At 40.3% G+C, this 67640-nt stretch overlaps 4 protein-coding genes across 4 annotated transcripts; 3 read left to right on the plus strand and 1 right to left on the minus strand.

Annotated features, from left to right (window-relative positions):
- The first annotated feature begins 15677 nt into the window (after nucleotides 1-15677).
- LOC148854517 (cytochrome P450 78A5-like) lies at nucleotides 15678-18357 on the plus strand. Its single transcript, XM_088941496.1, has 2 exons — nucleotides 15678-16932; nucleotides 17432-18357. Exons 1-2 carry the CDS (start codon nucleotides 15976-15978, stop codon nucleotides 18032-18034), a joined length of 1560 nt encoding a protein of 519 aa, XP_088797622.1. The 5' UTR covers nucleotides 15678-15975; the 3' UTR covers nucleotides 18035-18357.
- Nucleotides 18358-27538: 9181 nt separating this feature from the next.
- Nucleotides 27539-36710, plus strand: LOC148854518 (uncharacterized). The gene is made up of 5 exons (XM_088986527.1): nucleotides 27539-28211; nucleotides 29226-29290; nucleotides 29361-29536; nucleotides 35835-35943; nucleotides 36193-36710. Exons 1-5 carry the CDS (start codon nucleotides 27944-27946, stop codon nucleotides 36496-36498), a joined length of 924 nt encoding a protein of 307 aa, XP_088842653.1. The 5' UTR covers nucleotides 27539-27943; the 3' UTR covers nucleotides 36499-36710.
- Nucleotides 36711-39357: 2647 nt separating this feature from the next.
- On the plus strand, nucleotides 39358-47642 carry LOC148854519 (small acidic-like protein). Its single transcript, XM_088940892.1, has 9 exons — nucleotides 39358-39550; nucleotides 39668-39750; nucleotides 39832-39870; nucleotides 39959-40011; nucleotides 40119-40182; nucleotides 40328-40370; nucleotides 40529-40576; nucleotides 47097-47287; nucleotides 47373-47642. The coding sequence occupies exons 1-8, from the start codon at nucleotides 39470-39472 to the stop codon at nucleotides 47259-47261; spliced, it is 576 nt and encodes a 191-aa protein (XP_088797018.1). The 5' UTR covers nucleotides 39358-39469; the 3' UTR covers nucleotides 47262-47287; nucleotides 47373-47642.
- Nucleotides 47643-51739: 4097 nt separating this feature from the next.
- On the minus strand, nucleotides 51740-60683 carry LOC148854520 (Transducin/WD40 repeat-like superfamily protein). Its single transcript, XM_088983412.1, has 14 exons — nucleotides 59861-60683; nucleotides 59675-59758; nucleotides 59465-59592; nucleotides 59155-59227; nucleotides 58522-58605; nucleotides 58344-58430; nucleotides 57381-57451; nucleotides 55107-55158; nucleotides 54936-54993; nucleotides 54161-54261; nucleotides 53855-54009; nucleotides 52892-53000; nucleotides 52115-52171; nucleotides 51740-52025 (listed from the first exon to the last, which is right to left on the minus strand). Exons 1-14 carry the CDS (start codon nucleotides 59957-59959, stop codon nucleotides 51870-51872), a joined length of 1314 nt encoding a protein of 437 aa, XP_088839538.1. The 5' UTR covers nucleotides 59960-60683; the 3' UTR covers nucleotides 51740-51869.
- Between the last annotated feature and the right edge of the window lie 6957 nt (nucleotides 60684-67640).

Below are 67640 nucleotides of genomic sequence, written 5' to 3' on the forward strand. Positions count from 1 at the left end.
GTTCTTAACAGACGCTAGTATTTATGTTGTAAATGATGATTTTCCGGTCTTATTGGTAAACAATATATAATATGGTTGCAAATTATGGAGTAGCTTGATAATATATAAATTATATGGGGTGTTTTAGTATTTATGTGAAAGTACAAAAGAAGCCCTGCAACTAGCATTGATGGCAGTGCACAACGTAATGGTTTCCAACGGGGATCGAAGTTGCAGGCCTAACCCTAGTCTTACACGTGTCAATTGTGGGCGGCGCCGGTTCGCCGTACACTTACAAATTTCAATGCCGGAAGATGACTTAACGCATGCTTTTGGTTTTTGGTGAGGAAGTACGGCTACGTCGAGCATCCGACCATATCAAAGTAATTCTGTTTGATTGACACGTGTCGGTTATTCACATTTGTCATTAGAATTGTCGCTTAGCTGAGGTTCAACCGGCTTGGCCGGTAACCCTATCCATGCTGATGGCGGAATCCTTAATGCGCTCCTTCACCGGGCGGTTAAATTACTCTCCGGGGGCAATAAAAGCCTGAAAACGTTCGTACAATGCAATCACATCCCATGGTGGAGAACGGATCTGATCCTGCCATCTATGCGCCTCACACGCACATCCTACTATCATTGAGAACATGTGTGAAGATGTTTGCAATGCACGGTGGATGTGCATGTGAAGCGCCCATTTGTGAAAAGCAGATCCTGTCTCCCCGTGGTGACCACATTCTTGCAATACAGCGGTATAGCGACCCACTGGGCCGGGAAGCCGGGTAGGCCCGATGGAATTGATTTCACTTTTACATGAGATCAAATCTGTCCCCCACAGTGATGCGAGACCGGATTTGCTCTTCACATCTGGTGTCTCACACGCACATCCTAACATCTCCCGCACTTATTAACTATTATTCACGGGAGATGTTCTCAATGCATGGTGGATGTACATGTGAGGCGTCCATTTGTGAGGAGCAATGTCATCTCCAATAATGCGCCCTAAAACGTACTATAGCACATTTTTGTGTATTAGGAATATTTCCAAATGATAGTACTAGAAATAGTCATAGGAGATGTAAGATGTTTCCAATGATATGTTATGAAACGTTCCATGACCAACCACATCCATCATGCATTGGGAATACCTACTGTGAATAATAACAAATAAGTACAGGAGATGCTCCCAATGCATGCTAGGATATGTGTGAAACACCTACGAGGCGCAAGGTGTGAGGAGCATATTCAAACCTGACCAAACTAAACTACCCTCTTGTTTGGAGACCAGATCTACTCTTCACATGCGCCTCTCACATACATCTTACCATGCATTGGGAATATCTCCTGTACTTATAAGTTATTATTGAGGGGAGATGTTCCCAATGCACGGTGGATGCGCATGTGAGGCACCCCTGTGCGAGGAGCATATCCCATTTATCTCGTTAGTTAACGTTGGTGCCCCACAAGCGCTCTACATGTATACCTCATCATGCATTGGGAACATCTTGTATCTAGAGGTGTAAGTATGGCATGGCTTGGCCCGATGGTTTATGGGCCATGTTGTAGCCCGGCATGATTGTATGGGCTGATAGGCCATGTTGGACTTGAGGTTTCAGGTTAGCGGGCCAGGTTGACATGGCCTTTACTTCATAATAATATATAGTATATAATATATTAATAAAATAAAATCATTTTTTAATTTTATTATACTATTTTATTTAATTATTGTATATATAAACAATTATATACATCAAAATTCATATATAATCAAAATTTTAAGTTTTTTTCAAATTTATAAAATAAATAACTTTGGCCTAATGCACGGCTTGGCCCAACCTGATCCAAGGCTCAGCCAGTCAACCTACAAACCAGCCCATCCTGGCATGGGCCCATACAGGCTCAGACCATGGGCCATGCCAGGCCGACCCCCAAAATATCTCAAGGATGAGAGGCATGGCCCAAGACGGCCCATAAACCGCATGCGGGCCATACTGTGCTGGTTCATTTTACACCTATCAGTTATATCTGCGCCTCAAAAGTGTCTCACAATATATCCCAATTGTGTATTGAGAGCATCTCTCAAATTTCAAATACGGAAAATGTGGGATATGCTGGGAGCACCCGTAGGAGGCCCTTTATGGGGGTATGGATGTAAATTCCCATGTTTATGATGGGGAGATGTTATCAATGCATGGGGGAAGGTCCTGTGCCGGTGGAATCTCCATCTGGATGCTTCTAGTTTTGGTTCAAGTTTAAGCCACTTACTTCCCCTCACCTACACGTGTTGTATGATGAGATAGAATCCTAGCCCAATTTCAATATAGTGTATATCCATGCCCACTAGCCACCACGCGCAAACATCAACATCTCACAGATCATACCAGACATCTTGCTGGTTTATGTTGGATAGGATGGATGTATCTGTGGCTCATCTAATGACAACCGGCAAAGAAATTTAGACACGGGCTGTTTTTTTTGTACCTTTAATATGAGTCGTTACAGATGGGTCAGGTCTAATCTAATTTAATGAATGCTTTGGATCAATTTGAATCAGTCTAATTTAATGTTTATATCGTACAATTTATTTAAATTGGTTAGAACCCAAATCTAATTTATTATCTATTATGGATGGACCAGCTTTAATCCAATCTAATAAATATTTTTTGGATCATTAAATTTATACTGGTCCAATTTAATGTTTTGTTAATTCATTTAGTTTTACTAAATTGATTTTGCTTTGGACAGGGTTCAATCCAAAATCGATCCATAAACACCTTACCCCATATGTTACTACTTTGGCTTCTTATATCAAGTGGTGTACGATGTATCTTTGATGTTTTTAATGATTCATAAGTAAACAAAATACAAAAATTAAGGATACATAGTCAGCCCCTTTTACTTTGGCTATGTTTGAAGTGAAGAAAAATGTAGTACAAATCTTGTATAGGTTTTTTTGTCTTTCCCTACCTTTTCCTTCAAACCAAACATAGCGTAGGGATATATAATGCGATGTACTAAGGTAGGTGTTGAAATAAAAGAAATAAAATACCTACTTTTGGATGATCTAGAAATTATATTTGTTGATACTATTTCACTTCTATTAACATATATTAATTTTATATTTACAAAAAAGGGACAAAAGGTCTTGAATGTGTTCTACTAAAACCTGTTCGTTTGATCATAGAGAAAACTAACTTTGCATCTGAAAGAAGGAGAGCACGATTGACTCTTAAGGTTGTATTTGGTTGCAGTGCAATTTTATTTGCACTAGTATAAATGTATGAGAGTGCAAATGAAAAAAGAATATAAATTTTGGTTTACTTTTGTTTTGGACTTTACTTTATTCTGCTTTATGTCCTTCCTTTTTTTTATTCGTACTACAATCAAACAAAGTAAAGTAAAATTTGAAAAAAAAAATCCATCAAATTTTTCATTCAAAACATTTGCATTGCCATAGCTTTGCATCAGTGCAAATAAATTTGCACTGCAACCAAACACAGCCTAAGGAGACAAGTTTCCTTATACCTCTAACGACTGCCCAACATTCAGATTCTGAGGCTGTATTTCCATGGCAAGGTTGCCCTTCTGCAATAGAAATATAGGAAATTTAAAACTTCATATTGAATATGTGTTGGATAAATGTACAAGTATGGAGAAGGGTAACTTGATGCAGTAGTAAACTAGTAATCACCCTATTCTTGTGATAAAATCACTAAGGTTCAGTTTGGAAGGAATACAAATACAAATATATAGAGTGTAAATCCCTATATTCTGCATTATTTTGTATGTATTTGTAGTGTATATATTTGCATTTATATTCTTTTCAAATTGAGCCTAAGAGTGCAAATAATATTGTGCAAATTCGCCCTGTACATTAATTTTGTATCAATGCCACATTTGGTTTATGGGAATAGGGGTTTAGAATCGGAATCGGAATGGGCTATTCTGATTCCAATTGTTTGGTTGAATGGAATGAGAATACCATTTCCCCATTTGAGGAAATGACCATTCCTTCCCCTCCCTTAAAAATGAAATTGTATTATTACTGATTTCAATTTTCACTTTCGTTCCTATCCAAACCAAACAAACTATGAAAAATTGGAAATAAGTCAATTCCGATTGGATTTCCAAATCAAATGGGCCCCAAATAAGAGGCTTGTTAGAGAGTAATGATTCATTATAGACAAAAGCTAAACATCCAAAATATAAATGACTATATGAAAAAGGGGTAAATCTATGATGCTATAAAAAAGTATGATATCAAACGAGATTTGGAAAATCAGAACCCCTCATGAATATTGGTGAATACTGATTAATTATTTACCACTTTTTTATTCTACTAGTTGATTGGTTACAAGGTTTTTAGATATGATAACTTTTTTGGTGGGACCTGTTGGTTTTGGGTGATAGGGTTAATGTTTTGAGTCCGGATCTCTTGCCCATGAGAACTCTACTCATGTTTATCGCAGTCATACATGGAAAGCATCACATCCTCTGTATAGTATTATACAGGGGGAGATATTCCCAATTCATGGGAGGTAGTGTATTGTGGGTAGTCGTGGCAGGAGATCTGGAGTCCAATGTTTCAATTGTTTGGGTCAAACATGTCAACATGGCATCATAACCATAAAGATATTAAAAACATATAAAAATGTGGACAATATATAGAAAGTTAAAAAAATAGGAGAATTTAAGTATGCCTTTACTTTTATATTTATCACATTAAATTAAATAAATCTCTATGGCGATGGAAGGGGGAGATAAACCTGGCAATTGGGTTGGGTGGGTTGGGTTCGGGTTGGGCTAAAACGCTTCGGGGGTTGATTTCAGCTCAGGTTATCAAATGTTAGAGCCTAACCCTAAATGTTCGGGTTAGGGTTGACCCATGGGTCAATTCAGATCATCCCACAAAATAACTGAAATTTAAAAAAATAAAGAAAACATACATGAAAAATGCCAAAATTAAAAGAATTAACCTTAAAATTCCAAATATAAGATAAAAAACATGAACATTTAACATTTCAAAGAGTAAATACTAAATATAAAAAATAAAAAGTGAAAACTTCTAACAATACATAAATAGTCCCAATTAGACCTGACAATCGGGTCAACCCGTTGACCCATGACTCAACCCAACCCAACCTAGTTTTTTTTTTCCCCCAAGTTGGGTTGGGTCAGGTCATTCTTACATTCAAATAGCTAAATACGAGACCCTAACCCTGTTTTTTGGGGTTGGGTTGGATTGGGTTCAAGGGTTGGGTCAACTTTTTGCCCGATCTAGGAAGAATGTTAACAAATCAACCGCCTCCCCAAATTTTTGTGAATATGAACTAATTGATTACTGTTTTTTCAGGTAACATGGATTTACGTGTTTTTTGATATCATGGTTAAACTCTAAGGCTCTATTTGGAAGAAATAGAAATATAAATATGTAGAGTACAAAACCTTATATTTTATATTATTTTGTATGTATTTGCAATGTACATATTGGTATTTATACTCCTTTCAAACTGAGCCTAAGTAAAATTAAGTATGATAACAATGGGAGATGATGAATGGAATAACTTGTTACTTTTGTCTTTTAGTGAATAAGTTTTAAGGAAATGGACAAGTTGCCGTCTTCTTGGAGGTGGGATCAGCTCCGACTCCTCACAATGACCTCACAGGCATATCTCTGTGCATTGGAAACATCTATCTCCCGTTAATAATAACACACAAGTATGGGAGATATTCCAATGCATAGTGGGATGTGCTTGTGAGGTCTGTGTGAGGAGCAGATCTGGCCTGGCCTTCTTGAAGGTTAAAATTGAATTTGGGTATATCATGGTCTCCCTTAACACTTTACCATTTAAAGGGTGGTAAATTTTTTAAAAATATATATAAATGTTAATATAAATTTCAAAATGAGTTTGAATATGATACTGAAAAGATATGATATCTGAAAATTTTTTGACCAATCAATAAACCTGATATCCAATCAGGTATTATTTATCAAAATTAATGAATGGATTTTGATTGATCAAAACTCTTCCGATACTATATCTTTCTTGCATCGTAGACTTTTCTTACTTAAAATACATAAATAATATGATTTTTTAAAACATCAAATTCATAACTTCAATAGAAAAAAAAACATGTGGTAAAATAAGATAATGATATATTTGATATATAGTATTTTGAATTAATTAATCAACACATTTATCACACACAAATCTTTTGATTGATATATAGTATTTTGAAATAATTAATCAACACATTCATAACTTGCCCAGACACGAGAATCAAAGCCAGAAGTACTTTTAAGTTTTATCATTAACCGTAGTCTCTCACTCACAATATTGATTATTGGGTGCATGTGTAATTAGGGTTTTGATCCCAACACCTGTTGATGGGCCGGGTAGTTTGATGGCCCCGCCCGTACCTCGCTCAGGCTTGGTCATGTAATTAGGCCTGTGGGCCGCACCTCGGGCTTAATACAGTAAGTTCGACCGTGTTTCAGGCCGGGTTCGATATTTGTCAAAAAAATTTGGCCTGGCCTAACTCAGCATTATATATTTTATAAAATATATAATATGTATTTTATATATTATATAAAAGATATAAATAATATAATATTTATTGAAAAATATATATATTTATAATTTAATATATAATTTTTGTATTATTTTTTTTATAATTTCTCTCTCTCTATTCAGCCGTTTCAGCAGTAGTAATAGTATGAGCTAAATTTCGGGCTTTTTATGAGGGCTGGGCTGGGGCCTAAGTTGTAGGCCCAATGGTCGGACTGGGCTTGAGGTCGGGCCTTAGAAAAATTTGTTAATATAGAATGAAAGCCCGGCCCGACCCAGAACAAATCTAATCCCAATTGGGGCGGGACCCGCTACGGTTCCGGTCAAAAATCAAACGAATCAACCATGTGAAGGATATATACTATATTTTATACTTTTTTTTCCTGACTGATTTGATTATGATTTATAATATATGATATGGTAATCTAAAAGAAACGAATAAATTGGACGGCTTCGATTATGTTACTGTGTTGATCTAGACATCCAAGGAAATCTTCATAGGGACTCATTGTTGCTCCATCCTCAGCGTCCCACCGGAATGCACCTCATCATTTTAACTTTTAGCCCACGGTAACCCCATTAAAGGTAGGGAAATAATGGGGACAAATAATTTGGCCCGCACTCGAGGGGCCTTTACGTCAATATGTATGGTGATGAAGGAAGATTTGGCCCTACAAGGGGCTCGAACTCACCCTTAGCCCCAAACCAAATAGTAATCCGAACTGGCTTGCATGTAACAGTTTGGGACACACCTCGCCGAACTGGCTTGCCTTATCACAGTTCGGGACATACCGCGCCGAACTGGTCTGCCTTGAACAGTTCGAGATGCATTCCGCGGAACTGGCCTGCCTTATAACAGTTCGAGATACACTTCGCCGAACTGGCCTGCCTTATAACAGTTCGGGATACACCTCGCCGAACTAGCCTGCCCCATAGCAGTACAAGACATGCCTCCGAACTCAAGACTTCGCCTCGCTCACCACTCCACCGCATCGCCATCAGGGCACCAAAACCAAATAAACCGTACTATGCCTGACACCAAGGAAATCCGTACCCAAGGGCGACACACTTGATTGACTTGGGATCTGATGCTTGACGGCCGCACTCCAAACGGCCACCTGCCACCGCCTCCTGACACCGCCATCTCCAGTTAGAGAGACGGTTACGACAAAAGGCAGTGACGGTTCTGTCTCAACAGAAAGGATGGCACCCGAACTGACAGATGCAAGGGTAATCATACCCGACCTGACAAGGGCTTCGGAGCGAGTGCGCAAAGTGATTATAAAAGGCCCCCTACCCCCAACAACAAGGTATGTGAACTTTGCACCATCTGGTCTATACTTTGCTTTTGCGAGATTAATAACTTGAGCTTCGGAGTTATCTCACCGGGTTCCCCCGGATTTCCCTCATCTTTCCCGTTTCAAGCTCCTCGTCGCTCCAGCTTAGAGGCAAAATCGTTGACAGTTAAGACCGGCCGGATTGCGCTCCATCAATTGGCGCCGTCTGTGGGAACGCTTCTAAAAGCTTCCCTCTAAATCTCTCTTACCTACCCTTCTTTCAAAATCTCCTACACCAAAATGGCCTCCTCCAACAGTGCCGGACGTGGAACAGAAACAACCACTACCGGAGAGCAACTCCATGTTCCAGCAGTGTGCATTGGGCAGTTCACCATCCCCCTTTCAGTGGATGGGATCCCCAGTTTGAATGTGCCACAGGCAGTGGTGCCTCTGAACACTCATTCGTTGAACATCCCTCTTCCATTCCCCATTGAAACGAACTTCACGGAACCAACTGTTGTCCCACTGGCAACCCGCCAAAACCAGCTGGATGATCTAATGCAATGCATGCGGGCAATGTAGGCCCAAATGCAGCAATTCCATCAGCACCAACTCCAGCAACACCAGGTGTTGCACCACCTCTCCCAACACCATTATCAGCAACAGTTCCCTCAACTACCCTTGAACCAGCCACTGCTCCCCCCCGGCACCCTGTTTCAAAGCCGGTCAAGGCCTCCCCTCAAGGTGGAAGACCTCACCAAGGAGAAGCCTCCCGACCACAGAACCCCCCTAATAGTCAGGCCTCATCCCCGGGCTGAAAGACTGCTTCCCCCTGCCCCGAATTGACCGCCTAGTGGACGCGACCTCGGGACATGAGCTGCTAAGCTTCCTGGACGCCTACTCAGGCTACAACTAGATCAAGATGGACCAGTTCGACGAGGAAAAAACTAGCTTCATAACTGAGTTCGGCTTGTACTGTTACAAGGTCATGCCCTTCGGACTAAAGAATGTTGGCGCGACCTTCCAAAGACTGGTAAATAAGATTTTTCGGCCCTTAATCGGCACGAAAATAGAATGTTATGTAGATGACATGGTCGTCAAAACACAGTTCTCCCAGGAATTAATAAAAGACTTGGATTCTATTTTCCAAATTCTACGTCAGTATAAAATGAGATTAAACCCAAACAAATGTGTCTTCGGTGTCACTTCGGGTAAATTTCTAGGGTACATTGTCAACCGGCGTGGTATTGAGGCCAAACCAGACAAAATAAAGGCCATCCTTGATATGAGACTACCCCGGAAAGTAAAAGAAGTTCAAAGGATAAATGGCCGCATAGCCGCTTCATGTCAAAATCGGCAGACCGCTGCCTACCTTTCTTCAAGGCAATCAAAGGCAAAGGGTTCAAATGGAACCGAGATTGCCAGCTCACGTTCGACGAGCTAAAAACCTACCTCGCCACTATACCAACCTTAGCCAGACTCGAGGAGGGTGAGGTCTTAGAACTGTACCTCTCGGCGAGCGACGAGGTGGTCAGTTCGGTACTAGTAAAGGAAGTAGATCGGGTCTAGCGGCCCGTCTATTACGTTAGTAAAATTCTGTAGGGAGCAGAGACGAGATACCCGCAGATAGAAAAAATAGCGTACGCACTGGTGATTTCAGCTTGAAAACTATGCCCGTATTTCCAAGCTCACACTGTCGTCGTCTTAACCGACAAACCCCTAAGACAAGTCTTGCTCAAGCTCGAGGTCTCCGGTCGGCTGAAGAAGTGGGCCATCGAACTCAGCGAGTACGATCTCTAGTACAAACCACGGACCGCAATTAAGGCCCAAGTTTGGCAAATTTTATCGCCGAGTGCACTTTTAGCCTCGAAGCCCCTCAACAGGTTGAGCCCGAGGTCCCCAGTTCGGGCGAATCTAGAGCTCCCAAGCCAATAGAGTCTGAACCCCGTGAAGTAGCAGCCAGTGTGGCCTCTCTCCTGGTCAGGCGAAACGCGAACTGGGATGAGGAGCCTTAGATCCTTCACATAGATGTTTCCTCGAACCAGCGAGGCAGCGGGGTTGGAATAGTCTTATGCGGCCCGGGTGGCACAAAATTGGAATACGCATTACGCTTTGAATTTGCGTCATCTAACAACGAGGCAGAATACGAAGCACGGATAGCCGGGCTGAACTTAGCGCAAAAGGTAAGAGCAAAGCACTTGTTTCTTCAGCAGCGATTCCCAGCTCGTGGTCAACCAAGTTACGGGCGAGTACGAAGCACGCGAGCTCTCTATGATCGCATACTTGGCGAAAGTAAAAGAGGCCTTGCTCAACTTCCAGTCACACTTCATCAGGCAAATCCCGAGGTCAAAGAACATTGAGGCCGACGCCCTGTCCCGGTTAGGCAGCACAAGTCACAACAACATGAGAACTGTGTACATAGAGGACTTACCTCGACCTAGTATTCTCGGTGGGGCAGAGGAGGTCGCTCCCATCCTCGAAGCAGAACCGAGCTGGATCGAACCACTCACGAGCTTCTTGCTAGATGGAACCCTCCCTGCAGACCGTAATGCCACCAAGAGGGTGCAGCGCCAGGCAGCCAAATACGTCATAATTGACGAACGGTTGTATCGACGGTCCTACACGTTCCCCTACTTGCGTTGCCTGCGACCTGCCAAAGCCGAGTTCGTACTCCGCGATACTCATGAAGGTCGGTGCGGCGAACACCTGGGGGGCAGAGCACTCGCCCAAAAAGCACTTCGACAAGGATGCTACTGGCCAACGATGAAGGTAGAAGCAGTCGAGCTCGTTAGAAAATGCGACAAGTGCTAGAAGCATGCCAATATCCACCATCAGCCTGTTTCCGACCTCAAATACCTCGCCAGCCCGTGGCCCTTTGCACAATGGGGCATCGACCTCCTGGGGCCATTCCCGCTAGCAACAGGTGGGAGAAAATTCCTCGTGGTGGCAGTTACGGCCCGAAACATACAAAACTTATTTTGGAAGAACATAGTATGTTGTTTCGGGTTACCTCGGGTACTAATCTCCGACAACGGCAAACAGTTCGAGGATATCAAGTTCCAAGAGTGGTGCCAGAACTTGGGGATTCGGCAGAACTTCACATCAGTCGCGCACCCGCAAGCAAACGGTCAGACAGAAGTAATGAATAGAGCCATCCTGCACGGACTGAAAGCACGTCTAGATCGAGCTAAGGGATTGTGGGCTGAAGAGCTACCAAGTGTTTTATGGGCTCACTGAACTACAGAAAAAACCACCATGAGAGAAACCTCCTTCAACCTCACCTACGACACTGAAGCAATGATCCTGGCGGAAATCGAAGTACCAACATTGCGACTAGAAACATATGACGATCAGACAAACGGAGGTGAGTTGCGTACCAACCTTGACCTACTGGACGAGGTAAGGGACCTCGCACACATCCAGACAGCGGCCTACCAGCAGCAGGTAGCTCACTACTATAATGCCAGAGTAAAGAAGCGAAGCTTCCGGGTCGACGACCTGGTCCTTCGTAAGATTATGGTGCCCGAACCCGGCGTCGGAAAACTTCGACCAAACTGAGAAGGGCCCTATAAAGTAAAGAGAGCGCTCGGGGGGGGCATACGAGCTCGAAACCTTAGAAGGCAAACAAGTACCCCGAGCATGGAACATCGTTAACTTAAGACGATACTACTTATAAACCTCCAAGCGAAGTGGACGAAATCGCTACAAGGGCCTTAGGGCCATGACGCAGAGCCAATAAGAACCTCGGCGTGAGCAAGCAAAGAAAAGTCGGGCATATTATCAGCTTGGCAAAAAATTAGTTCGCTACAAAAGCCTTGGGGCCGAAACAGGTCGCATAAGTACAATAACCCGGACAAGAAACCATGTCATATTATCAGTTCGACAAAGAATCAGTTCAGAAAAAAGAACACTTTAAAGCAAAAAGATTGTCTATTCCATTGCAAGAAGGAGAGTACATTGGCCATCAGAAGGCATTCCCAAAAAAAAAAGGAGAGTACATTGGCCATCAGAAGGCATTCCAAGAAGGAGAGTACATTGTCTATTCCGGAGCTACTTCTTCGCCATCAGAAGGCACTTCAACAACACCCGAAGGCCCTGCCTCTCCTTCAGAATCCGGCTCGCCATCGGCAGCATTGGCCATCTCCTGAGTTATACGTGAATTGGATATGGCACTAACGTCGAGGTCAGGGTACGTGTTCCGGATCATCCACCGGCTCAGCTTGAATCCCCTTCTGTAAGAATCCACCATCAGGTCATCAAAACGCGAAGAGGCAATATAGTCTTCAACGGCCTTCTTCTTGGCGTCTTCAATACCTTGGGAAAAAATCTACGTTTTCTCCCTGATGTCCTCCTAAAAATATTCGACCTGATGCTGCAGGTCCAACCTCAAGTCCGCCATGTGCTTGACGACTACCCCCATGGCCTCGGCATCCGCTGAGACATCGCCTGCCTGGCCATGGTGACGGGAGCAGCCTCTTTGGCAACATAAGCGGCCGCCTCAGTAGCTCGGGTATTCGCCTTGGCGGCACGGAAAGCCTATTCGGCAGCATGAGCGGCCGCCTCAGTAGCTCGTGCCTATCGCGAGCTCCTCTCCACCTGGGCTGCTAAGGCGTGAATAGAAGAATTCACCTACAAAAAGAAAAAAGTGAGCGACAACAGCAAAAGTGATAGAAAATGAAGAAGGCAGACGAAATCTGATTTACCACCATAGCATGTGTTACGGCACTACAGGCGACCTGATTCAAAGGAAGATCGGTCCACGCCGTGATCTTCTCGGGGAAAGTAGCCTCCCTATTTTTCTGAAGAGCATAGTTCGGCGTCAACACGCTCCTGAACTCCCCTTGAGCTCCCGAACTCGAGGGCCCAGCCCGCGTATGAGTGGACCCAGGGTGAGCAAGAGCACTGGAGTAGGCAGGAGCACCCGTGTGAGTGGTCTCAGCGTAAGGCTCCCCGACCGCTTCATGCATCGGAGGAGTCACCTCGGGCTCCCTAGACAGATCCTCCGGCGTGTGGCCTGGAACTTGAGGCTCCTCATCCGGGGCAGCTCGGTACGAGTTCGCTTGGCGACCCGCTTCCTCCTCTTCATGCCTTGGAACAGGCACCCCCCACGAGTTCTCTCTGCGTCCATCACACTTGCAGAAAAGAGTTCGACATCAGAAAAACGAAGGAACAAAGCAAACAAGAAACCTCTGAGCTAGAAACCTACCCGGACTTAGGCCGGCCGCAATAAGCTTGGCCTCCGTTAAGTGCTAATGGCACTTTAAACCTTGTCGTGCCCATTGTCGGAGGCCCTTCACCGTCTCTTTATCAAGAGTGACACCAAAATTAGGAGTGACCTCACCCCACTCGGTCTGAAAGGGCCATCCTTGTGCACTTCGCACACCGAAGTAATCCCGCTTCCATGCCGAGACCTTATTAGGATGTTTGTGCAGAAGCTTAAAGCCCGGGCGAGGAGAAAGGTAATACGCTCGTCTTCCCCCAGGAAGAGAACCCGCTTGTTTCTTGAGCATCAAGATAGAGGAGAATATCTCCAAGTCTAATGGGAAGTTCTATTCACAATAGAGGGAGGCTGTCCCCACCAGGTTCCGAATAGAGTTCGGATGAAGCTGGCCAATGGTGATGCCGAAGTGGTTTATGATTGCAACGAGAAGTGGGTGGAAAGGCAATCGCAACCCCGCAGTGAGCTGCTCTCGAAAAATCACGATCTCATCAGGACCGTGTTCCCAAGGAAAGCTACCCGAAGGAATGAAATATGTATACCCCCAGGCAGATTATAAGACATAAGTATAGATTGGAGCCCCTTGGGCGTCATGGTCGAAGGACCAAATCTGTCTAGCATCCAACCTCGGCGAGAGGTAGATGCCAAACTGCCCAAAGCGGCTCGGCCTACGGGTTCATAGTCATCCTCAAGTTCCACCTCAGGATCACTAAGGCAGTCGGGGGATACGACTTGGTTTGTAGAACCGACATCAGTCCTACTTGAAGAGTCGTCTGAGCTATCAAAGCTAGACATCGAGGAAAGAGGTGGATTCAAGAAGGTACTCACCGGAAGAAAGTTTTGAAGGCTCCGGAGACAAGAATAGGCCAAAAACCTTGAAGGCTAAGTAACCAGCCTAGACGCGAACTAAAATACCTGGACGCGAGCTTAAGAGGCAAAACGCAGAAGTGACAAATCGATTGTGGTGCCCTACTATTTATAGCTACAGTAACCAAGAACCGACAACGCAGATCAAAGACCATTCGACGGCCCGCATTCGCACTGACTGCACGTCCCCTGAGATCGAGACGTGATTGGTGCACGTCTTTTCGTAAAGAGCGAAACGTCTGCGCACGTCTTTTTGAAACCGACGTCGTGCCGGCGCACGTCTTTCTGAAACTGACAACACGCCGCACGTCTCCCTGCAATTGACAAAACCGCCAGCGCATGTCCCTTCAAAACGGCAGTGGCGCGCTTTTTCAAAATTGAAAGACTCGCTGTCACGTCCTAGCGGCGCGATTTTTTGAAATTTAAAATAAATGCGCGCTGCCACGTCCGTCAACATTTATGAGCAGTAGGCACGTCTCCCGCCTTCTCGGATGCTCCAGAAAATCGAAGAACCCCGGCAAAGCACCTCGCACAGTCAAGATTCGAAGAACGGGACAAATCCACCTACCACCTCGCAAAACTCCCCGCGCCAGAGCAAGACCCTTGGCGCGAGGAGTGGGGGGCAATTGATGAAGGAAGATTTGACCCGACCTCACAGTTATGCAACACGTGGCAAAGGCAACAGCTCGGCACAAAAGCACGCCTAAGGCGCGAGCACCAAGGGGAGAAACCAGTAGTTCGAACTCCCTACTAGGGGCTCGAACTCACCCTTAGCCCCAAACCAGACAATAATCCGAACTGGCCTACATGTAACAGTTCGGGACACACCTCGCCGAACTGGCTTGCCTTATAACAGTTCGGGACATACCGCGCTGAACTGGCCTGCCTTGAACAGTTCGAGATACACTTCGCCGAACTGGCCTGCCTTATAACAGTTCGGGATACACTTCGCCGAACTGGCCTGCCTTATAACAGTTCGGGATACACCTCACCGAACTGGCCTGCCCCATAGCAGTACAGGACATACTTCCAAACTCAAGACTTCGCCTCGCTCACCACTCCACTGCATCACCATCAGGGCACCAAACCAAATAAACCGTACTATGCCTGACACCAAGGAAGTCCATACCCAAGGGCGGCGCACCTGACTGACTTGGGATCTGACGCTTGATGGCCGCACTCCAAACGGCCACCTGCCACCGCCTCCTGACATCGCCATCTCTAGTTAGAGAGACGGTTTCGACAAAAGGCAGTGACGGTTCTGTCTCAGCAGAAAGGACGTCACCCGAACTGACAGATGCAAGGGTAATCATACCCGACCTGACAAGGGCTTCAGAGTGAGTGCGCGAAGTGATTATAAAAGGCCCCTACCCCCAACAACAATGTATGTGAACTTTGCGCCATCTGGTCTATACTTTGCCTTTGCGAGATTAATAACTTGAGTTTCGAAATTATTTCATCAGGTTCCCCTGGAGTTCCCTCATCTTTCCCATTTCAGGCTCTCTGTCGCTCCAGGTCAAAGGCGAAATCGTTAACAGTAAAGACCGGTCAGAGGCAAAATCGTTAACAGTAAAGACCGGCCGGATTGCGCTCCATCACATGGTAAGACGACAACATAACAACGTCACATTAGTAAATAAAGATTATCTTTTCACGTTCGAATCCTCCTTTTTTTGTTTTTCCGGAGCGAAATCCCAAATCAACGCCTGGCCGCCCTCCATTTGATTCTGTAAATCTTCGATCGCACTAAAGTTTGTTGTGGATACCCTCTTTGCCTCAAGTGGAACCGGATGGAATTTCTTCACCCCGACCAGAAATCCAACTGCAACTTCTATTTAAACCACCTTCCCACCTCTCACACTTTACATCTTCTGCGCTCTCTTTCTATCTTGCACAGACACACTCTCTTTCTCCCTCTATTTCCGTCCTCTTCCTCTCTCTGTTCAAACACCTGGGCCACCTACTCCAAAACCGCCTACTATTACCTAAAAACCACAAAATATTCAGAAACAGCGACTGGTTCACTTATTTCTGGACTACCCACCACCCGAAAACCACCAAAATGCTGTCGGATTACCATCTTTTCTTCATTCCAAAATCCGCTCATTCTTCTGTTTTGAGCTTTGAACTAGCTGCTTGTGTTCTGCTCCTCGTCCTTGTGTTTTCTTTCTGTCTCGCACCAGGTGGGCTTGCTTGGGCTCTCGCCAGCTCCAAATCCCGAACTGCTATCCCAGGACCATCTGGCTTCCCACTCTTGGGCCTGCTGTTCGCCTTTACAGGCTCTGCGGCCCATCGTGTTCTTGCTAAACTCGCCCAATGCTTCAATGCCAAGCCACTCATGACCTTCTCTGTTGGCATCACTCGTTTCATCATCTCAAGCCACCCGGAAACAGCTAAAGAGATTTTGAACAGCTCGGCTTTTGCCGACCGACCCGTTAAGGAATCAGCTTACGAGCTTCTATTCCACCGGGCAATGGGATTCGCTCCTTTCGGCGAGTACTGGAGGAATTTAAGAAGAATCTCGTCTATCCACTTGTTTAGCCCGAAGAGGATCGCTGGTTTCGGGTCTTTCCGGAGGGAAATCGGTTTAAAGATGGTGGACAAGATTAGGGCTTCGATGGTGATGAAGGGGAAGGTTGAGGTGAAGAAAGTGTTGCGTTTTGGCTCACTGAACAATGTCATGATGAGTGTCTTTGGGAGGAGTTACGACTTTAGCGAAGGTGGAGATGGGTCTGAGCTTGAAGGATTGGTCAGCGAAGGGTATGAGTTACTTGGAATCTTTAACTGGAGTGATCATTTCCCTGTTCTGGGTTGGTTGGACTTGCAGGGTGTGAGGAGGAGATGCAGGAAGTTGGTTGCCAAGGTTAATGTTTTTGTTAAAAATATTATAGATGAGCATAGGAAGAGGAGGGTTGATGGAGTTGTGGACGACGAGAGTGCCAGTGATTTCGTTGACATCTTGCTTGATTTGGAGAAAGAAGACAGGCTCAGTGACTCCGACATGATTGCTGTTCTTTGGGTCAGTTTTTTAATAGCTCGTGCCTGCTCATTTCTCTTGCTTCTTTGATTTCGTTTAGTTTTAATTTGCTTTTTAGCTTTAGAGCTTGTTTTCCTGACTCGGGTTCCTGTTTGACAATCAAAAGCTCGTTCGCTTTTGGGTATAGAAAGACAGTAGGCTGGGGAGATTGTTGCTGGATTTTTTTTTTGTTTTTGCTTGGAGCTCTTTCTTGCTCTGATTTCTATATTTCGTTAGCTAGAATTTCATTGTTTTAACTGGTTTTCGAGTATGGACTTTAAACTCGTTTTTTATTCTCTTGTCTTTATTAGCTGTTTGTGGTGGTTGGTTATGAAGTTGCTTGTTCAGAAGTTCTAAAATTTTTAGTTTTTTACTGGGTTCCGACTAGTTTCTTTCTTGGACTACTTTATTGTATAATATCCATATTTTACATTAACCTACAGTAGTTAAATGGTTAGAAACCTATGTCAACTGACGTAAATCTTTATGAATGTTTCTTCAGGAGATGATATTCAGAGGCACTGATACAGTAGCAATCCTCTTGGAGTGGATTTTAGCAAGAATGGTGTTACACCCAGATATTCAAGCAAAAGCCCAATCCGAGATCGATTCTGTTGTGGGATCCACTCGATCTGTATCAGATTCTGATCTGCCCAACCTGCCTTACCTTCAGTCCATAGTGAAGGAATCCCTTCGGGTGCACCCTCCCGGTCCCCTCCTCTCCTGGGCCCGTCTTGCCGTCCATGATGTCCACATCGGAGAGAATTTCATCCCAGCAGGGACGACAGCAATGGTGAACATGTGGGCGATAACTCACGATGAGGGAATCTGGTCAGAGCCGACTGAGTTCAAGCCCGAGAGGTTTATGAAGGAGGAAGTGAGCATCATGGGGTCTGACTTGAGGTTAGCTCCTTTTGGCTCCGGGAGGAGAGTCTGCCCAGGTAAGGCCATGGGGTTGGCCACTGTGCAACTCTGGTTGGCTCAGTTACTTCAGAGCTTCAAATGGGTCCCTTCTGATAATGGGGTCGATCTGTCAGAGTGCCTGAAACTTTCTCTTGAGATGAAGAATCCTCTGACATGTGAAGCTGTTCCAAGGGTCACCTGAAAGTTTCATCTGTGGTGGGATTTGTCCTCTGATATGGGATTAACATAGATAGTTAGGCTGGGTCGCACAACTTAATTTTGTTTTTAAATGCTTTGGTTTGAATTTTAGTGGTGTTAGGTTTTCTAAGTGAATGCAGTACCAGCTGTGACTGTCTGTTTTTTTTTTTTTTTTTTAATGTTTTTTACATTTCTGTTTTTTGTGAGAAAAGGTGTTTTGCTTGCACTTGGTAAGGCTGGAGAAGCTGGACTGCTGGGCCTGTATGTAGTGTGATCCTGCTTTCGATATGAATATATACATAGAAAAAAAATTATATGCTTAATTAACACTGGTCTGTTTAAAGATGTACAGATAATTGGCTTGATTAAGCCAAAGAATTATCCCTGGACTATTGAGAGATGGGTTCTCTTCGGTTGATAGCATTTGTATGTTGATAGTGGATGTTAGCTCATCTTATTCCGATATATTAAAATTTGGGACAATGACCACAGGTCACAAAACAAAGGTATATTGTAATCACTTTCAGTGGAAGCCGGGAATAGACCTCGGTGGTGTGGCCTATCTTTTCCGTTCACTTTTGCTCGTTTACTTTGTAGTAACGTAGTTTTCAAATAAAAAGTTGGAATAATGTGTCAAATGTGTTTCCTTCCATTTACAACTTGGAAATTGACTCCTTAGCTTCGGCCATCCATTTATAAAACCAAACCACCATTTCTGATTTCCCGCTGCTGCTGCTTCTAGCCAGACACTCTTGTGAACATTTGACAGTGGAATGCAATCCTTCAGTTGTTCTTGATGGGGTCCCTTAAGCATGAAAGGGCGGTTCTAGAAACTAAAATATCTCTGTGAAATTGTTTGTTTTCTTCGAAAAGTTGGGCTCAAATGGTTTTTTATCTTTTCTGGAATGCTCATCCATATTGAGATTTGGGATACCAATAGTTATCGAGTTTTGAGATATGGGTGTCAAAAAAATCTTATGAATTGTGACTTGTGAGTACTCCTTTGTATTCAGAAAATCAGGGTAAATCCCTTCCACGGGAGAAGAATGTGTGGTGAATAATAAGCTTGGTTTTGATTTGAATTCACTACTTGGAAATGGTTTCCTTAGTACAAAACAGGAATTCTTTTCTCTTGAGCTTAGTATTGGTCTATTTTCAGTGGATGTATTGGTATAACATAACAACTAGTGTGACCCATCTGTTGATGCCGTGATGGTATTGATGATGATTTAAAGAAAAATAATAATACTGGATAAAACATTAATTGTAATAAATGATCGAATTTACTTTTAAGTATATACATGCATATCTTAATTCTTATACCATTTACCAACGTTTTTCAAGCCCCAAATGCATCTTGAGTATTGACATTTATTAAATGCTTTTTCATCTTATTTAGTCATTTGAGTTCCAGACAAGTGTTAATTAATTGTAATATTTATGAGTTTGCCTAGTGTATTCAATCATATTCTGATTATTATTGTTCCATCTTCCATTTGTATATTTGATATGTATCTTAAAATCATCTTGCCCATAACCTTTGTAATACATGTTGGGTCTTTAATGAGTTGAACCAATATTTTAGAGATCTTATTGACCTTGATCAAAACTCTAAACAATCCTCCAAATATATTCCAAGGATTTCTCTTTTGAAAGATACCAAGATTTGAGTGGGTTAAATTTTGGTGTATGTGATCGATCTCTTTAGATCCTACCACCAAAATGTGGGGTCCTAAACCTTGTAGAGAGAGAGAGGTACATTTGGACTGCCTAGGAGAGAAGGCAAAGAAAGACTCTTCATCCTTTATTTTATCCACATTACAACCTTCATCCTTTTTAGTTACAATCGTCCAAGCCCCTCTATCTTTGTTGCTGGCATTCTTTGTGCTTCTTTATCTCTTTGCCTTTTAAAATTGAATAAAACATGTTTGTTTGTTTACTAAAAATGAGATTCTTTAGTGGGGGGGGGGGTTATTTAATTGTCAATACTGCTTTTAGCTCTCTTTTTAAGTGTTTTCTTTTGATATGCACTTTACAGTACAACCACCAAATGATTGAAGAATAAGAACCTAAACCCAACTATGATATGGCTCAGCTCTTTTAGGGGATCCAAATCCTTGGCAGAATATATTATTTCAGGAGCTGTGCCAGTAAAAGTTTTTCTTCTTTTCTTTCCCCTTTATAAAGGAGATGCACATAGGATTTGAATATCCAAACTATACTATTTTTATTGTCTTCAAATTAAGTGCAACTTGTCGTACCTCCATTGCATCATCAATTTACATTTAGCCATATATAATACATATAAAGAAAAATGTAAATAACCCATTTTTTGTAGACTTGAGAGGATGGTCTATTAGCTAAATAAGGACCGATCGGTTGCATACAATCAATTAAATTCTTCTCCTCTCACGCCATGTGTTGAGCCAATCAAATTTGTCACTCTGGCTCTGTTTGGAAGGAGTCCAAATACAAATATATATATATATATATATATATAGTACAAAACCTTGTATTTTGTATCTAATTATACTATACATATTTGTATTTATACTCTTACCAAACTGAGTCTCTATGTTCTTGCCTATAAAGGGGAGGGGAATAACTTACAAACACAGCGTGGGTTGGCAAGTTACATTTGATAGTTGCTTCTACAAGGTGGCACATCTTGTTATTGATAGACTGAATTATAGAGTTAGAAGTTGGATAATTCTCATTTATTAATACCATGTCATGTTTGGCAAAAGTGAAAAGCTTTAAAATATAATCTAGGGCATCTATAGTATTTATCGACCATTATATGCCCTTCAAAGCTAGGGGATGGAGGCACTCCCTAGTCTCTAGGCAGCAAATGATAGTGAGAAAGGAATAATATTCCATTGACAACCAATTAGGATTTTCTACTAGAACTTCCAGCCTTTCTTCTTCTTCTTTAAGCTTTCTCATAGGGGGGACAATAGGGGTCATGATAGTGAAGTTAGGGTGGGGCCTAGTTTTAGAATGGTGTGATGTCATGTTCCTCATGGTGCACTATATTTCATGGGTGAATTAAACCTCTTAGCCTTTCCTCCTGTTCATTTACCCTTCTCAGATAGAGTAACATACAGCTGCAATCTAATACAAAATATGAAGAGTCAAATAACTTTGTCCAAGCATTCTCTACACAATGAGTTCCTTTTCCCCCTTTTTTCTGCTCATTTATATAAATAAATAGTGACAGTTTTTATTTTATGTGTTGCATTTTGCTTATATTTATATGTCATTGCATCGTTTTCATCAATGGGTTTGTCTGTTATAGAACTACGGAAGTAGAATATCCTTGAAATATCCCAACTTTCATCTTAAATTATCAGTTGATTGTGGGTGAGCTTTCTTAGTCTCTCTTTCTGCAGCTTTTAGTTTAATAAATAAGCAGAAGCCAAGAAGCTACTGATCTCAAGAGACTTGGATTTCGTAAGCTTAAACCTTACTTGGGCATCGATCTTAGCAATTACATTCCCTAATTAAGTTGCTGATTCGGTAGAGGTTTATGTGTGAGACTGACGTAGTTTCTCACTAAGCACACTGGATGAAGCAATTCAGAAGAGATTAATTTAGAAGGGGTCCAACCAGTGAAGTAGAGTTTTAGTTAGTCAAGTTACAATAAATAATACAGAGACTCAGAGAGGATGAGCACGCGGATGAGTTGTTCCATGAGGCCACATGGCCTGCCATGGTGAGGCATGATTTGGATGAGCAAAGCAAGTGACAGTAAAGTATATATGAACCAAGGAGACAATAATATGAAACCTCTGGGTGGGGCTGATGCAGCCCATAAATCTAGAATAAATATGTGATGGAGAAGAGAACACCTTTTAGCCCTCCATTACCTTTCATTATATCAAGCAAAGTCATGACTGGGAGGCATCTCAGCAAATCATAGTCTAGCAAACCCTGATTCAAGTTTTAATTTTTAAAGACTACTAATGGAAAACAATAATGTGAGAAGAACTTTCTCCTTCTAGCTTCAATGCCAATGGAGGATGGGTGATCATCTTGATGATATGACTGCTCATATATTCTTCTTCTACTGTTGGATTCTTCCCCCAACATCTTCAAAATGCTCTACGTGGAGAAGATAGAAAAACAATATACAAATTGGTCTCATCTCCATAAAGACCCTTTACAAAATGTAGTGTGGCCTTACAATACAAGGCTCCAGATTGGACGATCATGGCAACAAAAACAACCACTTCTATAGCATTCCTTCCTTTGATGCATTATCCCAAATTCCAACCAGGTGAGACCCCCCAAATTAATGGTGACCATCTCCTTGTGTGCTCCACATGCATCCAGTACTCCATGCTATGACTACCCTGTGCTGTTGATGATGCTGTGGCCTGTGGGTGATGACAATAATGGCAACAATTAGAGAAGCAGAGATGTGTGATTAGTTTAATATTCTTCTTTCTCTTTTAAGTTTTATTTCACTGGGGACCCTAGGGTCTAGGCCAAGGAGAAAGGGATAGGACTTAGGAGGCCTTACATTAATCTAGTTCCACTGGAGAGATATCATACACCAAAGACCCAACATGATTGATAAGTCTTAAAAAAAAAAAAAATTATGTATGCATTATAAGTGTTTGAATATTAACTTTTTCCATTCTCCAATTGTTTTGTAACAAAAAGACATAGTTGTGACATCATGTTTGGGGCCAGCTATATCTTCTCCTTATTATGTATGATGGGTCATGTGCCCCACAATGGGCTTTTGCCTTGGGATTAATCACATCATTGTACAACTGCAAATATGTTGTAAAACAGTTCAATTGGTAGGTGGACCACGAAAATCATGGATGGGTTCATGGTTACCCTTCATGTGCTACCTATGATTCAATTTATCACCATCTAATTGGTGGGGCACCCATAAAAACTACTTATACTACAAAACGCACTCATTGTGACCCTATAATTGGTGCTTGACCTGGGTGGTAGTCATGAATAGGGGTGCAACTTAGTAGGGCCCCAAGCCAAAGCTGGCTTGGCCCAACCCATGCATTTGCATAGGTTGGATGTGGACTTTTGGGCTTTCGTGAAGGCTTATGTTTGGAAAGTCAAGCCTGTTATTGATTGTGAAGACACATGATCCATGCTCAATTCAAGCATTCTGTTACACATAGAGAAAAACAAAGGTTCAATTTCCTAATCTGGTTAGATCGAGATTTGGTTATCTGACCTACCTTATTGGGGAACTCTCTATATTTGCTAGGTATTCAATCCATCATTCCGCATCAGCCTGATCTATCCCACTTTGGATTAATTTACAGACCAAAGCCCTCAAACAAGAGGGTTTTGTGCTTCAAACATTCACACTCATTAAATCGGTAGATTAAAATTTAGGGTCCGTTTGGTTTGTAGTCTGAATCGGAATCAAAATTCTTTGGAATTGGAATCGGAATGATCCATTTCCATTGTCTGTTTGATTTAGATAGGAATGGAAATGAGACTTAAAATCAGTAGGAATGAGATTTAATTCCCAAGGGAAGGGCAAGGAATGACCATTCCCTCAGATGGAGGAATGCCGTTCCAGTAAGAATACGGATGGAATTCCGTTTCTGCCCAACCAAACAGTTGGAATCGGAATTAACCTAGTCCGATTCCAATTCTAGACCTCTATTCCTGCAAACCAAACGGACCCTTAATCTAGATTACCTTGTATTTCTTACTATTAAGCCAAATAGAATTTAGTATCCTAACTGATCAAATAAAAAAAAAATGTGAAAATTGTTACATATTTTGCTGTGGGTCACATTGTTTCAGTTTCAGATAAAGGTCTCCTAAATCAAATAAATGACCCAACTATATGGGTGGGCTGGATGACCTTTGTCCATAGACATACACATATTTGTTCCCTAATTGGATCAAGTAGAGAATAAATAGTTTTTACTCTATTTATATGATAATTGACTTGACCCGTCCATAATTTACAGCTTATGTATATCTAGGCATTTCCTTTTATGCATTTCTTTTTTTTTTTTTTGTATAAACTGGACTCTAAGATCAAAGAAAATGGAGAAGAGAAAAATATTTGCATTGAGTAATAGGAGCTCACAACTTTCTTAATATCTTTTTCACTAACAAGCCCACCTAGGCCCAAATTATTTTACGCTTGAGCTTGGGCTGGATGGACTTCTGGTTTGGACAAATAGGAGCTCACAACTTTCTTAATATCTTATTCACTAAAGGACAGACCGATAATCATTTAGGTTGTGTTTGGTTTAAAAGAAAAAGTGGGGAATGAAGGGGAAGTTAGGGGTACCAGGTTTCCCTTCCTTTCCCTGGCTTTCTCTACCTTCTTTCAAAACAATACAGCCTTATTCATCCATCTCTGCTGTTATTAAAAAGTTCCTTAGTTAGGAAGTCTGGAGTCAAATGTGTGCAATTTTAGGTTTTAAAAGCCGATCTTGAATCGAAACTGTTTTCACCACCGGTTTCTAGGACTGTCTAGAATAGATAGTCCGTTTTAACTTAAAAATAAAAAATGACCAAAACTGTTAAATGGGTCAATGGTTTGACCATCCGGGTCAGTGGGCCACTGACCAAAACAACGATTTTTGGCCAAAGACCGGGTTAAGGGTAAAACAGAACCGGTTGCTTGGATAGTTCTCGGGCCAAAGGGTATAACTATATAGGTCAACGGTGGTTCAAAAACACTATTTTATTCTTGGTTTTTGAACCACCATTGACCCGGACGGTCGGACCATTCGGCCCGGGAACCATCCAAGCAATTGGTTCCATTTTACCCCAAACCCAGTCCCTGGCCAAAAACCGTTGAATCGGTCAACGACTCATTGACTCAGACGGTCAAACCATCGAACCATTCAACCCATTCAACGGTTTTGGCCATTTTTTATTTTAATTATTTATTATTTTTTTGTTAGAACAGGTTATCCGTTCAAATTGGACGATTGAATCGTTAACCTGAAAAATGGTGGCCATAATGGTTTCGATTCCGGGTCATTTTTTAAAACGTTGGTTTTACTGTATAGGTTCGAACCCATTGAAAGGCAAACTCCCTTTTATTATTTATATGTGCGCATGTGCTTTGCATGTGGCAATTTTAGATGTTGATATGATAGTAATAATATATCCAAATTTTTTTATAAACTTTATGTATTTTTATTTTTTGTTTTGATATATATTTGTTTTTGTTTATATTATTAATTAGATACAGATTGCAAAATCCAAATCTGATTGCATAAATATCTCATCCAGATATGTGATAATCGAATTGAGTTGTGAAGTTTTAAGTATAATTGATAGGCCTATCTGCTTGGCTAGACTCTTCTTTTTACAATGTTTTATCTTTTTGATGTATCTTTTTTCATTCATTTATAAAAAAATGTAAGATTTAAATAGATGGGATTGAATGAGGTGAAAAGTAGTAGTTCAATTTATAATTTAAACCTTACAATTAAATAGAAACTAAATTAAAAAAAATGAGTATTTTAGTCAAAAGAAAGTTACACAATTTATTCATATTTTAATAGTAGTATAAATATAGAATTATAGATATATTCAATTTTTCTATATTCTTTTTATGTATTTTTGTTTGTAAAAATAATTCTGATATGTCACACTTAATTTTTGTTTAATATGATAAATATATGATATTACACATGTGCCTGAATGCTTTTTTTTTTGCAAAATTTATGTATTTTTTATTTTTTTTATTTATTTGTGACATTAAAAGTTAACACATTTTACTCAAAAGTTGAATTATTTATTATTAATTTTTTATGGCCACTTCTAAGTTATGTATTCCATTTTCATTATTAATAAAAATAATTCTTGTTTATTACACCTATTTTTTTAATTTGATTAATAAAATATCATAAATGTGTTTATTTTTTCTATATTTTTATAATTTTCTATATTTATTCATATTTTAAAAATTTATTATCTAACTATGACTTTATAGGTTGATCAATATGATTCGGATGGATGAATTGATTAGCTACCACTTGGATAAATAATGATTTTATTTTTGAGTCAGTTTAAAATATATAGGTTTATATTGTTAAAAACAATGACATGAATCTAATTAGTAGCATTTATTAGTGAAAAATAATTTAAATATAGGATTTAATAAGACAAAATGAGATCTAATACCTTAAATTAAATGAGGTATAAAGTAATAACTGGAGTTACATTTTCCATCTTTACAATTGGAGATGGTATAAATACATAAATCTGGGCATTTTAGTAACCATTAAAAGTGGGATTGAAGCTATAATAAAATAACTTTTAATACCCTTTCTCAAACAAAGGAATAAAAGGGTAATTTTAGTCTAAAAAAGTTTCACACTATATCCATACTTTTATATATAGTATAAATTTATTTCATAGCAAAGGAAGGATGACTGGATTGTGAATGTGGCCTCACAACTTCACAAGTATATATTTCCTCCCACCAAAGTCACATTAGGCTGAATTGAACTGAATGACTTGTTCCTTTTGTCTTTTAGTGCATAAAATAATTGCATAGACGACATTTAAACTGGAATGAGTGTAAATCACTATTTGCAACCTTCTGTTTATTATTTTTTACAATAGTAGATAATGCTGTTTAGAGGGTTTTCTTATTTTAGGCCGATTTGGAAGCCTTTGTTTTCATCTGGGTTTACATGTGTGTTGTCCTTCCTTGTTTGCATTTTCATGAGCAACATATAGCTCTTTTCGGATCAGTGCAAAGTTGTAGCTGGGTGCAAGATCAAGAGTGCCAATTTTGTAGGTTTCCGGATCTCATTCTCTACTTTTTTTTTTTTTTTAACAGAATATTATTGTGTATCAAACAGAATTTAAGCATTCACTTTTTCATGTTTTTGGTGGTCTTGTAGTTGTGGGGTGGGGGATTCATGGTGATTCCATAAAATTAAGATGCAAATGGAATTCAATTCCAACCCCCCAATGACAATTCATCCAAGCACAACCTAAAAGACTCGATGAAACCTCAAAACGGAGAACATTACCATAACATTTGTTATGTGTTTGTAATGCTGTCAATGGGTTGGGTCTGGACCGGTTCAGGGTGAAACCAGTCCAGCCTTGAATTGATAAAAAAGCATGCATACCCAGCCCACCCGGACCTTACTCTATTACTTAGCCCAATCTTAAATCCTAAATACCAAGCCCCTGAGCCGTAATCTTAAATCTTAAACCTTTAAACCCTAAGCGCTAAATCATAACCCTAAATTCTAAAATCTGAACTCTAAATTCTAAATCCTTAAATCCTAAATCCTATGATCTAAATTCTAAATTCTAAACCCTTAATCTTAAAACATAAACTCTAAATACTAACCTTAAAATAGAAATTCACATCCACTGTTGCAATAAGAAATATATAACCTTTGCATACGTTAATATATGGTTTACAATGTAGAACAAACAGCTTCTGTAAATATTGAACCTTAAGCCACAATTAATTGTAGGGGTTTTTATAGTTCGATCCATCCCAGAAATCTGAGCCCCACCGTATAGGTGGGATGAATCCTGACTATAGATTGATGTTAAATCCATGAATAGGATGCCGTTTATAAGAGGGGTTAGTAAATAAATTAATCTAGAAAGGGGATATAATTTCAGATTTTTGAGATGGATTGCAATATCCCTTGATTGTATGGTTATACTCTTTGAACTGTTATTAGTCCGATGCTTTTGTCCGAGGGAAGTAAAGCCCGGTTTCCATAGCCCTTATTATTGGTGCTAAGTCCGGCCCGGAGATGATCACCTCTAGGTCAGATGGACTATGATTTCAGGGGCCAGGTCCTACTAAACTCCTTTTTGAAGTGGAGCAGGAGCAACCGACCAAGGAAACAATCTCGCAACACAACCTCAGTATGCGAGACAGTGGCTAGCTGAGCTTGGGAGTGCGATGAGCAGGAAATTTTTGTTACGGTTCGGTGGAAGGTCCCTTCTTTCTTCGTCTTGCTTCGCTAAGACCACATTCCGTGCTGGACCTATACAAACCACGACAGTATCGAGTTCTCAGAGTTCATCTTCTTCCTCGTCTCTCCGTTTGCTTCGATTTCCGACCACGCCCACTTCCTCTATTCCTTCCTCTGTTACTTTTCGAACTTTAGCAACCAAATCATCAGCTGACAGTGAGGAAAGTGATAGCGGCGGTATAGACCCAGACCAAGGTAAGCTTCATCTGTGTATGCCCTTGTCCCTAACTATCCGTTTTATAGTTTATTCAGCGATTTCATTTTTACTATTTTCTCTTTAGCTACTCTGCAATGCAAAAAACCTAGTTATTATTATTATTATTATTATTATTAGGGTCAAATATAGCTGACTAATAGTTACTAGCTTCATTGAAGAATGAAGAAATCCGAATATAACTGGAACTCGGTAGCTGCTTCGGTCCTTTGTTTCCAATTAAAACTTATTTATAATTCTAAGTTGAGCCTTCAAAGTTTTATTTTCGTGAGCTCTCCAAGTAAATTAACTCTGTTGAATGCATGATCCAGCTATTCAGTTGGTACAAAATATTATTTACATTTTCCTTTTCTTGTTTCACAGAAATGGGGTTCCCAATAACTTCAACTCGTTGACTTGTCTGTGTTCTCTATCTAGTTTCTAGTACATGCTTCCATTTGATGCTTCAACTTTCAAGTCCTATGAGGTTAGAAGAAACTTGTTCACCAATATAGCTTTTGAAGACGAGATGTCTTGAACAATGAATGCGATTTTTTTTATTCTTTTGTCTTTATGTAGTTATGTGTAATTTACCATATAGCGTCTGATGTTTCATGAGTTTTAGGATATTAATTTGAAGTTCATTATTCAACTCTTTTCTGTATCATCCATCTCTTATTGGTCCTGTTGAATTTGTCTTATTTATTTTGGTAATCTCAATTTTATGGACATCCATATGATTTGCTATGCAAGTGATCAATTTGGTTCATAATAAATTTCATATAAATATGGCAGTTCCTTAGCATGTCGTTGGCTATATCAGTATTGTTGTTGTCTGATTTATGAACTAAAGGAGCGTCTTTCATTTTTCCTGGTGATAAATACTTTGTTTGGCTTTTTATTTCAAGGAGAGTGGGATATGATTTCAATCCTATTTCTGGTTCTTTTGCAATTTTCTTATCAGATAGTTTTGGTCTTGGAGACTGTGTTTCTATGCTAAATCTTTAAAATTGTAGATGAAGCTTTGGAAGATGGTGACATCACAGATGGATGGGAGGAAGAGGATGATGCTGACCCGCAGGTACAACTGTTTTGTGTGAGCATTTCTTTTTATCCAATTTTCATTCTTGCTAAAACTGTTTGTCTTTTAGATTGGTGATGGAGGGGATGGGGGTGGCATTGTATTGAGAGATGTTCCATGGGGTAAACGGGTTCTATCTATTGCCCATGAAATCCTGCTTCAATTCAGTGAAGATATGAAGCTATTCTCCTTCAAGACTTCTCTTCGAGGGTACATTTATGTCAGACTTGATAAGCTTTCAAACAAGTAAGGCCAACTTTGCTTGTATCTAATGGTCTATGTGTACTATCCTTTGGTTATCCTTTATTTGTCTTTCATATCCATTTGCGTCAACATAGTTGGGGCATTGGTCATATGATATGTGAACAAAAAAGAATTGCAATTTTTAAATGAAGAATTACTATCTCTTCTCAAACAGATCAAACAAATTATTGTCTTTTCAATATTATAGATTGTACTCTTTATTCCATATCAAGGTTCAAAGTATCGATACGATACGCATATCGGCAGTATCGTATCGGTACTTAGAAATGGCCGAAACTCTTTTTTTTTTTAGTTTTTTTTTTTCAAATTCTGTTTTTTTGGGAAGCTAAAAACATGTTTTTTATTATTAGAAAAAGTTGGGGTTCCGAAACACCTGTTTCCAGGTGTTTCGGATCGTATCTTTTTCAAAAGATACGATACGATATGCTCGATACGGGCAGGTGTTTCGGAGCATATCTTTTTCAAAAGATACGATACGATATGCCCGATACGGGGCATATCGTATCGATACTTTAAACCATGTGCCATATGGTATTGGTACCTAGGTCAGATTTAAAATTTGATTCTAGACCAAAATTTCAACATAGTTTAGAACCACATCCCTTTCCTGGAATTTTGAGATTATTAAGCACATATGCATGTAAAGATAAAAAGGTAAAAGGATGACAAAAAACATTATATTTTGAACAATTTTTACTATACTTCCATAATTCTAAAATTGTCTAGTATCATTGATTAGATTTAAAGATTAAAATATTTAAAAGACAATCACTTGCAAGCATTGACATTTTATGACACTATGTCTACTATAAAAATACTATATCTAAAAGAAGTTTATATGATATTATTAAAATGTTGTGATTTTAACTTTTAGGCCCCGTTCGCTTTTCAGTAAGTTAGTTACCCAGGTAAATGCAGTTACCTGGGTAAGTTTTTAAGTTTTTCCTGGGAAACACTTACCCGGGCAAGTACATTTATCCATGTTCTTTTATTTCTCATGTAAATAAGGTAATGACCATTTTAGCCATAAAAATCCATTATCAAAAATAGTATTTTTGTCCCATTCAAGTATTGGCAATTTTCTCCCTATGTGAGAAAGTTATTTACTCACATAGGAAGTGATACTTAGGAAAATAAACTTTCTCTGATCCTCACATAAATCTTAAAAAAGAACATGGTATTCTTGGTCACTGAGAATACCATGTTTCGGAGCGTATCTTTTTCAAAAGATACGATACGATATGCCCGATACGGGGCGTATCGTATCGGTACTTTAAACCATGTGCCATATGGTATTGGTACCTAGGTCAGATTTAAAATTTGATTCTGGACCAAAATTTCAACATAGTTTAGAACCACATCCCTTTCCTGGAATTTTGAGATTATTAAGTTTTGGAAAAAAATTAGCCCCTTATAACAATCTAAGGGGGTGTTCAGAAATGTGGTTGTGTTTGTTTTCGTTGGTTTCTGAAACTATGACTACCACATCACCAAAAGCATGGTTTGGTGTTTGGCAATGTTGTTTTTGTTTTATCTCTGGAATAAACAAATAGGAAATTGTTTCAAGAAATAGTCATGTTTCAGGAACCCAAAAAAATTACTTCCTAAAAAAGAAAAAATAAACAAAACATCCAAGATACCCTTTTGTTTTGTTGATATGGGGCCTAATGTGAGAAAATATTATTTTCTTAAACAACCACGTGGAGCCCAGCTTCTTGGAATCAAAGACAAGAAAAAACAAACCACGGTGATAATATTTTATCTGCTTTAATCTTATTGTTCATTTTTCATATTTTATCAATATTAGTCTCTACCTTACTTGAAAACAATAAAGATTTGATGATCCATATCTATCCTCTTGCCAATTAGCCTCAAAACCAGAAAGAAACATTAATGTTTTATTGATTGATATGAGATTTTAATCCATAGTACTTGGTCTAAATCATACAAATGATCCGAATTCTTTTACATTCATTTAAAATAACAAAACTGAGATTCTTTCCTTAGATATCTGGTTTTTGTTATTGTAAGACGATGGAGTCATAAAAGGATATTGGCCCAGTCTATCCAACCTAAATCTGGGACAGACCAGTCCGTTTTTATGTTGTATAAGGCACACTATGTGCTGGAATAATCCAGAACATTAATCGAGAGTCTTCATGATTAACAATTAAAAGCATGTGTGCTAATTAAGAAATAGAACATTCTAGAGTAATCTCGATTAACTAAACATGTGCTCAAATCAGTTAAGGGATATTCCAGAATAATCAAGGTTAAAATCATAAAGAGGAAAATCTAAGAAAGTTCTGGAATATGGTCTACCCAGAATACTATAAATAACCTACACCCAAGTTCAGGGCCTCTTTACCATTCCCTCATTTCAGATCCATTTCCCACACATTCCTTTCTTTTTTTCTCTACCCTCTTCCTCTCCCCTGAACCACCACTGACTTGTGTCTGCTACTCTCTTTCTTGCTAGAATTCCAATTCCGGTGAACTACAAATAGGGGTGGCCACGAGCCGAGCTCGAGCCCGATATATAGGCTTGTTTGCTAATTGAGCTGAGCTCAAGCCCAGTGAAGCTCGGCTTGTGAGGCTCGCGAGCCTAATCGAGCCTAGCATAATAAATAAATATTTTTTATTACATACACATACATACATATACATGCACATATACATATACATATCTATAATAACTAATTTTTATTATATATAATAATATTTTTATTTTTATGTATAATAGTAAATAATTTTTATAATTCTTATTTTTTGTATGTAAAATAAAAATAATTTTTATATGTATATTTTGTATTTTTTATATGTATAATAATAAATAATTTTAATAATTCTTAATTTTTTGTATGTAAAATCAAAAAAATATTTTTATATGTATAATTTTTTATTTTTTAGAAAAAGCTTGGCTTGCAGTCGAGCTAGAGCCGAGTTGAGCTCGGATTTGTGAGCTTTTGAATCGAGTCAAGCTCGAGCTCAAGTCTCTATCTCGAAGAGCCTAACACTATTTCAGCAAGCCGAGCTCGAATAGCCAAGTATTTGGCTTTACTCGGCTCGAATCCACCCCTAACTACAAAGGCATGATCCCTTGCTAGAGGGTACGTAGTTAGCCCCTCTAGGGGTCTGGCCGTATTTTCCCTCCTTTTCCCCTCCCCCGTACCATCCTCTTCAGATTTTCAGGGCATAGACTGCACCTCCACCACCTTACAATTATTTTTATCCTTCAAAAGATTCACATTGTTTGGATCAGTGATTTAAAAGGTGTGCCTAAGGCTGTACAAGGTATTCAGATTGCAAAACAATTAGGAGTTCCACATTTGGTAGTTGAAGGAGACTCCAAAATTGTTGTGGGATGGCTGACAGAGCCAGCTTCAGCTATGTGGCGATACAGAGACTTATTGAGGAAAGTCAACTGGCTCACAAGAAAATGACAGTTACCTCTCTTTGGGTGGGAAGATCAGCAAATATTTTAGTGGATGGGCTAGCTAAGCAAGGGGCTTCAAGGGTTTCCTGTATTGCCTTAATTTCTGGATTAATAAATTATCTTCATTCATAAAAAAAAGGCGTTCCTGAGGCGCACAGGCAAGGCACATTTTAGGGTAGGTGCCTCACCCAAGTCCTAGGCGCAACACTTTCAAAAGGCGCACGCCTGGTGCGCCTGATGCGCCTTGGCCCAGGCGAGTGCCTTTTGAAAATTGTACACTTTTTTGCTTTTTTTTTTTTGAACCTAGCGGTTGGAAGCCCTAACATGGACTTGTTTGGCTTGCCTCGAGGGGTGTGGCACAAAGACAACTCATAGAATCAGGAATGTAATATGTTTTACATCACATTAGCTACCTGAAGTAATGCAACTGAGAAAGAAAGAGATTGTGAGCTTTACATGCTTGAAAATGTTTTATATGTTTGATTTTATTTTTAAATTTTCATTTGAATATGCTTTACATGTTATGTTTATGTATTTTAATTTTAGATAATAGATTTTTAAACCATTAATTTTCAAATTTAAGTGTACATTTCTTATTAATATTATGTTTAGTATTTTTTATGTTTTTACATTTTTTTGAATTTTCCGACTTTTTTTTTTGTTTTTTTGCGCCTTGCTTCAAAAACGTGTGCGCCTTGCCTTGCAGCTCAGGCGTAAATTGGCCCCTACACCTTGTGCTTTTAAAACACTGGTTTGGATGAATTAGATCATCCAATGGGAATGTTTTCTTTCTATAGAAAACGTTGTTGATTGATACCACTTGCTGGATTGGTCAAATTCATGGTCACTTTTTGTGGAAGAGGATAGCAGGTTTGCATTCTGGTTGGGCTTGAATGTAGACTCTCTTGGTTGGTTTTGGGTTTGTTGCCTAGTGAATTGTCAAGCATCCACTCCTAACTGGTCAACAAAAGGGCTAAGATTATGTGGCGATGTGTTAGGGCTGCAGTTTGTTGGATTATTTGGGAAGAGAAGTTTGGAAGTAATATTGGAGGTTACTCGTATTAGGGTGATACATTGGTTGAAAACTTTGGACATGTTTGCAGATTTCTCAGTAGATGAGTTGCTAAGAAAGTTGAAGGAGATTGCAGAATCAGCTTCAGCTAAGAAGGTTTCAAGTTCTTGTTAGACCCTTCCACCTCACAGTTTTGTTAAACTGAATTTCGATGGCAGCAGTATGGGCAATCCAGGGCCATCTGGAATAGGGGGAATTATAAGAGATGAAAAAGGGAATCTGTTAGCCTTGTATTCTGGTCCAATTGGGGTGGGAGGTTCCTTGAGGGCTGAGATACTAGCAGCTCTTGAAGGGGTACAAAGGGCTAAAGACATGAATATTAATAAATTGATCATAGAAGGAGATTCTGAAATTGTGGTAAACTGGCTAAAAGAGGACAATTCTAGGCTTTGGAATTACAGCAATGAAAATAGGAAGACTAAGGACCTTGAAATTCAATGTACATGGGTAGAGAGAAGTGCAAATTCATTGGTAGATGGTCTAGCTAGGCAAGGGGTGAACAAAAACTCTAATTTTGGGGCTGTGTTGTAACTGTTTTATATTTTGGGTGTACCTTGGCTGTATTCAGGAGTTCAGATTGTTTATCTCCCTTGCTCTGTAATTTTCTCAATACTTTAATAAAATTCACTGTTATTGATAAAAAAAATGTTTGGGGAAAAAGGGCCATGTTTGTGGCCACCTATGAAACCTGGATACCAGTACTGGGTGTTATATTGTAACAAAATCTTCTGTTTTTAGCTAGGTTTCATGTCTAGCACCTTCTCCAGCCATGTCCATGCAAGTGTGGGTAATAAATATTAGTGGCTTCTATTTTTTTCTCACCTAATCCATAGAGAAAGGGTTCTGTTGACTATGGAATTTATTTTTATGAATTTGGTCTGCATGAGACACTATGCTGTAGACATGTCAGATCCCTGCTGAAATTTTTTGTTAAAGTACCTCATGCTGAAAATCCTATCACTGATTGACACCTCATAACTCACTCAAAGATAAACATATCTACCAGATCTTGGTTTTGTTGGGTGGATACAACCTGATTACCTATCTAATAACAGGAAAAGCTTAAAAACAAACTAGTTCTGACCCTAAAAAAGTAGGGTGAAAGAAAAATGATGTGATTGCATCTTCAACTTTGCAAAAATTCAAAAACTTTGCAATAAGACTATAAATTAAGTTGGCCTTCTAAAATGACAAACCCTATTTCTTAAGACACTAACAAACTAAACGTTAAATTTGAGAAGACGTGAAAATACTAAAAACCAGAACACCTAAAAATTATGAAAGTGCCATTAGACAAGGTATTAGTTATTAGTTTCATCCTTCAGTTATTAGTTCTACGAAGGTGACACTCATGATGCATCTTGAACCGACCTGCCCTGCTTGGTATTGCCTCAGGTTCTGTTGGGTGTATCTGCTTTCTGTTAAATGTTTTGGTTTGTATCATGGGAATGGAGATAACTGAGCAGCATTTTGAACTTGCATTTTGTTTTTCTATGAGTTTCATTATCATCCAATATCAAAGTCAGGTTTGATCAAGGTGAAATAAACAAATTGAATTTCAAACATCAACCTGACAAAGCCCATTTCTATTTCTGGTTATGTGTAGGAGTTTGTTAAAGAAATATTTATCTCTTTTTTTCTGATAGGTAACAGAAAAGAAATATTTCATTTTCCGGTCCTTCATTTCATGAAGGATATTGACATACAAATATTGATAGAAAATACTTGCTGATGTGCCAGGTATGTGCTAATTATACATTCTTTAATTTCAGATACGGGTGTCCTAGCATGGAAGAGATAGAAAATTATAGTTGCCTTTACAAGAAACGATTAGAGGAGGTGGGACAAACCGGAGAAATACCTGATGATTTAGCTCTTGAGGTAACCAAATGGCATGTTGTTTGTGCAGAGAGCAACTCAACCTAAGGGGGTATTTGTCAATATGTATGCTTGAAGAACAATTACCATGTAAGAATTGTTTTTTCTGACGTGCCAGTTGTTTTTGCTCTGAAAAACAAAAAGCACACGTATTGGCCAACACTCCCTACATCAAGTTTGAAGTCTATAACTGAGTAGCCAAAGCATTTAATGCTCTGTCAGATTTGTTGAAATCTTTGATCAATTTCGTAGGTGTCTTCACCTGGGGCAGAACGATTACTGAAGGTACCAGAGGACTTGGAACGATTCAAAAATATGCCCATGAGGGTATGCTACGTGGAAGACCACGTGGAGCCAAGATGCCCAGAAAAGGATGGTGTTTTCCTGCTGGAATCTATAGAAGCTGAAACAGAGTTTTGTGTTTGGAAATTGGCAGATGTGAAGGAGAATCATGGCCTACTTGGTAAAGGAAGGCCATTGAGCCGAAAGCAGAAAGACTGGAGATTAAGATTGCCGTTTTCAATGTTGAGAAAGGTGACACTGTATCTTGAATACTGATTTGTTAAACTCCCAACCATGTTTGAATTGAATGAAAAAAAAAAGAATGTATTGTTCTTAATTTTAATGAGTTATATAGCAAGTCATAATAATTAGAATCATATAAAAACTATGGTGGTGTTTGGTACCACTACCGTTTTCTTGCCATTTTTTTGGAAAAACGCTGGTGGCTCAAAGCCTTTTTTTTAATTACTATTATGGATTGCTTCTTATTTGGTTGGTGTTTTATTACAGCTTCTTAGGAAAATACTGTGGGCTTTTTGCCTCGATTTATGTGATAACTGTTTTTTTTTTCAAAAAAATGTCATTTTTGGTGTTTCGTGTGGGGAGAAACATTTTTTCTTATGTGGTCCCTATTGTCGTCTATATAACTTAAAATAAGAATAAATGCAAATAAAATATTGTTTTTAGGATTTTCTATTCCTTTTAACATATGAGACCTAACTGGGAAAATTTTAGCTCATTTAATGATTTACATTGTTCCAATTAATTAGAGGTATCACATTGAATTAATCAGGACGTGTAACAGTATCAAAAGCCAAACCACCAGTAGACATCCTCTTCCCCAAAATGAATGCAGAATAACCATGATTGAGGAAGCTTGGTATAGAGCTTTCCTCCCTTTCTTTCATCCTCTGGTGATGTTGGGGTTCACACCTGAATCCAAGTAATAAAGAAGCACATGTGGTTTGAACAAGATTATGTGTTTAGGGGGCAGTTGAAGTTTAAATCTTTCAAAGATCGGGTATATAGCCACCGTTGTATGGTGGAGGGTAGAACTAGAAGTTGCTTTCTTTTTGTGCATCTCTCTCTCTCTATAAGCATGTTTTTGGTAGGGTCAAGATTCAAGAGAACAAGTTCAGAGCTGCAATACACCGATGAGTTTATGTCTCCAAAACAGAGCTTTGCAATTCACGAGTTACGAGCTCAAACTTAAGACATAAATGGCTTGCAAGATTGGAAAATAAGTCTAATAGGCTTTAAAGCATTAAGATTGAGACGTGGAATTGGCAAGTTTGTAGTAAACTCCAACCACCACCAATATGATAGGAGAGAGAGGGGGGAGCTCGATGTGCCTACCATGGCTGTCAATTGGACTGGATTTGGTCCAATCTCATCCAGTCCAAAGTGAATCTAATTATAAATAGACCAGAAACAATTCAATGCAACGAACATTTTGGACCATTTTGGATAGGCCCAATTCAATGTCTGGACTGTCAAATTTGTTCAAATTTGTTTTGATTTAGATTAATTCTAACCCAAACCTGGTCTATTGACACCTATTTTCTTATCTTGGACCAGATATTGGCTCAATCCAACCCAATCCAATATAAATTCATTATGGATGAACCAGGTCCAATCCAATCCAATAAATACTTTGGACCATTAAGTCTTGGATTGGTCCAATTTAATGTCCAGTTGATCCATTCAAACTGTCCAAATTGATTTTTGTTTGGACAAGGTCCAATCTAAAACCAATTGACACCCCTATTATCACCCACATGAATTTGAAAAAGTGATGATATATTTTGAAAAATGTAAAAGAAAATAAAGGATAAAAGAATCATATATTTAAGTCTATTTTAAAAAATTGAGGGTAAGTCAATTTATGAAAATTTTGGGTATATATAAGGGGCCGTTTGGCAAGTTTTTTTGAATGATCTTTTGGAAGCTCTGACAGTCAAAAGACGATGTGAGCTTTTGCATCAAGATCTTAACAACTTGAAAATCGTTTGGTTAAGGCACATCTGGCGACTTGTTTTTCTGCGTGAAGATAAATTGAAAAAAATGCGAAAAGCTCCATTTGGAACTTCCCAAAAATAGCCCAAAATGTCTTCCCACATCTTTTCGGAGCTGCAGCTTTTGGTGGCAGGCTTCTAAAAAGCCGATAGCCCACACAAAAAGATGTGTCGGGGCTTAAGTCTTTTACCCTTTTTAATATAGGGTCACTTACTAAAACACCTCCTATAGTTTCATGAATGTACTAAAACCTACCCTATAGTTTTCAATCAATTTACTTAATCGACCTTCCATTAAATGAAAGTGAAAAATGCAATTTTAACCTTACATCCATCAGATAAGTTTAATGAACAAAAAAAAAAAAAAAACTAAAAACAAAAATGTCACTTTTGCCCCTAGTGAAAATGGACAATCACTATTTCTTTTCTATTTGGTCACTTTTTTCATACAAAAAAGTGTTAGGGGTACTTTTGGAATAAACAATCATAGATCCATATCCTTGAACATTTTCCACCAGTTTATGGGTAATTTTGAAATAAACAACCATGGGTCCATGCCGTTGAACATTTTTCACATAATTTAGGTGATCATATTACTATTTTCAAATGGAAAAAAAAATATTTCTTATTGAATGTTCCATTAAGTAAATAGATTCTAAACTATAAGGGGTGTTTTAGTAAAATGCAAATTATAAGATAGTTTAAGTAAATCTGTTTTTAGGGGGTGGTTCTAGTAAATGACCTTTAATATAATCATAATAAAAATCATTATGGTGATAAAAATAAGTGTTTCAAAGAAAATTATCTTCAAAAATTTAACCTTTTGGATATAAAATATAACAACAAATTCCAAGAAAATGAAGAATCCTTTACATAGTATTTAATATATATAATTGGTTCGGATCTGAATCGATTCGGATTGATCCGATTCAATAATTATTAATCGGGACAAAACGACTAAACGAGAACCGCATAATCCTATCGGTCGGAGTGGTTGTATCGGGTAGACCCGATCCACTGAGCCATAGGCTAGGAAGGATTTATCCTTGAAGGCGGGTTTTACCCTCCTACCCGACCCGTTGATATCTGTATCACCACTACTCTTTGTCCCTCCGATAATAGACCATGGAATCTCTCAGAACCCTCCCCCCCCCCCTCTCTCTCTCTCTCTCTCATATCACTCTGTAAGTCTGTATACTGCTGCTGTATCTCATCTCTGTGGAACAGAGAAAATGAGTAATAGGCACGGACCGCCGAAGCATCAAAACAAGTACGTATGGAAGCCAAACGCTGGTCACAAAAAGAACGAGACGGTAATTTATCAATATCTCTATCTCATCCATAATAATGATAACCTCAACTCAACTATCTCTGTTGATGCTCAGAAATCAAAATAAGAAGCCCAATTTCTCCTCTTTTCCAATCATCAGGAACTCGGAGGAAAGTTTAGGCCTTTCTCGGATATTACTGGTGTTTGTGCTCGTTGTAAAGACCAGATCGAATGGAAACGCAGGTCTCTCTCTCTCTCTCTCTCTCTCTCTCTCTCTCTCTCTCTCTCTCTCGTCTCCCGCCGACTGATTATATTAAGTTGTAGGTACGGGAAATACAAGCCCCTTTCTGAGCCTGCAAAATGGTACGTCTGCATATTCTTGTCTATTTGAATGTTGTTGAATGAATGCAGCTGTTATTTGAAATGCCTTCTGTGGTGTTCGAATTTACAGTCAGCGTTGTTCTAAACGAGCAGTTCGGCAGGCTTACCACAATCTCTGTTCTGGTTAGCTTATGGAGTTCTGTTCTTTTTTGGGGGGTTGTTCGGCAGGCTTATATTTATTGTTTTGGTTGTGCTCAATGCTCATGTTCTTTGTTTCTGGTTAATTGCAGCTTGTGCCAAGGATCAAAATGTTTGCGCCAAGTGTTGTTGCCATGTTGATCAGATAATTGGAAGGTTCGGATAGTAACCAGCCATAACCTAATTCTTTGAGTTGGAATGGTTTTGCATCTATTTGTATTCATTTTAAATAAATCTTAGTAAGATGAATTAATTATTTTAGCCCAAGTCACTCAGGTTTCCTGTTATGTTTCTTATGTAGAGACTGTTCAGAAATAGAGGCTGAGGAAAAAACACTTGAGGAAGTAAGTTCTCTCTCTCTCTCTCTCTCTCTCTCTCTCCTTTCTTTTCTTTATATGTTCATGTTTTTTTTTTCCTTTAACTATGATTTGTTTTTCTGTTTTCAAATTGGTAATCGTGGTGCTTTTTCATTAGCTTAATGAATATTGGTTGTCGGTTACAGGCTATTAAGAATGCTCGAGAGAGGGACAGACGGACCCTTCTACGTGCTGTAAGATTTTGTATATGAAGCTCGTTAGGTTTTGGATGATATGTAGACAGAACACAGCTGTTTTTAATTAATTAATTAAGTATATGAATTTAAAGTTAGAATGGAGAAATAGAAGTTAAAGTAAGGCCCTGAACTGTAAGGATCTCTTACCATGACATACTCCAACTCAACTTAACTAAGCTTTCTCCCCACTATATGGATTTATCGTCTTGTCTATCTTTGTGCAATTTATGATATCTTGCCCTTGTTTTCTCTTCTTTTTTCTAATATGAAGAAAAAACAGTATTAAAATATTTGGTGAGATTGAGTAATGTATGTCTTTGTGTTAGGAAATTGGGTAAATGACCTTCTATAGGATTTATTATGAATTCCTCAACATTTCTTAGGCCTGTTGTTAAGGGCTCGAGAATAGGATCTCGTCACGGGTCGATCCACGAGGAAAACCTCCTGTTTTCCCTTGTTCCTCCCTTTTCTTGAAGAACCTATCTTGCCACCCTAAAAGGTGATTTGTTCAAGAGATCACCAACTCTCCTTTGCTCTCTTTCTTGACTGAAATTTTCGATACCTTTATTGAATAATATCAGCTTCTTAAATAGGAGATTACAAGAGGTGGAATCCTACTTTTAGGAGGACTCCTTGCTAATCTACTACTCTATCCTATTAAACTGATAAGATAAGACTTCCTTAATCTATCCTACTAAACTGATAAAATAAGATAACAACTGTAATTAGATAAGATAAGATTGGGCTGATAAGATGAGATAAGAATACTGTTGTTGCCGAACTAGATAGGATGAGAACACCAGATCACTGTTGGTGGTATTTCCTCCCAATAAACGTGTTTACATCATTACTCCCCTCCTGGACTATGAGCTTGTCCTCAATCTCGAACTCGGGATAAGTGTCTTGAAACTCAGTCAAGGGGATCCAGGTGGCTTCGGCTGACGGTAGGGTGTCCCATTCCACTAGAACTTCCCGAATACCGCGATTGATTCTGGAGCGAACATGGGCCCGAGGTTGGGGAATGAGTTTGCCTTCTTTCAAGGGTGGCAAGGGGGGAACTCGGTCCGGAGGAACACCCTTAAATGGTTTGAGCAAGGAGATGTGAAAAACTTCATGGATCCGACTGTGCTCTGGCAGTTCCAACTGGTATGCAACCGTACCAATCCGTCGCAAAACTTTGAAGGGCCCATAGAATTTAGGAGCTAATTTAGGGGCAGTATTCGGCTTAAGGAGCGTTGCCGATAAGGCTGAAGCTTTAACCAAACAAATTGTCCTGGTTCGAATGACAATTCTCGATGGTGTTGGTCATAGGTCTGCTTCATGCGGAGCTGTGCCTGTTGTAAGCGAAGAGATACGTCAACTAGAAGGGCATCGTGCTCTTGTAAAGAGTGATCAATCTCCTCCAAACGAGTAGAACCGGGTTCATAGGATAACAAGCGAGGAGGGTCCCGGCCATAGACGACGTGAAATGGAGACATGCCGAGGGAAGAATGATAGATAGATAGTGTTTGGCCCAAGGAAGCCAATCCACCCACCGTCGCGGTTGATCTCCAACAAAACAACGGAGATACATCTCGATCGTGCGGTTCACCACCTCCGTTTGTCTGTCGGACTGAGGATGATACGCGGAGGAAAAAGCTAAGGTGGTGCCATGTAGCCGAAACAGTTCCTTCCAGAAGGCACTAGTGAAAGCTGGGTCCTTGTCGCTGACAATAGATTCCGGTAGCCCATGTAAACGGAAAACATGCGTAAAGAAAACGTGGGCGACTGAAGTGGCGTTGTACGGGTGTGACAGAGGGATGAAATGGGCATATTTCGAGAAGCGATCCACCACCACATACAACTGATTTTCCGCCTACCTTGGTAGTCCCTCGATGAAATCCATGGAGATATCAGACTAGATTTGTGTTGGAATCGAAAGGGGCTGAAGGAGGCCAACCGGGTGCAGGTTTTCCCATTTGTGTTGTTGACACGTGGAGCAGTTTTGGATAAAGTCCCTAATAGAAGCCTTCATACCTTGCCAATGGAAATCAGCTTGGACGTGATGCAGCGTCTTCTGAATGCCTTCGTGGGTGGAGTTATGAATACTGGAGATGATGGAAGGGATTAAAGAGGAATCTGGTGGAAGATGTACTCGACCTTTATACAGCACCAACCCGTCATGAAGGGACCAATTGGAGTCGGCGGCTCCGGACTGAATTTTCTGAACAAGGGTCGTCCATTCTGGTGACTGCGACATCGCCTTCTTGATGTCGTCTAATAGGGTGATGCGAGGCTAGGAAATTCCAAACAGAAGCATAGTGTCCTCATCACGCCTAGATAACGCATCAGCAGCCCGATTCAAGGATCCCGCCTTGTAGTCTACCCGGAAATCAAAACCAAGCAGTTTGCTAATCCAATGTTGTTGAGGAGAAGTGGTAAGTCATTGCTCCAACAAGTACTTGAGGCTGTAGTGAATGGTTTTGACGACGAATGACCTCCCCCACAAGTACGGTCAAAGTGTTGGACGGCTCTGGCTAGCCCAATTAGTTCGCGTTCATAAGCTGGTAGTTTTAAGTGTCGGTCGGCTAGTTTACGGCTGAAGAAGGCAATCAGATGCCCTTGTTGTTGTAATATGGCCCCAATCCCTATTTCGGATGCATCGCACTCGACTGTAAACTCGAGATCGAAATTCAGTAATTACAAAACTGGGGTGGAGGAGAGGGCATCTCTTAGATTTGCAAAGGCTGCATCGGCTGCGTCGTCCCAACGGAAGGCATTCTTCTTTAGTAGGTTGGTTAACGGGGCAGCCAACAGGCCATAATTCTGCACAAATTTGCGGTAGTATCCTGTCAGGCCCAGGAACCCGCGTAGAGCCTTGGCAGATTGGTGCTTGGGTCATTCCTTGATAGCTTGAATTTTGGAACTGTCCACCGTTACACCTTGCCCGTTGAAAACGTGTCCCAAGTAAAGAACCTGACGCTCCCCAAAGGAGCACTTGGACCATTTAAGGAAGAGCTGGTGTTGGCGTAGGAGCTCAAAAACGGTCTGCAAATGATGCACATGTTCTACCCATGATTTACCGTAAACTAAAATGTCGGCGAAGAACACTAAAACAAATTTGCGCAGATGGGATTGAAATACCTCATTCATTAGGGACTGGAATGTGGATGGAGCGTTTGTGAGACCGAACATCATAACTAAAAACTCAAAGTGGTCGTGGTGAGTTCTGAAGGCAGTTTTCTCGACGTCTCGGGGAGCCATTCGGACCTCGAAGTACCTGGATCTGAGGTCTAATTTTGAGAAATACTGGGCACCATGAAGTTCATCCAACAGCTCGTCCACAATGGGAATGGGAAATTTATCTTTGACTGTCCGATTATTGAGCTCTCTATAGTCAACACAAAACCTCCAAGTACGATCCCGTTTTGCTACCAACAGTACTGGCGAGGAGAAGGGAGAACGGCTAGGGCGTATGATACCCTGTTTCATCATTTCGGCACATTGCTTTTCTATCTCGTCCTTCTGCAGATGAGGGTAGCGATAAGGTCGAACGATGACTGGTTCTGAACCCGCGTCCAGAGGGATTCGATGATCACACGCTCGGGTAGGAGGAAGTCCCTTGGGGTCTTGGAACACATCTGAAAAATCGGCGAGGATCCTTTCCATAGTCGCCGTATGCATCGTTTCTCCCTGAAGCGCATGAACCTGTGGTTTTCTTGCCTTTACCCTATTACCCTGCCAAGAGACTTGCTCTCCATTCAAGCGGAATGTCATTGTTAGGGCGCCGGAATCCCATAAAATTGGGCCTAGGGTGATCAACCATTTAACCCCAAGAACAATATCAAATCCATCCAAGGATAGCACAAATAAATCAGCAGAGAATGATTCAGATTCGACCTGTATTTGGACGTCCTTACAGATTCCCGGGCTGTGAACCCTTTCGCCGTTTGCGACGGCTACCTGCAGTCGTGGCCTGAATTCCATTGGCAGTTCCAACTAAAGGGCAGCTTGCTCACTTACGAAGTTGTGTGTGCTTCCTGAGTCAACGAGTATCCGTACCGGTCTTCCTGCTACCCGTGCTTGCAACTACATGGTCTGAGAGGTTTTTATCCCGATGATTGCGTGGAGAGAAATCTCGGGCTCGAACATTGAGGGTTCCTCCTCGTCTTCCTCTTGCTCATCCACCAGGAGGCAGAAAAGCCTCTTGCACTTGTGTCCCGCCGAATAGAAATCGTTGCAATTGAAACACTGTCCCCTCGCCCGCCGTTCTGCCATCTCGGCCCTGGACAAGCGCTTAATGGGGGGAGCCACTACACTGCTTCCTACACTTGATGCCGATCTGGGAACACTGCTCGTGTGAGACTTCTGTTCTCGGCTAGCTGCAGAGGTGGGGGTTATTCTGGGTGTTTTCGGGGGTGCCCATGATGTCGGCGGCCGTCCCATACTAAAAGTCCCACGGCAAAGTTGCAGCTTGCGTTCAAACGCACGGGCTAGATTCATTGCCATAACCAGGTTGGGGGGATTCTGCATCTCCACGTCCACCCTCAAGGGTTCTGCTAACCCTGCGGTGAACATGTCTACCTGCTGGTCGGGACGTACTGATGATGCTCTGGCAAGGAGGGTCTGAAACTGGCGCTGATATTCAGCCACTGTTCCCGTTTGTTTAAGGTTGATCAGTTCGCCTAAGGGGTTGCTTGTCAATGGGGGCCCAAATCTGAGAAGGCAATAGGATTTGAACTGGGTCCAACTGAGCCCGGGTTCCTCCTGTTCCAATCGATAGAACCAGAGTTGCGCCTCCTCTGTCAGGTGAAAGGCGACTAAGCTTACCTTGTCTCGGTCGTCCGTCCGTTGGTTGCGGAAGAACTGCTCACAACGGTACAACCACCCCAAGGGATCCCCGATGCCGTTGTACAAAGGGAACTCCAACCTGCTGTATTTGGGAATGACCGCAACTCCCTGGGTGACGATCTGCTGTTCGCCGGATGACTTTGCCGTGGCTGATCGGCGGCCGTTAGTGGTTGCCGCCCCTTCTGGGTTCCTCTCCTTGTTAGAAAGAAATAACTCCATCAGGTGCCGTAACTCCCGGACATCGTCCTTGATCTCGTGCACCTCCGCGCTGGTCTCCTCGAGCCGGTGCTCTAGTTCGTGGACCCTGGACGGCAACTGCTCCAGATCACCCATGACGCCTTGCTCTGATATCAAGTTGTTAAGGGCCCGAGAATAGGATCTCGTCACGGGTCGGTCCACGGGGAAAACCTCCTGTTTTCCCTTGTTCCTCCCTTTTCTTGAAGAACCTATCTTGCCGCCCTAAAAGGTGATTTGTTCAAGAGATCACCAACTCTCCTTTGCTCTCTTTCTTGACTGAAATTTTCGATACCTTTATTGAATAATATCAGCTCCTTAAATAGGAGATTACAAGAGGTAGAATCCTACTTTTAGGAGGACTCCTTGCTAATCTACTACTCTATCCTATTAAACTGATAAGATAAGACTGAACTGATAAGATAAGATAAGACTTAATCTATCCTACTGAACTGATAAGATAAGATAAGAACTGTAATTAGATAAGATAAGACTGGGCTGATAAGATGAGATAAGAATACTGCTGCTGCCGAACTGGATAGGATGAGAACACCAGATCACTGCTGCTGCCGGCGGTGGTATTTCCTCCCAATAAACGCGTCTACATCACCTGTAGGGAGGAGTAGGATTTGAAATTTATTAATCTTCTTGAAAGCAGATAAATTATCTCTTTGATATGCTATTATTTGATTTCTGTTAGAGCCTTCAACTCCATTTACAAACTAAAAGGGGAAAATATCCTGTCTATAGTTGCTGAATGAAATATCTTGAATGTTAGTGTGTGAGGCTAGGTGTTTTGCTTCCCTAAGGCATGCCTAACATTAGTAGTTTCTCCAATGTGACATCTAGAACACTTGTCATGGATACTTATGGGCTAATAGCAGTATGTGTTCCTGATTTGTGTGTATGTGATGCAGTCTTGTATGTGCTGTAATCTGCATGTTTTTTAGCTTGATTTGGTGGAAAAGAAAATAGTTGTAGATTTGTAGTACGCTCTTTAGTTCTAACTTTGAACATTTAAACCCTTGCATTTGAAGCAGTTACTATCTAACACAGTTCAGTAAGTTAGAAATGATGAAGATGCATTTTTCAACTTGAGGAGTTCTCAAATTTTTATTTTTTTCTTTCTCTAAAGAAATCTTAGCCACAATCTAAATGTAAGTCACAGATTGGTGTACCTTGTACATTTCTCTAATCTGCAACATAGAGAGGTGATATTTGAAATTTTCCACTTGCACCAATGTGATCAATACCTTGAGATTTAGCAAATCTATTGCAAAGAGAAATTGTTGCTTTCATATAGCATTTTAATTGTTTAGGCAAATGGAAACTGTTACTTATATCTAGATTGAATTATTTTGTCAAACACAGACATTACTGGTTCTGTTTATTGATCCTTGTACTTTCCTAGTCTAAATTGCTCACTGATGCTGGCTCATCTGTATTACAATAGATGAACAAAGGTAAATCAAGTACTACTGTGAAAACTACAACAAATGGAGAGAGAAATAAAGTGGGAGACTTATTTCCAGCTGCATCACTTGATGAATATGCCGATCTCAGTAGAGAGGATGATGATGAAGACGAATATGACGATGATGACCATATATGTAATTGAGAGGAGCAGAATCATATCTGCTTTTGGTATGTCAGTTTGCAGCCTAACAACTAACTCTCTTTACATTGACCAAGATGAGTTTGCACTAATTTTTTTTCTCCATCCTGGCAGTTCATTTGAGATATATGTTATAACAGAGAAGCATGGATTTCATCCTTTCCTTGGTAAGCAGATATTGGAATGTCTATGCATTTGATGCATTTAAAACATTTTATTATAAAAATGAATGAACTACAATTCCCTTATATCATCAGTAGCACTATGAGGATGAGGAATTTTTGAAAAGTGAGTGAATGCAGTTTTTGCCTTTGTCATGAAAATTTTGAAGGATCAGTCTGGATAATGGTAAAGCTCCATGCTCTTTTATGAGTTTCAGCATCACTATCACTTGCCTACAACCCATAAAAGCAGGTTGTGCATTTTATGCAAAAGGAAAATAGTAGGGTAGAAACAACAATTTGCATTGATCAACCCAAGATGTTTCAGGTAGAAACAGCAATGGTACCAAATACAACCCAAATTTAGGGGGTGTTTGTCAATGTAAATAGATTTGTTTTCAAAAACAAAATCAATTCCCACTTCATCCCCTCAGAGGGTTTTAACTTATTTAAGATTGTATGTAAGCTGATGAAAGGGATTACCACATAATTAACCCAGAAAGCGTCCTCTCAAAAAAGAGTAGAGGGATGCTTGGGATCCTCTTTTTCTTCTTTGGAGAAGTTGGCAACACAATGAGATGGACTTTGGTCACTTGCAACGAGTGTATGACAGTTAATCTGCTTGCTATACGGTTTGATCATTGTATTGACGTGTTCAGCTGGAGACTGGAACCATTTGATGAAGGTGATGTTTGCTACCATGGCTGTTTTTACTTGACATGTTGCACATCAGTGTGACCTGGGCGTTATTCAAAATGCCAATTTTTTGTTTCATTGAGACTGATTGAGTTAAAACTTAAAACAGTTGAACATTTCTTACTAGACTAGAAATATAAAGAAGAGGGTGTTGGGGGGAAGATCAATTTGTGTTTCCTCCAACTGCCCGTTTAAGGTCAGTCCTATGACCTGCTTCTTCGTTGGCATCTTATGTGACAACGTATAGATGTATTTTGGTGCATCACATACTAGCATAGATGGATGTACATCAGGGTGTTTTTTTCCTTAAATTTGACCATTGGATATAGAAGGGGCGGTGTCACATTGAAAATAAACATTTCATTTATACGTTTTAATTAACAATGCAAAGAAGAGTGTATGTTGGGTAGTCCCACGGGCTGGCCTGGCTTGGCCCATTATAAGTCCGGCTTGGTCATAATTTTAGGTTCATGGGCTTGGGCTCGGGCCTAAAGTACTGGGCCCAATTTTTTTTCAAGCCAGGCTTGGATTTTCTCAAAAAAGTTTGGCCTGAGCCCCATTTAATAATAAAAATATATATAATTTTATAAATATATATATATATATGCATTATTTTTTTTCTTTGTTCTTCTCTTTTATTCCAAGTAATACTAATAGTGAGATGTTTATTATTTTTGAGTTTTGAAGGTTTTTAATATAAATAAAATACTTTTTTATTGAATAAAAAAGAAAAAAAATCTGTTTTCAAATTTCTGGCCGAGTTTGGGCTTAAGCCTGGGCTTTGGGCTTTATATGAGGACCAGGCTTAGGCTCAAGACCTAGGCCGGGGTCGGGCTCAGGCTTGGGCTTGAGTGTGTTTTGTTGATACATATACAAAGCCCAGCCCGGCCCATGAACAGATTTAGTGCCCACTATAAAAGTGGGGCTTGCCATGTATGAGATGTGCAGTGTCAGATGTTATTGATAGGGTGTTGGAATTTTGTTGACAGGTGATCAGGACACTAAATGCCATTGCTTCTTTAAACATTTGAGCAAACGACAATGGTACCAAACACAGCAGAAATTTGTCTATCTGAAGTGGACTATACCCTCCGCCATCCTCCCTCTCTACATTTCGGTCGCGAAAGAAAGCCTTTTTTGATAATACGTTGGATATCCATTCTACCCTATTCTTGGCTGGGTGGATAGGATTGGAACCAAATGCGCTATTGGATTGGGACTAGACCTGGCAAAAAGGTGACCCAACCCGCGAACCCGACCCGAACCAACCTGGAAAAACATGGCTAGGGTCTCATATTTAGTTATCTGAATGCAAAAATGACCCAACCCAACCCGAAAAAACGGGGTTGGGTTGGGTCAACCCGCTGACCCTATCGTCAAGTCTAATTGAGATTATTTATGCATTGTTAGAAGTTTTTACTCTTTAATTTTTTTTCTATTTAATCTTTACTTTTTATTGTTTTCTTTAAATTGTTAAATGTTCAAGTTTTTTATTTTATATTTTGAAATTTAAGGTTAATTCTTTTAATTTTGACGTTTTTCATGTAACTTTTCTTTATTTTTTTAATTTCAATTAATTTTTGGGATGACCCAAATTGACCCATGGGTCAACCCTAACCTGAACATTTAGGGTTAGGGTCTAGCATTTGATAACTCAATCTGAAATTCAACCCAATCCAAAATCAATCCAAAGTACCTTGGCCCAACCCGAACCTGACCCACCCAACCCAATTGCCACGTCTAATTGGGGCAGTGTCTTCTGCCCAAAAAGGGCTGCGGGCTGCTTTGGAATAGATAGCTTCATCCTTAGAAAGAAAGACATCAAACTGCACTTGGATAAATAGTGGGGTCTAAAAAGCTACCTTGGAATTGGAGAATAGAACCAACAGAGATAAGTTCCTCGCTATTTAGGACAAAATATCAAGAGGTCCACCTCATTTTTTTTTTCGGTAAAAAATAGGTTAAGACTCAGTGACAAGTGTTTTCAAAACTGGACCAGACTGGATGATCAGACCAGAAAAACCAGGAACCAGTCACCTGACTGGTTTCATTTCACCCTAAAACCACTTTTTGGCAAAAAAAAAATCCATTGATTTAGTCAGTAAATTACTGATTCGGACAGTCAAACTGTTGAATCGGACAATAATTTTTTGCCATTTATTTATTTAGTTTATTTTTTTGTCAAAATGGGCCATCTGAACAGTCGGACCCGTTTGACCCAGGAACCGGACCTCAGAACGGTTCCTTGTCCGTTCCGGTTTTAAAAGACTTGCTCGTGACTAACCAAATGCAATGCTAGCTAAACAAATTAAGAAACTCTTATATTCTGTCAGTGACTGTAAAATGGTTCCTTCCGGAAAGGATTATTATTTGCAACTAAAAAGGGCAGCCCAGTGATATCTGTGTCTGGGAGGGACAGATGTAAGTAGCCTCACCCTGAGATACACAGAGGTTGTTTTTAAGATTTGAATCTATCACCCAGATTGTAATGGAGCAACCCAGCCATTGCACCAAGGTCTACCCAAGATTCGAAATTTCGTTATGTATCGGGGGCTTTCCAACACGCCTTCACAGGGGGTGTTTTGAGATTTAACCCGGTTCAGAGGAGCCTTAAATCGACCCTTCTGAACCAGATTTAAAAAACTAAAAAAAAAAAGCTTTGATACAGGCCGATAACCCCCTACCGGCAAGAGTGGAGCCAAGTATAAACATTTTGCTAAAACTAGTAGACCTTTGTATAACCCACTAGCTAAACAAAAATGTTGAGTGTTCTCTAACTCTCTTATTCCCTTCCACTTAATTAACTCCCAAAATTATAAAAAAAAAAAAGAAGAAATTGTTTTTTTTTCATAAAAACCCCATAATAGATCCAAAACCTCCTACTCTTTTTTCTCCAAACCCTATATATTCTCTATCTCATTTTCTTGTTTTTGCCAAAAAAAAAACAAAAACAAACCATAGTTAAAATAAGTCAATTACGTGAGAATTAAGTAGTACTGCCACAGCCTAACCAACGGATATGAAAGTCCTCTCACCCTTAATATCATTTATGCATTTTTGACTTTCTAATTCCTACAGTGATATTTGTGTTGTTTATGTTGCAAATCTATATAATATAATTGACTTAACATAATTTTTACATTACTATAAACCAAAAAAATATCTATATAACTTGGCCCCCCTCCCCCAAAAGAAGATTCCTGGTTCCGCCACTGCCTACCAATGTATCGGTCGTATCGATATTTTGAACCTTTCCTGAAAAAAAAAATTTATTTGCGATGTATCGGCTTTCAAATGCTTTCTGCAAAAAAAAAAAAAAAGTATTTTTATGCATAAGGTTGTTTCATAAAGAAATGAAAAGAAAATCCTTTGAAAAAACGTTTTTATCAAATCTCCTCTATAAATCAGGTAGAGCATAGAAAATCATCATTTCATGTTCAGATAAACGGTCCAACAAGTAGGTCACTTTTTTTAGTCAAGTAGGGCAATGTGTTCACGAGAATGCACTCAAGTCTAGTAATATCTTGAGTGAAGAAACAAATACTGAATGCTCAGACTGAATTCTGTAAAACGTCGTTCTATCCATAAAACTATTATGAATTTGGACACCTCTAACTGCTTGCATTTTTGTTGATCAGTAAATCATTTTCATTACTTTCTTTGAAAACATTAAATTCCTTTAAGAAATGCATTTCTACATAAATTTTTCCTGCATCTGTGGCTTGAGCTAGCATAAGCCAAATCTTTCATTTTCCTATAGAATTTCCTTCCAGAATCGAACCGACCTGTCGGTCCCACAGGAAATAAAAGCTGCCTCCGTTGGTGAATGCTCAAGCCATCGAGGAGCACCAATATGATTAGATGGCCACCTTGCCACCTTCTCAGCAGTCAGGGCATCCCATATAATAATCTACAATTTACGTTGTATTAGATAATCAAACAAATGAAACAAGATAAGGGAACCACCAAAGCCAGGAGCGAGACTAGTATTTAACTTACTTCATTGCCTGGCTCATCTATTGAAAGGATGAATTCCTCCGTTTCATTGAAAACAGCCTGTGGGCAAGGAATTATTCAACTTTGCAGCACTTCTATCATGAAATTGATTAAATCTATTTTAAGAATTCAAATAGGTGATGCTCTACTTTTCTCAAGCTAAAGAAAACAGAAATAATGGGTTTGTTCAGCTTATGAACATTCAAAATCAAAAGAATTCTCCATGAAACCTGCAATGATATAGACCAACTTGTTGGGAATTCCTCAATTTGCAACATGAAACTCAGAGCCCCATGTGAAATCACGATATTCACTCATCCCAAGGCTCTTAAGAAACATGGATGAAGTAATGGATAAAATGGAATTGCCTCACAGCAAAAGCCTAAAATATGGAGTTGAAGTAGAAAAACATACGCAAAGCCATGGAGATAATCCATTATCAAAATTCAAAGGCCATATCACCCAATTGTTGGTCCTGGCTATCCAGGGATCATAGGAAGGTTGGAGCCTAACCTCTTTTTTTTATTCATCTATTGGGCACCAAGTGGGTACTTTCAAACTCAAACCCACATTTCATGCTTGTCAACCCGAGATTTCACCACTGCACCAAGCAATGGCCTCCTCCATGACCAAAACAGTATTTGAAATATGGGTTGTAAATTACAGTTTCAGTGGGTTGCAATATTTAAGGCTTTAACATGATTTGAATGGAAAAAAATGATTAATGCAAACATGTATATTCCTAATTCTGCAAGCACATATTGGCAACAATTACTATACCTGGCAACGCATCTGTGTATGTATAGCTCCAATATATTGTTTCACCAGCCTTCCAGTGCCAACCTCCCACAGCTTCACCGTGGAATCCTTCCCACATGAGAGAACAAACCTAATGACTCAAGTCATATAATGAATGGTGAGAAAAACATATAATAGGTCAAACAGAAAATATGGGAAAGAGAAAATTAATAGTAGTATTAGCACTTAGTCGTGACACAAAGGTGTTACAGGAACTAGCATAAAGCTACATCCATGGGTAAAAGGACAAATCCTGTACATATACTAATGGTAAGAACTGCTTCAACATCTTCAAGCTAATAAAAATTACAAAGATCACCAACTAAAAAACAAAGCAAAGGTCAGAAGCAATCTGATCATTTTGGACAGGTACAAAATACCATAGAAATGCGTGCTCGTGCAGGCAATGAGATATGTAATAGCAGCATATTTTAAAGTCTGGCCAAACTCGTAATTACTTTTAGAGTTATAGGTCCCTGATGGGGTGTTTTGGTCTAGCTCCAGCCTCCAGGTATGGTAATCCAATATTTTTAGTTTCTAGACTGCAATAAGAGTAAAATACTGACTATGATAACTTTTGTTCTCTCAGCATGGTTTACATGTAGGTTGAAGATGAAGCCAATAGTTTGATACCAATTACTTACCAGAATAGGAAAGTTCACCAACCTCCACTACACATACTGCTAGATGCTGTATGACACATCCACAAGCTATGATACATGACTTTGTTCCAGTAATATGTTAATCACAAAAGTAACATATACTGTAAGATAAATTTACACACCATACACCAAATGCACAGTAAACTCCATTAAACTTGAATGCATTAAGGAAATTTACATATTTTATGTCATCCACAAGATGTGAAAAAGAAACTTGACAGAAAACTTACATAGAAAAGATCACCTAATGGAATATTCTTTCATGAAATGACTAATTCATTACCTTTGGTCTTTTGTGAAACTTGCACTGGTGGCTTCTGCTGAACCATGGGCCCCAGCAATGGAACGCACACATTTTGCAGTTATCCCATCCCAAATCCTAACAACACCATCCTTTGATGCTGTTACATACATACCACCAGTAGATGAATACCTCACCTGCATGAACTAAGAATTTTCAGAAAATTGAACTGGTTCCTTTCATTGATCAGTATACATATACAATGTACACAGTGGTTATTTCATAATCTAGAGAAGGGAGTTCTGTCCACTCCTGAGGCCTTAGGTTAAGAAGGGGTAGGGGACATGCCTGATTGATGGCCCCATTAACACCACTCTCTGGGACGCTTGCTGACAGGTAACACTGAAAAGTATTGACATCGTATAAGTGGGCAATTGGATGATCTGTCCCTGTAAATCGTTATGTCCTCAACCAAGTTAGAATAAATAAAATATAAACATTCCAGAAACAGGGAATCTTGAGACAAGTCTAAATTGTATTATGTGCATTATGGTTTTTAATACAACATTCAGTGAAAACAATAACTAATTTATTACAGGATGAAGAATAACTGAACCAGAGAAGCAAGATTAATTTGGTGGCTTTGGAGAAAACTGAAGCGTAAAAGACACATTGAAACAATAAAGCAAAGTCATACTGTCATAACCATACTGTGGCAGCAATTGCAGACATATCCATCCATATATGTGATCAACCTTTACACCTTTACTTGAATGATATTATTTCTCCCAATATAAAACCTAGAAAAAATTCTTTTATATAGAAGAGTTTTGTAAGTTCAATATTTAATTTTCTCAAAATTCTTTTATCCATTTTACAAAGAAATAATTTCAGCTTCATATGGATGTTGATGACTTGGAGATTTATATAGACATCGAAAGATAACAGAAAGGTTATTGTAATGTGCACACCTGTGTTTGTCAAGATATGGAGATCAAAGGAGCATGTAATACTAAATCCAATTTCATTCAAGATTTAGAAAATGTCATAGAATAGAACCATTAAAAATAAGTAAATAGACAAATAGATTGACAAATAAGTAATTAAAACAGGTAATTAATACCTGCTAGAAGAAATTCCCCAGAAGGATGGAAAGATACAGACCGCACATTATGAGTATCCTGTGTCATTTCAGAACCAAATATTAAAAAAAAAAAAAATCACCTAGTTGGCAAAACATTACTCCATAGTTTGAGAAATATGCTGAACTTTAGGACACAAAGGTAGGCAGAACCTGGATAACTCTAAAAGCTCTCTTTGCCACAGTTTTTGAAAAATCAAAAAACCTGAAAAGCATAACCATATTTATTATACAGATCGCTAGGTAAAAAAATGTCTTCCTGACTTGTGGTGATTGTCCGACTACATGCAATTTGACAAATAAAACAATCTTCGGTAATATGAACCATTTTTTAGTATCAAAATCTAGGAGCTTTGGATAAAACAGACACATGACAGAGCAAACATTTTCAATATATGCATAGCCAGATAGAAACAAACTAATCCCCAAGGGGGAAAAAAAAAAAGAAAAAGTAGAATGCCAATCAGTGCAACTTATTTTATAGTCAACAAACAGGTGAAGATGAACTAAAATCTCCAAGGCAGAATTAACTCTAGAAATTGTTAACATGGAAATTTACACTTTTCCAGGAAATAAAAAAGAGTAATGACATTGTTTTAATCAGTGATAAGATCAAATAACATAATTAACATGTAACAGTGTAAGAACAATAATCTGTAAACTAGCTGATGAGATGCTCACCCTACGCCTAGACAACAGAACTCTCACCTCTCACATGTAATGCCTAAAAGGCCAAAGTACCCACAACCATCTTTAAACTAGCTATTTACTATCACCAAGTGACACTCCACCTCCACCTGTTGGCATTTTCTTCCTTGATCACATACACTGAAAATGTGATGCTCTTTTGAACCGCTGTCATTGCAATGATTTTAAATAATGGTCTGGAGGTAGCTTTCAGCTTTGCTGTGAAGGCTAAATTTTGATTCATGAAAATTGACATTTACAAAGAAACTTGAAAAAAACAAATGAAAATGGAGGTTCCGAACCTACTTTTATACCTCTCCCATTCTTCTTTACTATATATATTTTTTTCTTTTTTGCTTTCCTATACACATGATATTTATCCCATTTCTTCTCTATTTCTTTTCACTTTTCTATTTAGTCTGAAACCCACAAATATATAATTCCATGAATCCATGTTGACATTGTTCCTGTTAATGTCAAAATTAGGACATACAAGAACTTTGAATATTTGTCAGGATTTAAACCTCAAATAGAATTATTAGCCATAAATAAATGGAGTTTAAAAATGTATGAGGACCCCCAATTAAATGGCAGTAGATGTTGCTTGAATAGTTATGCAGTCACCATTGAAGGAATCCTAAAAAGCATGTCAGCAAACTGGCCTGCATAAAGATACAGTACATATTCTTCACATGCTCTTTTTGAAGGTTCATATCTGCATCTCAACCAATTGATGTGTAGAGCTCTAGAAAGTGCACTTTTCCCCCAAGAAATGGGAGGCTACTCCTTCACAGGGATTGAACAACCTGCAGACTCATTAATATATGGACAGTTAGTGCCATCTTCACTGAACTTAACCCCTCAGGCTCAATCTGCAGCTGAGTCAGACAAGTTTCTGCACCAATGATAAGGTCCAAGGAACAAGGTACTCTTATCAATGCTGACCAAAGCAAAGCTTCAAGATTTCAACTCAGTCTAGTGATTCTTGAGTTGGCACAGAAGGCTCAGTTTGCAAAGATTTTTGCCAGGCTTGGCTCAGTCTTGTGATCCTTCATGCATTCAACTCAGGATTGCTCAAGTTTAGACACAAAACTTGCAAGGGTAAATCTATGATGCTGGAAAGACATAATACCTTGAGAGCTTTGACCAATCAACATCCCAATGAATTTTGATGAATACCACCTGATTGGTTACCACTTTTGTGATACTGATTGATTGGTTATAAGATTTTCCAGTATCATAGTCAAACCCAACTTGCAAATATGCAAAAGAATTTAAGATCCATAACCCCTCTATCTAATTCATTGAAAGGAAAAAAGAAACTCAGCAACAATGCATGTGACTATCTTTTGAATTTGGGATGTAAAAGAAAAACGCAGCATATCCAAATGTGTTGAGACTGATGAAGCCAACCCACCTAAGTTTGGCTTATCTTTTAGCTAAACAAGCCAGACTTGTAGCTTGGTGGAAACTTTCTATCCGCAAATTGAGCTTAGATTCAGCCTTGGTGACCCAAAACCAACTTATTGACACCCTGTCATGGGTTTTATCTGGCTCACCCGCCAAAAGAGAAGTATTGTATTTATAAGAATCTAAAAGAAAAGAACTAAAGAATGTAAATATCCTAAATTTGTACATCAAAACAGAACACTGAAGGGAATAATAACCTGAAGGATATGTATAGACACCAAACATTAAAATAGAAGAACTAGAGGAAATCCAGATTGTAGAAAACCTTACTTTATTGTATGATCTTTGGCGCTGGATATCAGAACTGTATTTTGAGGATGAAAATCCAAATCATTTATTGGCTGCAATTATATCAGTAGAACAAACAAAATAATAAAACAATACTTGGTAAACCCAATTGAAGTAAAACCATAAAACTTACATAAACAGGTAAGCAGGGATATAATAACTATTGGAATGATGAATAGACAAAAATCTGTATCATTGTGCATTTGCGCCAGAAAAGAAAAACAAAGTAACAAAATAAAATAATAAAGCAATACTTGGTAAACCCAATTCAAGTAAAATCATAAATGAATAGGTAAGCCAAACCAAAACATTTGAAGACATTATAAGGAAATAAAAATTCCTATAGAACTACCAAAAAATTCCTTCCGGTGTGTTTAAGATAGTTTACGATGTGCACCACAATAGCCATGGCATTTACTGTCTATATAGTGATATGCAACCTAGCTGTGGATCACATTCCATAAAGGGACTCACAGAGTCACAGCCAAAAATATCATAAAGAAATTAAAATTTTTTTATAAGCGGTAAGAAAGTATTATATTAATATGGATATGAAGGGGGGCAGGAGCTCCTCATCTGTAGGATTGGATGCTAAAAATTGGTCAGAAGCTCCTCATCTGTATGAAAATACTGAAAAATGGGCAAGTACGACTCATTTTGACCAAAATGTCAAACTAGTAGTTTCCTATGCAAACCAAGCAAGAATCCAAACCATACAGGTGGCTTATTATGCTTGAGCCAAACCAACTTGAAAGTTCTTAATGCCTTGATAGAGTCATTATCACATTGGCCTGGTCAGCCTAAATCCAAATGCTAAACTTAATTGGGAAGGAAAAACTCTTATATCTGATTAAATTTCAGGCAGATAAGTGCATATGGCAATGCAATTTGGAGTATCATTTGAATATCTAAGGTCAATCAGTTGTAATTGTTACATGGGTTTACTTGTAAATGATCATAAAATGTTCGAATGACAGGTCGAACGGGGCCATCCCTTGCATCTGCTAGCATCATTTGCTTGATTTTTGAAATCTGTAAGATGAATCAAAATCTCAGTTGAAGTGATAAACAGGAGCCCGGAGAAAAAAATAATTAGGATCACATCATGTAGGAGATCAACAACCTCAAAGAGCTTAATTGATGTGTCTGCACTCCCAGTTGCAACAAACCTCCCATCAGGACTAAATCTTGCGCATCTGGCAACATTCTACAAAGTTTAACCAGAATCAGAACCATGACAAAGCGATGTTATGCCCATAGGTGGAAACAAATAAAATAGACAGGATGTAAAGTTAATGGTAATATAATTGCAAACCTGACTATTAATATATGGTCACAAAGAAATCACAAGAATTATGTTGCAGGCAGTAACACTTTATATGCCTATTAGGAAAATGGCAACCACCAATGTGAAACAAAAAACCCCAAGAGAGGTGTAAAAGCCTTAAATCTTCCAGAATATAATAAATAAATTTTAGCTTAAGTAAACTCTATATCCTGCAACAAGGTCCTTAATTTTGAAAGAAAAAAGAAGAAAATGCATACGGTTTGTGTCTTAACCAGTCTATGGCTTTCCTTTCACTTTTTTCCTTGCTTTTTTTTTTGAGGATTTAACAATCTTATCTTAAACCTTCCGCACTAGGACCAGACAGGCAGACGCCCAAAAGGAAATGTTTTTTACTATATTGAGTCGTGTCCATAAATGAAGAGAAGTAGATCCCATGCAACACTCTCTAGAAAGTTGTGTAATGTGTACCTTATGCTCTGAAACATGTCTTGTCTCGTGCTTTGGAAAACTCTTTGATGAGCCTTTTGTATCTTGCACGGCACTGGTTAGATGAAAGATATCATTAGCAATTCAATTTTGATTAGTTCTCAAGCAAAACAAGGCAGCATTTCCCAACACTTTGGGTATTTGCTGCTCTATTCCTATAGGACTGAAAGAAAGAATGCTGGAGGATTTATTAACAGAAAAACCCTATAGAGCTATACATTTTATTAATACAGAAAAAACAAGTAATGTTTTACATAATCGATTTACAAATTTAGCAAGTACGCTTTCTTGCCTGAAATCAATGGCAATAGTGCGAGGAATTGGAACTGAGCCATATCCAGCAGGTATTGCTGTTCCGGAGTCAAATATTGCAGCCGAAGAAACCCCCCTTGATGCCTCATCCCTCTCTACTGCAAGACCCTGTTAAAACATTCAGAACCCAAGAACTCCAATAACCACGGAGAGCAATACACTCAAATTGCAGGTTGAAAAAAATCCAAACCTTGGCTACGAGATCAAGAAGCTTGTTGGGAGGGGCTTCAACATTCAACGGCATCATGGTTGCAGAGGCGACCGCGGACGCTGCCTGTGAAGTCAAGGATTTAAGAAACATGTAATCTCAGTCAGCATGACGTAATTAAGCAGAAAAAGAAAATGGAATTGAGATGAACTGAGGAAGATGCGTTGCCTGGTTGAGATTGTTATCGCGAAGATGTGCAACGATTAAAGCATTAACCTGCCGAAGCAGCTTGCCCTCCTGCAGAATCTGCTCCAGGCTTGTATCCATCTTAGAAACCAAAAACCTAATAAACCTTAGTTGCCGCCTCTAAAGGTCAAACCTAATATCTCTTGGACTCTTTGATCAGGAAACCCAAAACTTTCCTCTAAGCTCTAATTTGTCTCCATTTGAACCTCAAGAGAACCCTGGTAAGGAACCATGAAACTGCTTTTTATTTTACAAGATAATGTCTGTTTATGTCTCACTTCTTCCTTTGAAGTTATGACTGTAACTACAATCCCTTTGAAGCAGTAAGTAGTTTATGCTAAGAAGTAAGAACCGAATCACCATTGTTTTGCTTCAAAAGTCCAAACTTTTTTTACATGTGCAGCTTCCACTCTTCATTAGCGATTTGGACTTCGGAGAACTTCAAGAGTGTACCTGATTTTGGCGCACAACAATAACGAAGAGGACTATGTCACGTTATGCAATTTTCCCGGTAACATTATTGGAAAATCTCATGTCATCCCCAAACTCCAAAACTTTAACATATTCTTTGAGGAGGGTAATTGAATTGAGCCCTCGTTAATGGCTAACATAGCGACCAAGATTCCCTAGACGCACATATATTTATGGGGACAGTGCATAGACCAACACTATGCCACCGACACTCAAGGGAGGCTTGGCATGCGGGTCTGCCGATGTACGACATTTCACTACACCAGCCCCTTGCCTAATCTAAATGAGCTATCCCATTGCCCATAACACATGGGTGTGTTTCAGCCCAGTGGTTGTCTATCATCAGTGATACATCGGGTGCCTACATAATCGACATACAGGAGTCCCTTCACATTGGCACCAAGTTGCCTCTCATAATGGCCATCCCCCTTTAGCACATAAGTAGCGCCTCCCATAGACCGGCAAAAGCCAGTAGAGTGCCCCGGCCATGAGCCTTGAGGTCATGATCTAGTGCTACTGACCTTGGTGGAGCCAACTCATCGAGCAACTCCTAGCCCAAAGCATACATAAGGCTTATATTGGCCTCCCTTGGCCTAGACGTTGCATAGGTTTCTTCCGCCGTAGATCTACCCCTGTGACAGTTGGTATTAGAGTGAGCTATCTAACTGCTACCGTAGTTGGTATCAGAGCGAAAGCATAAAGAGCCAGTTAAAGTGGTTATTGTGACAAGCAACATCATGGGCTGCGGTCCCTCGACACTTCCACTCGGGCACAAGCAAAAATCTATACATCAAACCTAGCAAGAGGTCATTCATCATGCCCCCATTCCAATGACCCCGAAGCAACACTCATGCGGGGGTAGACACATGGGCCATCTTATGGAAGGCATATTTTGGTGATTTGAGTGGGGGAGTGTCATACTTCATCACGAACATTAGTTGCTGTTCATTTTGGTGAGTTGTGGGCGGTGCGTCTACATTTTGGTTTCATGACGGATGAGCCATTGTTTCGTAGCTTGTCAGAGGCACTACTAAGGCAGGGACAGCAATCCGAAATTGGTTTATGTCAACAGTTGGTCAAGGAATATCACTGAAGTGACAGTTTTACACACAAATGGGTTCTCAGTTGAAGTCACAATATTGGAATGATAGGAATGTGGGTGCACTGGCCGTTGGAACATGGCGGCCCTACACCGGCAATGCATTGGATGACATGCTCAGCATCACATAGGCGGAACATTCGCAACAGCAATCACACATCACATAAGAGAGTGCATGTCCGGCAACATTATCGATAAAAGTTGCCACAGCTCGCACACATTGCGGTCAGATCTCCTTGAAGCAGCAACACATTGGGGGGCCCTCGAAGCAAAGAGGTAACCCAAGTCAACGAGGCGAAGTGTAGTTTCGAGGGCTAAGAGAGCATAAGCCATGGACTAGGTTTGAGTAACCCGCACACGGCGAGGAGAAGTCTACAGGCTAGCATGGTGAAAGGGTACATAGGACACATCGCCAACAGTAGGAGTAGACCTATCACATCGTGTTCGGTAGCACCACCGAAAAGCTACCAAGAAGACGGTCAAGCCTTGAGGTAAAGATGATACATGGGGCGGACCTCCGTGAAGCATACACATTCAATTTCTTTGATGGCCCTTCTCACACACTTTCAACGGCATAGTCATCGCGCGCTCTGAATAACCTCAACACAGGGGTGAAATCTAGGCAGGCCGGCATGGTGAAATGGTTTCGCCCCCATAAATGGACACCAATATAAGCGAGACTTGGGTTGGACAGGCGAGCCCAGGAATTGACACACAAGTGGATGGTGCAGGATATAGACGCCCATTCACAAAGGAGCCATTATCGAGGACGACAATGGTTTGAGTGGGGGAGCCTGTCACGGCCTGACACAGGTTCAGCCTTGCCTACACTTGTCGGGCTTACGTCAAGGGATGTCACCATCATTTTTGCCAATAAGATTATTAGGAAATCTCATGTCATCTTCAAGTAGATCTCCAAAAGCTTAACGTACTCTTTGAGGAGAGGTGGTCGACCTCCTTGGGTGCCTGACTTTGGCACTCTTAGACCAACATCTCTTGCAGGGCGACCCTGGTTAATGGCTAGCATGGCTACCAAGGTTTCTCATGGGCGCACACATGCTCATGGGGGCAGTGCATGGACCGACACTCAAGGGAGGCTTGGCCTGCGGGCCTAACCTATGTATGACCCTTCACCACGCCAGCCCCTTGCCTAAGCTGAATGAGCTATCCCGTTGCCCATAGCGCATGGGTGTGTTCCGACCCAATAGTTGCCTATCATCAGTGGCACATCGGGTGCCTACATCATCGTCATACAGGAGTCCCTTCACATCAGCGCCAAGTCGCCTCTCATCGTGGATATCCCCCTTTAGTACGTAAGTGGTGCTTCCCATGGACCGACAAGAGTCAGTAGAGTGCCCTGGCCATGAGCCTTAAAGTCATGATCCAGTGCTAATGACCTTAGTGGAGCCAACTCATTGGACAACTCCTATCCCTAAGCACACATAAGGCTTGTGCTGGCCTCCCTTGGCCTGAACGCCCCACGGGTTTCTTCCGCTATAAATCTACCCCTTGACACTAGGGTGGTTGGTGCCGCCAACTCTAAGCATTTTTGCCAATGCAAACGCACGTTATCACTCGAGTAGCTACTACACTCGAGTTTGTGAAGAGGGGTGCAAATAAGTCGGATCAGATTCGATTCGAACCCGAATTGGATTGTTGCTAATAAATTGGATCGAATTAGAATATCCTCCGACCCAATCTGCCATGACCCGATCTGATCAATATTATTTAGTATATATTATTTATGTATATTATACATGTGTATTCTATAATATTAATATTATTTATATAATTATATAATTATATATTATAATATGAGATAAATTTTTTAAACTATCCTGATTTAGTTAATTGGTTAAGTATACCCTTACATTAACTAACGCTATTCACAATTGATTAATCCTTCTTCATCATTAACGTGCGTCGACGAAAATATGATAAAATTATTTTACCCTCCTACTTGATCTCTCCCTTTCCCTTTCGTTCTCTTCGTCGGAACTGACAGAACCGCCGGCGATCCCAAAAACCTCCAGCAAATCGCTGATGGCTCCTTAGAGCACAAATATTCCCTGATGGAGATTGGAAAAACCTTGGTGGCTAACGAGGGTCTATCCTACGTCGTGTATGCTTATCTGCACGAGGCGGTGGTGGATCCGAAAGAGGAGCCGTTCGTGAATGCGAATGGTGAACCAGTGGAGTGTTCTCATTTGTTTGACACGAATCGACTCATACCACGGAGACAAGCCAGAGATGAACGAGCTAATGTAGAAGGCCATGTCGGGGTTCTCTCACTTTACTCCGCCACTGCCACTGCAACTTGCAGCGGCGGATTTGATACTTCTCTCTCCACCACTCGCTAGCCAAACATCACCGCCACTGCCGATTAGAGAGGATCAGAGAGATTTTCGCCTTGTATTCAAAACCCTGTACCTAAAACACTACCGCCTGGTATTACTGGAATGGGCGAAAATCTCTTGTACGATTTCTCCCAATTGAACGATCATCGCATATTGGGTTACGGCACAAAGAAGACCGATGTCATCACCAGCGATTCTCAGCCCTGTTCAACGTCATGAGTTGCAATCGATTCGCAGGGTCCACCAACAATTCTCAGCTTGTTCAATGTCACGAGTTACAGTCGTAGCAGTGGAAGCAGGGTCCACAAAGTGTTGGTCATAGTTTGGGGTTTCCGGAGCCAACAGCCGCAGGAATTGCCAATGGTTCCACATGACTCGATGCAGCCATGGAAGCACAACTTATTTGGGGTTTCTAACGGCCGATGGGTTTTGAGGCAATTCGGAATATCTATATTAACCCACACACCCTCGAATGTCATCTGGTGTCCATCGTATTCCGTTGCTCAGAGACTCATCTAGGGTGGAATTCATTGCTATCTCTATAAAAAAAGATGATGAAAAATAGAGAGGGTATGGGCAGCAGCAACGGTGGCATCTTCCGACTGGATACGATGACAGTAGTGGCAGTTCAGGGGGTGAGCGCAGCCATGGCAGGCATCAACATGGTGGAATTTCACCTCTGCCTCTAGGAATGAATTGGAGTCCCCTGCCTAAGAAATGGGTAAGCTGCTTCAACAGCATCCTCTACCGGTCCATCGATCTGCAGCTCTTAGACATCCTTCTCCGAGCTATTCTCCTTATCAGAGAAGTCCTTTGGGGTTAGAAAAATTTTACCCCGTTTCATTTTAAAATTTTGAAAGAAATTTCTCTCCTTCTCCCCACCGCACCGCCGCTGCAAGATGCAACGGTGGATTTGGTGCTTCTCCTTCTTCCGCGCCTTTACCGTTGGTCGATCACTTTTAAATTCTAGGATACCCACGAGGGCCCCAACACGTCTGCGATCATTCATCTTCTCCATCGCTCCAAACAACAGTCAACTCTCTGGCCACGACATCGTCTTCATCTTCGCACACACTGGTGGAATCAATGGCACTTCTCAACATCTTGACTTCGTCAGCCATACCAACAGCGGCAACCGCAATAATCACTTGTTCGACATCGAATTTGATGTATTCAAAACTCAAGAGTTCAACGATATCAATGATAAACGCATCGGCGTCGACGATAACTCGCTCACGTCGAACACTGCCGAGCCCATCGGTTATTGGGGTGAACTGGTGAAGAAAGAGGTCAAAAGAGTATTTTTAGGAATGGAGGTGGGAAGGGTATTTTTAGAATTTTTAATAAATATATTAGTCACGGGATATCATATGTAACCAAAAGTTGATGAACCCTAACATTAAGGGTACACTTAATCAATTGCCAATACCATATTTGGAATCCACTTAATACTCCTCTTCCGCCACAATATTGCATTTGATCCTCCCTTGCTTAAGATTGAGAAGAAATTTATTTTTTGGTATTGATTATTCGCCTTTTCACACGTCTGCCCATAATACACTATTCCCATGAATTGATAACATCTCCCCCTGCATAATATGCAGATGATAAAATGTTTTTCATGTATGACTGTAATAGATATGGGCAGGGTTATCTAACAAGATTGAGAAGAGATTTATTTTTAGAGCCATTAAAGGGGGCTCGAAACCACATTGTGTCTCGGACTTACCCGATTACATGTCAATCGAGCGGTTAAGAAGATTTATTGGAGAAATGATACATATTTTCAAAATATGAGATATAAAGATGTCAGTTGTGATGCATTTATTTCACGACTTTTGCTTCATGGTGAGCAGATCCGAACTATATTCAAATATGTTTAAGATTATATTATACACATTTTTTTGCTATTAATCAATGCGTGAATTCCCATCGGGGCCGTAACTATTTCTATGAAGTATAGCATGACATTATTAACTATTTTTATATTTACACAATTCTTTTCTTTCAAAGATAATGATAGCAGGACTGGAAGCGACATTTTTTGTCCAGACAAATCATCCAATACCTAGTGATTTAGGCGCATTTGGCTAGCCGGTAAGGGGCTGATGCGTGTCCAATAGAGGGTGCTAGCTTGAGCGTACAGTAAGGACACTTAAGGCTCAGGCGTAGATTGGACGGACCTAACCCAAGGGTGCCGCGTGGTTTTGACAGACGATCTCGTCAGGCACTCGTATGGCTCGTATCTGGACCATCCACGCCCAACTACTCCCAAGCAATTTCGACTATAAATATGAAGCATCCCCCACAAGGTAAGGGGCTAGACTCTTTGAACTCCCTCCAGAGTTTGAGTAACCTCCAAACGCTACTGCCCTTTGGAGAACTTAAGTGTTATTTCAGTCTTCATCTGGACTCCAGACTTTCCTTATGCTCGTACTAACTTGATCATCGGAGTACCCACCCGAGGCCTCTGACACCTCTGTCCTTACAGGATCTCCTTTGGACCTCTCGCACGTAGCATTCGGTGCCAGCCTTCGGCTCCTACAGCACCCAAGAAAGGCCTTCCGCCTCAGACAATAGTCCTCGGCCTCGACTTCCCCTCCTTTGGACCTTCGAAGCCCTCGGCCATCCCCATCGAAGCTCAGGAGCGAAATTACTTTGTTGTCCTTGGCCAATCCGAGCATCAACAATTGGTACCGTCAGTGGGAATCGTTGCTAAGACGATCCCCTAAAGCATTAAGAACTAAAAACCTCCCCAGCTTCGAACACCACCATACGAAGAGCCATGAACACTTAGAACCTGGTTACAAATGAGCAGTTCCAGGCGGTCATCGGTCGTCTAGAATACCTGACACAGAGCGTGGAACAAGAATGCCCCCAGGCAGGAGGTCCTTCCCAAGGCAACCGCCCCGCTGGTGTGTCTGAACACCAGGATCGGTATGGGCCGGCCAAACTACCAGTCCTCGGCCAAGCCAATACTCGGCGGGCTGAGCCCTTTGAGTCAGGTAGCAACCGATCCTTCAATCCACCTCGAAGGAGCGAAAGGCCTCCTAGCTGGAGGGAGGAAGAACCAGTGGCATCTGAAGACAGCCGCCAGCCCTTCGAACAGCACCACCGTCGCAGAAGGGACAATACTCGGGGCGACGACGGGCGATTCGGTCGCCACAACGTCCATTCTAGGGTCGAGGGCCAATGCCACGCCTCTCCCCCCTCCAATTTTTTACCTTCGCGACGTCTTCAATGACAGTTGCGCCAGACGGGGGGCGCACAGTCTCGCCTCGGAGCACTTCGAAGTCCGAGCCGACCCTCACCTAGATCGCAAAGACAAGGGGGGCACAGGCTCCCGCCGACCCTCACATCAGGGAGCTGCAAGCCGAGCTTGGGTTCATCAAAGATGAGCTCCGACAAGTTCATGCAATCCGAGCCGACGCCTCGGCCGACCAAATCTATCAGATGGGGAGGATGGACGCCTTCACCCCGAACATCATCTCGGAGCCTCTTCCCCCAACACTTCAAAGCTCCCACGCTAGAGATGTACAATGGGAGCTCTGACTTCGATGACCACCTAGAAGGTTTCAAAGCGCTCATGATACACTATGGGTATTCTGACGCCTTGACATGTTGACCCTTCTAGGCCACCTTTAGGGGGGTAGCTTGTCGTTGGTTCTCCAGCCTCCCACCTCGGTCGATCAACTCATGGGAGAAGTTTACTAGCTTATTCCTTGCTTGCTTCATCAGCAGCAAATGATGCCAGAGAAGCGTAGTCTCGTTGATGTCAATCAAACAAAAAAAGGGAGAGTCTCTGGTCTTACATCGACTGCTTTAAGAAAGAAGA

Source organism: Nelumbo lutea, chromosome 4 (genome assembly GCF_056320005.1).
Source record: "Nelumbo lutea isolate HS-2025 chromosome 4, American lotus-T2T, whole genome shotgun sequence".
Lineage (NCBI taxonomy): Eukaryota > Viridiplantae > Streptophyta > Magnoliopsida > Proteales > Nelumbonaceae > Nelumbo > Nelumbo lutea.

Coding starts and splice junctions, on each gene's coding strand:
- LOC148854519 (XM_088940892.1), top strand. CDS start 39,470: ATGAGTAATAGGCACGGACCGCCGAAGCATCAAAACAAGTACGTATGG. Junction 39,871..39,958: donor CTTTCTGAGCCTGCAAAATG/GTACGTCTGCAT, acceptor TCGAATTTACAG/TCAGCGTTGTTCTAAACGAG. Junction 40,577..47,096: donor GACGGACCCTTCTACGTGCT/GTAAGATTTTGT, acceptor GTATTACAATAG/ATGAACAAAGGTAAATCAAG.
- LOC148854520 (XM_088983412.1), bottom strand. CDS start 59,959: ATGGATACAAGCCTGGAGCAGATTCTGCAGGAGGGCAAGCTGCTTCGG. Junction 59,593..59,674: donor TTCTTGATCTCGTAGCCAAG/GTTTGGATTTTT, acceptor ATGTTTTAACAG/GGTCTTGCAGTAGAGAGGGA. Junction 55,159..57,380: donor GCCAAAGATCATACAATAAA/GTAAGGTTTTCT, acceptor TATGCTTTTCAG/GTTTTTTGATTTTTCAAAAA.
- LOC148854518 (XM_088986527.1), top strand. CDS start 27,944: ATGAGCAGGAAATTTTTGTTACGGTTCGGTGGAAGGTCCCTTCTTTCT. Junction 29,537..35,834: donor CTTGATAAGCTTTCAAACAA/GTAAGGCCAACT, acceptor CTTTAATTTCAG/ATACGGGTGTCCTAGCATGG. Junction 35,944..36,192: donor CTGATGATTTAGCTCTTGAG/GTAACCAAATGG, acceptor TCAATTTCGTAG/GTGTCTTCACCTGGGGCAGA.
- LOC148854517 (XM_088941496.1), top strand. CDS start 15,976: ATGCTGTCGGATTACCATCTTTTCTTCATTCCAAAATCCGCTCATTCT. Junction 16,933..17,431: donor ACATGATTGCTGTTCTTTGG/GTCAGTTTTTTA, acceptor ATGTTTCTTCAG/GAGATGATATTCAGAGGCAC.